This window comes from Amblyomma maculatum, chromosome 1 (genome assembly GCF_055883805.1).
Source record: "Amblyomma maculatum isolate TAMU_Amacu chromosome 1, ASM5588380v1, whole genome shotgun sequence".
Lineage (NCBI taxonomy): Eukaryota > Metazoa > Arthropoda > Arachnida > Ixodida > Ixodidae > Amblyomma > Amblyomma maculatum.
In genome coordinates, this window is record NC_139344.1 from 155,929,403 (window position 1) to 155,990,350 (window position 60,948).

General features: G+C 48.3%; 1 protein-coding gene and 1 long non-coding RNA gene across 2 annotated transcripts; one reads left to right on the top strand and one right to left on the bottom strand.

Moving 5' to 3' along the window:
* The first annotated feature begins 25,203 nt into the window (after positions 1-25,203).
* Positions 25,204-50,952, top strand: LOC146204702 (glutamine synthetase-like). Its single transcript, XM_084589420.1, has 6 exons — positions 25,204-25,557; positions 44,721-44,891; positions 44,987-45,148; positions 46,688-46,962; positions 48,414-48,613; positions 49,490-50,952. The coding sequence occupies exons 1-6, from the start codon at positions 25,434-25,436 to the stop codon at positions 49,776-49,778; spliced, it is 1,221 nt and encodes a 406-aa protein (XP_084445546.1). The 5' UTR covers positions 25,204-25,433; the 3' UTR covers positions 49,779-50,952.
* LOC146204703 (uncharacterized) lies at positions 41,912-42,608 on the bottom strand. The gene is made up of 2 exons (XR_014704024.1): positions 42,489-42,608; positions 41,912-42,054 (listed from the first exon to the last, which is right to left on the bottom strand). It is a non-coding gene; the product is annotated as an uncharacterized LOC146204703 (long non-coding RNA).
* Positions 50,953-60,948: the final 9,996 nt, after the last annotated feature.

Here is a 60,948-nt window from a genome sequence, read left to right on the forward strand (position 1 = left end):
GCGCTGAGATGGCGCGTTTAATTGCAGAGAACGGGCGCGCCTTAAAGGTATAAGACAACAAGTACTGGATCAGCTGGGCGACGCCGCCGGCATCACAAATGACGTTAATAACAGACTGCTTTTCGATATCGAGCCATAGAGTAACATGACCTACAAGAAGGGACACTCAAGCCCTTTCGCTGCCAAGCACGATGTTCCCCAACTGTGCCAGAAGGCGTTGCACCTAAAAAAAAATGTTTTGGTTTATGGCCTGAGGAGGAAACATGGACTTATAGGTAGAAATGAGGAAATGAAGGTTATTTGGTTGCTAAATATATTAGCAGTCATGGCCAGGTGGCATGCGCCGATTTCGCCTTATTCATTAATCAATTTATACATAACGAAAGAAGCGACCGCAGCGATGAGGCTTCGGCGATTGCAGAATTTTCCCAGTTTCAGTGGTTTCGCAAGCTGTAAACTGTGACTCAGCGCTCGCGTCTAATGAAACTACGCAATGCATATGAAAAAAAAAAAAAAAAAAAAAAAAAGAAACCGAAAGGAAATTTATGGCCTTCGAGATTTGGTTCCGAATTTTGGCCGCCATTTCAAAGGCTGGTACGCTTCGCCAACACCGCCAGGTGCGCTCAGAGCCCAACTCGGCCGCTGGGGCGCTATGGAACTGACCCCTCTTGTCGGTTATATCGACAAGATCGAGCGCGATGGCCAGCGACGACGGATACGAATTTGTGTCCCCCACTGCTGTCACGCAGATAGTCAGTCCAGTTCAGTTCAGTTCAGTTCAGTTCAGTTCAGGCGTTCAGTCGTGTCCGACTCTTCGTGACCCTATGGACCATGTCACGCCACGCTTTCCGGTCTCTCACTATCTTCTTAACATCACATAGCTTCATCTGCAATGCCTCGAGAATGCCATCTAACCATCGCGTTCGCTGCCTACCCCTTCTCCGGCGACCCTCAACCTTTCCCAACATCAAATCTTTCTCCAGCGACTCCTCTCTTCTCATCAGATGACCAAAGTAGCTGAGCTTTAACTTTAGAATTTGACCCTCCAATGAGCAGTCAGGGTTTATGGTCGACAATATCGACTGATTTGATCTTCTGGCAGTCCAAGGAACTCTTAAGAGTCTTCGCCAGCACCACAATTCAAACGCGTCAATTCTTCGGCGGTCAGCCTTTTTCACAGTCCAACTCTCGCATCCATACATCACAACTGGAAAGACCATAGCACGGGTTATACGGATCTTGGTTGGCAGACTAATGTCTCTGATCTTTACTACTCGGTCAAGGCTAACCATTGCTCTCTTTCCCAGAAGCAGGCGTCTCCTAATTTCATGGCTGCAGTCTCCTTCCGAGGTAATCTTGGCGCCCAAGAACAGAAAATCTGTCACAGCTTCCATCTGTCACGCAGATAGTATTATACGGAAAAATCACGTGACTTGTGATTCTCGTGCACCCTTACAATCTACGGACACGGTATACTTCGAGGAAGGACAGATCTGCCTCTGTCTTTGCGCCCAACTGAGATGAGTGACGAACTGACGGCCGAATTCATGGCGTCACCCGTGCGGCGAATGCACTTCGCGACCCGGCGACTCGCTCTCTCCAGAGCTGCTTTCCTTTACAGCCCGGTGATGGCGACAACCGAGCGTTAACATTGATTAGAACGGTCCTTGCAAAACGACGTCTCGCTCGTGTATCTCGCTCCTCTGTTTGCTCTCTATTCCTCCTAAGCTCGCGTTGGGAGAGCACTCATCCCCTTGAAAGCGGCACAGCTTCCGAGAACCCCAGACAGCGGCCACGCGATACGGTCAGCCCACCCAACATCGTCCCTTATCCTCTCGTTTTGACGTCGCTATCGCCTCGGGACGGCTGATAAACCGATAACAGTCCAGACGGCGCGCGTCAGCATTCCGCGGCCTTCTCCGGGGAGGACCCACTCTGACTGACTGCATGCCGAGGTCACGGCCGCACTGTTCAGGATGCCGATGCCAAGCTGCTGTATTGCGCGTAGTCCATCCCTCAAGGCGAAAAGTAGGGGCTGAGTCATGCGCTTCCTCGACGCACAGCATGGCCTGGCTATGGCCTGGAACTGAGGGCTCAGACAGCTAACAGCACTAGGGAAAGCGATGCAGATTTTATTTTTACATAGTTGCTGAAATTACGTACTGGTTAGAGAAAGTGGAGAAATTGCAGGCCTAAAGTAAATCAGTAGAAATTATTTCCTTTTGTTAATGTGTTGGCCCTTGGCACGTATTTGGATTGAGAGCAAAAGATCACATGCATGTGCAATTTGAAGTGGTAATCGCAGTCAGCGATTACTACCAGTGAGTATGAGTAGCAACATAAACACCTTTGTAAATAAGTTCCTTGTTTGTATCCACTCCCCTCTTCAATGCCCCCGGCATTAAGGGTAAAAATAAATGAATAAGACTTATATCAGAGTTATTCAAGAAGGGCTCTCCCCCCCCCTCTCTCACACACACACACACACACACACACACACACACACACACACACACACACACACACACACACACACACACACACACACACACACACACACACACACACACACACACACACACACACACACACACACACACACACACACACACACACACACACACACACACACACACACACACACACACACACACACACACACACACACACACACACACACACACACACACACACACACACACACACACACACACACACACACACACACACACACACACACACACACACACACACACACACACACACACACACACACACACACACACACACACACACACACACACACACACACACACACACACACACACACACACACACACACACACACACACACACACACACACACACACACACACACACACACACACACACACACACACACACACACACACACACACACACACACACACACACACACACACACACACACACACACACACACACACACACACACACACACACACACACACACACACACACACACACACACACACACACACACACACACACACACACACACACACACACACACACACACACACACACACACACACACACACACACACACACACACACACACACACACACACACACACACACACACACACACACACACACACGCTAATCTGGAGTATTTTTGGTTCACCAAGTTAATTAGCAAAAACTAATTAGCTAATTTTAATTATTGCCTTCACAGAAAAAGTGTCTACGCAAAATCTGCAGATCTGCTCGGAAACCGCCTAGTTACATTGTTTTCGTCAAGATAGAATTTACGTAAAGTGATTTTTTATCCGCCGAAAACGATACCTGGCGCAATAGAAAAAAAGGAACATCGTGATAGCGGCGCCACTGAGAAGCGTTCCAAATAATAAATCCACTTTTCTCTCTCGGATGAAGCTAGGCGTACGCACTTGGCGAATGATTGTAAATGAAAGCCGGTCAGGTGACAGTATTTTTTGAAAGCCTGTATAATAGAGACGCGCAAGCCGTAGCGTGATAGAAACAACGTAGGTGTCTGTTTTTCGAGAGTCTACAACTTTTGAATTGACACCTTATCCCTCACGGCAATAATTAGAAAGATAGTTAATTATCCTTTACTAATTAATTAACTAACTTCGATGAACGAAAGATACTACAGATTAGCATAGGGACACCCTATATATATATATATATATATATATATATATATATATATATATATATATATATATATATATCCAGTACGTTTCAATGTAGAGCGTTGCGACAGACGCGAATGTTCGTTTTCGCAGTTTATTTTGTCGACAGTTTCGGGAATGGTATTCCCTTCGTCAGGACAAGGACCCAGGAAGAAGTACCGCTCAGCGAAGTAGTTGGGAGTAGAAGGACGAAGACTGTTTATTTACATTGTTAGGAGGAGTGAAGAACTAATGATGCCCGAACACACACACGGTTTTATAGAGTTCGTGTTTCCCAGGTTCCCTAGATGAATGGCGGGCTCGTCGTTGAGGGAGAACCCTTATCACCTTAATGTCACTCACATTAACGCACTAACTCTCGCAAGCACGCTCCCTTAAAAGTTTAGACTTGGTGGTAAGGAGGAAGCGGTTGTGGCGGTGTAGATGGGGGCACGTGGAGCTCGGTGTCTGCCGGCGTCTCATGGTCTGGGACACACCTGCGTCGAACGGGCCGCAGCAGAAGCGTAGCCTGAGAAAACACCGTCTGTCACTCAGTTCGACTTCTCAGATGTCCGCGTGGCCGCCTTGAGGATACCGACCCATGCGGGAGACACCGGGTCAACTTGAGCCTTTTTGTTCCAGATGGCTCGTAGTTGACCGCTGTCGCTGACAACCCCGCGTTCCTTTCCGGCTTTCTTTTGCGATGGCCACTCCAAGTCGTGTCTCGCCGTCGCCGTTCCTGACCATTCACCTCTTTCGGTTGGGACTTCTTGCCTTGATGGTCGAAAGCGGCAGCTCCCGCGTCGACTCGATGTCGCCATCCTTAACACCATATAAACGAGCTTCGTGTCGCAAGCGCTCAAACCGCATCAGGCATCAGGCATTGCACAAGTGGTTTTGGAGTGGGTCTCTCATCACTGCCAAAGCTCTCGAAAAAGCCTTGCCAGGCTTCCTCTATAAAAGCAGCATGCGCCTATATTCCTTTTCGCGTTGCGCGCCAGCGCCATGTCAGCGCCATCAGTAAGTTGTGTCTCGTCCGGAGTATCAAGCCCGAAATTTCTTTCGTGTATTTTCAATTCGGGTTTGAGATCACTCGTTTCGGATTCTATTAGAGTTCATTTCCGGCGAAATTTTCTGTTACATTTTCAACCGACGCGAGCCATTTCTTACGATCCATTCGAACAAAAAAAAAAAAAAGCATGAACAGGAGGCTTGCTCGGCCACTTTCTAACTTTCTTTTGAGTCATTAGCAAGTTCGTTAAATTACGATAACAGCTGTCATGAAAAATATGGAATTGACAAGCTACCGTGACTACGTCGTCCCGATGCGTATCCTAAACATGCGCCTTCCATATCAGTAGGGTCAAAAGCCGTGTTTGCGTGAATGCGATCACTAGCGGATCGCATTCACCTGAACGGGGATAATGCGCCAGGAAAACGCGTCACATTAATGCGAAAGTGGACTTTCGCTGCCTATGTGAACCCGATCGCATCCATTAGGAAGGCAATTAGCGTGATTCGAGGGCGTTTGTCGAGCCTCCGAATAGACGAAACACGAAACCGTCGCTTGATCGTCAGCTGCGTGACGCTGTACGAGCACTCAATGTTTTCACTTCGCATAAAAGTCCGGCTGACGGCCGAACTCGCCGCTAATCCGATTTTTCGCAGCCACTGTTCGCAATAAACTAAATTTATCTGAGGGCGACCGTGCTGATGGTGTATCGTATGTTGCGACACTGCAGACAAAGGTGCCCGCCCACGAAAACAAGTAGAACATGCAAACGCAACGTTGCATTTGAGAACAGGCTCGATAAAATCGGTCGAACAGCGAAGTACAGAGCCAAATGACAGTCTACGACGAGGCAGGACGCGCGAAAAAAATAAAAATAAAAACGAAACCTTGTGTCGCTGGAAAAGCCGCCTTATCCGTTATTATGTCATATTCACGCCGGAGTTAATGCTCTGCATGTAAACGGTGGCGCATCGCATCACGGGGATGCGCTACAAAATGCGACGCGCTATTGTCGCAATCATGAAAGCATGGCTTGGCAAGTTTTCAGTCTGACGGGGAGGGGAAGAAATTAGCACTATCTTTCTAATCTATTCTTTCCTCCCTCCCCATTCCATCCCGCCGCCCGTGTATGCTCCTTAGAAGATACATACGGGCAGGCGGAGATGCTATAAATGAAAACATCAGTTTTATTTTTCTATTCGAGCGAGTATGCTAAAAGACATACCCCCCCCCCCCATACCGGTTTCTAAGAGATATATAAATGAACAAAAGAAACAGTAAAATACATAAACTCTTGCTGACATTCAAAAGTCTTCAGTCAAAGTTGCACAAACATTCACACAACAAAGTATTAAACAAAAAACCACCGATCGTTAATAGTGGCGCAGCCTGTACGTGCGTACTTAAAAAAAAAAAAAAAGTTCGCTCCCAGCGACAGCATTGGCATACCTTTCAGTGAGGAGAGCAGGGGCAACGCTAACCGGTCATGGAATATGCAGCAGTCGCTTGTCGAGTCAGCAGTTTCACAGTAATTCTTTAAGTCGATGAAGAACTCGATATTTTGTGCCTCGGTGGTTGCCATCCCGACAGTTGGTGGCAGATTTGAATTGAGTTCTAATTGCTCTGGTTGGCAAATATGGAAACTTCCGCCCAAATATAAATTTGTGAAAGCGGTGGACAGGAATAACTGCTTTCTTCGTGACCGCTCTTTTTATGTCCCCTTTTCTGTACCTCCTCGCACTGGCTGACGGCCACCAATCAGAGGTGTCTGCATGTATAAAGAAAACGACTCCTTTATAGTCGTATTCACGCGGGCGCACTGGTTATATGCAGTTTTATTGGTTAGGACTCCAGTGCAGCAACCCGTTCCCCAGACGCCGAAGCCCCGTTAGCTTAACTGCTGGTAGTCACGAGCAGCCTTTGTGAAAAGTTCAGAACCCAGGCGGATTGATTCTATGTGTAGGGGGGCTCCTGCAGGGAGAGAGAGAGAGCGAAGTCCTTGAATGAAAAATAGAATTTAGCCAGCAGTGTTCGCATGATACTCTGCGTGGGAAAGAAAATTGGGGAGGAAAAGACGGAAGGAGAGCGATGGGAAAAAATAAAGGAAATAAATAAAGGGAGGAAAATGCGGCACAAAATGCGTAACTAAGGTGCATCGGCGAGTAACGTTGTAACATGATATGATTAAGTACGTATATAGTCCGACACTGCGCAGGCAAAGTTCACTATACGCGAAGAACGCATGAGGGTAACATACGAGGAGAAATTGGAGCTTGTCGAGATGTCCAATGTTATCATGCACAGGGCACTCAAGCAAGCTATGCTGCATATAGCTCCCGCAGCATTCGCGGAAATCCTACCCGTCGAAAGGGGCAGGACAAGCAGTCTTACCTTCTGTAGATTTACAACACTCTGGGTGCATTTCGAGCCACACGGCGTGGCTGAGAAGCAAACCCCTTGCGCTGCACCCTTTTGACAAATGGTGTAAGCCTTGTCTTGGCGGATTCAGCGCGTTGAAGGACGTGCAGGCCCCTTCAAATGAGGAAAGCCCACTCTTCTAGGGGTCAGCAGACAGCGAGGTGCATAGCACCAAGTTCTCCAACTTTGTGAAATACCGAGCTCCAATGCGCAGTCGGCACAGCCTCCGGAAAGTCGAGCGAAGGCGGCTGTTGGCGGGCACATGTACGAAAGATCGCACCCACATAACCTTGTCAGATGGAAGCGTATAAAAGTCCAGTTACGCCGCCAGAGCACTGCTGGCAGTTGGGTGTCCGTTTAGACAGGTTCCCTCAACTCCCGATAACTCACATGTCTGCTTGTCTCCTTAATCTTTTGTTCCCATGGCTCGTGCAGAGTGCCGTTACATAACATATTGAACCTTTCAGTGCCAGGCCTCCTACATTGGTGTTTTGGCGGCAAAAACGTACTTTGGCTGAGTAGTACCGCACCGGCTCTGCATGTATGCTGCAGCGCGTATCTCGCACGCTTTCTACGTCGTCTCGCGCTTTTTCCTGCGCCTTTGTAAGTGTAGAAAGACTGTTATGTCTCACAAACGCCGCTATGAGCCTACAGTGGCCTGAATCTTTGAAAAAAAAAAACGAAAGGAAAACAGCTAGAAAAGCCTTGCGTATGCCTTGCGTCGAAATCTTTAGGGCATGCGACATCGATTTTGCCATGCGCCCCTCCGTTTCGAACCGTCGTCCCTGTCGCTACTGCTGCTTGCATCCTATAGGCCACCTCGAAACGGTTAACAGTCCCAATGTTCGGTACTGCCGTTTTCTTTCAAAGCCGCACGAAATCAGGCCGCGGTGCGATGTATACGGGCAGTCCGGTGCACGGGTTCGAGATAACCATCCTTCCCGCTATGCTGGCTGCTCCGCCGACTTTTAAAACTGAAATATATGGCACAACCTGTCCTTTCGTGATCGAGAGAAGCTGTTTATTAAGCTACAGTTTTCAGCAGTTTCGTAAGTAAAAACTGCGCGTCAAGCACTCAGCAAATCGTAGTTCACTTAAAACATTTGCCACCAGCGGAAAGCAGAAATCCGATGTCAAGCAGGGAGAGTCATTAACGAAACTCTAAGAGGTTTTATAATTTGAAACTAGTCGACAACTAGCAGCTCGACCGTGAAATGCACTATGCGCTTGAGCTGCCAGTGCACTCTAAATAGCGCCGAGTGGCAATTGTGATGCAAAGTCCTCACTGCTCTAACAGCGCTGCAGGCTCAAGAGTTGCAAGTACACAAGTTAAGGCAAGGCAGTCGAGCAGCAGACAGATGTTGGCGCGTTTCCGCTGAGCGACGAGCATTGCTCATAAGTTCAGTGGCGCGTATACAAAGCAAAAGCTGATGCGGGACCAACAGAAAAGTTTAGCAGTTTGCAAGGAGTGAAGCTCAAGTGGCACACGCACGGCCGGCCCAAGGTGCCTATCGGAAGGACTGTTTGAGCTCCAGAGGGCTTATTTATGCTGCCTATCCGCGTTGCGATTTTATTGCCCACGCACCTGAGCTTAGATACGTGTAAACTTTTCGAGGGCTGAACTTCGCAAAGGAGTCGCCTGCTTATCGACAGGCAACGAGCTGAGACTTCGCCTCCGATTTTTTTGGAAGTGCACGTCATCACGGACTCTCAGGGGTCCTGTCCAAATTTCGTGAACGGAATTAAAAACCCCGCGACTGGTAGCTCAGAAACTATGGCTAGTGCTGGAAAAGTAACATCATATCTTACCTGTCATTTCAGTTTGTTCCAGTAGTATTGCGTTATGGGACCGTCTCCTACGAAAATCTTTGGGGTCAATGCAAGACGAGTGTTAAACGAAATTAGTACTAATATCAAACGTTAGGTGACTTCGATCCATGCAGTAAGGGCGCTATTATTTATTTATTTTTTAGACGTGCTTTCCGAACAGGAAACAAAGTTACCTTTTTCCATTGTTTTTTTTTTTTTTCTGGCCTATTTGAATACTCAATCGGCTACACACAGGGAGACCCAGTGAATAGCTTCAACACTTCTTAATTATTCGAGGTTTGAAAAAGAAGAACTAAAGAGGACCAAGCTGTCTACCAGCTGGATGTCATCACCTATAAAAATATTCTTAATCTAATTAAGCGGCTAATTGTCTAAGGTGTATTCATTGCCATTTTGTTAACACAATCATGCGCTCAGGGCCAGAGAGGACAGTAGCCGTTCTCAAGGTGATGCCAGAAGGGTTTCTGAAGCTGTGAATGAGTTCTTTTCTGAAGTTCTCGAGCATGAGGAAATGTGGGTTTTTCTTCAGCTCAAAATCAAAGCTAAGCGGGAGATATATCCAGAAAGCTCGTTGTAAATAAAATATTCGCTGATGACGTGTTACAGTAATTGCGGCGCACAAATTCAATCAACATATTCCCTGCATCATCACATCCAGCTTTGTGTTCCTCCATCGCTTTCAAAAATAAAGATACTCAGTAAATGTTGGCTATTCTTATGCTCGCACCAAGCGGTGATGCTAAAAAGTGTGCATATGTCGTGGTACAATTCCGCAATCAGTTTTGAATGGGCGTAGTGGGCGCGTAAATACGTCACCAGAGAACGTATTATTTTTGCAAAAAGGTTCTTGGGTGCCCCTCGCCTACACTGTTTGAGTTTTCGCAGAAAAAAAAAAAGAAAAAAAAGTTACTGAGTTTTCCTCGCGCTTTCAGTTTTAGAGAATAACATTAAAACACTAGTATGACACTGTTTACACGTGGCTACCTCATTTAGAGGTGCAAACTATCCCTATTCCACTGCAATGACTTCCAATATACTTATTCCAGTGCCTGCCAAGATCTTGACTCTTAGAGCGAGCTCTTACGCGACCGTTGGGCGGTTGAGCCACATCACCGTTGTTGCCGGCGTAACCGAGCGAAATAGTCACGAGCGAAAAAGAATTTCTGAGAAGAAAAAAAAGAGAGAGACAGGGAGAGAGAAGAGCCACGAGCTCTGAGCGCGCGCTCGTGGCTCATCTCTCTCTTCTTCTGAGAAATTCTCTTTTACTCGTGAGGAACAAAAACGTTCTTTGTAACTGCTCATACAAGCCTGTCTCAAATTATTTGCCTCAGTATATCGCAAAAACGTTTAAATAGCTGCTCTCAAATATGGCTTTGGGGAACATCGTAATCATCCTTAGAATTCGTTTTTTTTTTTTTTTCGTTATCATTCGCGCGCCATTCGTCTAGTCTTTGATTGCTCACCTTATATTGTCATTTTTTTTTTTTTTTGTCTTTTCGCTTTTCTAAGGATATGGCAGGTATCTTTTCTGCCTTATTTTCCAAGTTGAAAGAGCAATATTTCAGTATAAACCCCATTTATTCTCAGATTTGACGGGCGTGAGGAGCGAAACTATACTGTAACCCCCTCCCCCTCTTTCCGCCCCATCCGCTATACTGTTACGTTGTTCGAAACTGAGTGCTCGCAAGACCAAAAGACGTTGCATGAGAGGCATTTCGCGGGACAACAGGATTGTTTCGTTCCTGTGGCCCCGTGACGCTCAAGTGTATTAGAATATTCTACACTTCGGGGACGCGATGCGACCGCTATTTTGTTGCACGCCATGGTTACCTGCATCGGCGCGCTATATCCTTGTCCCGGAACCGCTTTGTGGCTCGAGCGGGATATTTAGTCGTATAATTTGCAATAAGCATGACATGACATCATCACAATTCTGGCAAATATTGTATTATGTGCTCAATACATGCCGACAATTTTTATGTGCCAGCATAAAAACACCTAAGGGAGGGGACAATGTTGAGGGCTATTGAATCTTATATTGTCGCTTCTGGCTGGAGGCCAGCTCATTTGCATCATTATCATCATCAGTCGGACTAAACAAACTGCACTGCAAAGCCCTCTCTCATATCTTTGCAATTAAACCAGTCCTGTGCCAGCCCACTCCAAGATAATTCAGAAGCGCTGCGTATATTCCGCCTGCTGGGATTATCTTCCTCTCCATTCTCTAAGCACAAAGAATGTCGCAGTTCACCACAAACGTTATGGCGATGCATACAGTCAAGCAAACAAACCGGTCTTTATAAAGCTGCAGTCTACGGTGTATTTGTTGCGCCCCTCAGCAGGCCCTTATCGCCTGCCAAATGTTAGCTAAACACCAAGGTATACACAAACAGGAAAAGAAAAAAAAAATAGAAAAATGACACCAGTGTCTTCAGGCTTCGACAGCTTGGCCTCCGAATTGTCATTGCGCTTCCACGTGTTTCTGTGGCCAGAGACAACGCTAGAAGCCCCTTCAGTGTGGCCTATTGGCCTTTTCAGGAAGCTAAAATAAATACTCACGCTCTTGAGCGCATCCTTAACAAACCAATCGGGTTCCTCCAATTCTCGGACTACCACTGCGTCTGCGCGCACTTTCCGCGCCATGGTTGCGAAGGGGAAAATATTTTTTTCTTTTCAGTAAAGTTAAGAGGGGCAGGTTCATAAATTCTGTTTTGTTTTTTGTTTTTGTAAGTAAGGTCCTCCACACGAGTGCATTGCAATAAATTCTCCATTGAAATTTTTTTTTTTTTTTATGAATTACGTCTAAGCTATAGCCTCCTCCCTCCACCTCACCGACTTTTTTTTTTTTTTTTTTTTTTACGCTGCAGTTCACCAATCGTACTATTATTGTCATTCCCTGTTGCTCTCCTTTTTTTTCCCTTGCAGTCCGGTCGCTGGGTCCTTCGGTGCGCTTGACCCCATCTCTCTCCGTGATTTTCAATGTTCTTGTCCTGTCCTTCCACGTGCCAGGGCAACATGTACAGCAGATTAGCCATTATTTCCGTTTTTCCTCAATATCGCACTTATAGCTTTCAGTGCCACCTTTGTACACCCTCCTAGGCATTTTCATCAATTATGGTAGATAAACCGATGAAACTCGTTCTTTTTTTCGACAAAGTATCAGTAAGGGCCGACATGATAGCTCACTAAATAAAGCTATTGAATCAATATTCCCAACGATTCCACACAGTTCCTTGTCCCCCGCCCCCAACCTTCACATCTGAATATCGGAGCTTCACAACTGGCATAGTTTAACTTGCCAAAGGAAATAAAAAACAAACAAACACATTGCTAGGACAAAAGAAAGAGATCACAAAGGAGCAAATCGATTCAAGTGGTCATTTTTGTGCTAGATTCACACAACTCAAACACAGACCGGCAAATTGCTGGCCAAGGCGGCCTTCCCACCATCACTGTAGACATCATTCTGAAGTGTCCGTCAGCTGTGTTTCTTTCATCGGCTATGCAAGCGTCATGCAACTCATATCGACGTCGTCAAAAATAGGCAAATCAAACTGACTTGCGTGACATATTTTGGAGCACATTCACTATTTCGGTCTTGGGTTGTACAGGAGTGCAATATTTTATTTATTTATTTATTTATTTATTTATTTATTTATTTATTTATTTATTTATTTTTTTATTTATTTTTTTATTTATTTATTTATTTCAGCTCCCGAATTAAACGTTATTATTCTGATGTACCTAAGAGAGCCCTCGCATGGTGCAACTTTCTTCGTGAGTGGCGCCACTGCGCAGTGCAGCGGCCACCCGTGTTCGGGATGAAACCAGCACGACAATGAATATTGGTGCAATGCATGTGGCAATATATATTTCCTTTGCTATGTTCAATTATTATTATTATTATTTTGCAAGCGGCAATTCTTTAAAATGGTTGTTGTGTTTCAGCTGTACAGTGGTGCTTGGGAAATTAACGAGAAGAACGCGTTACAAGCAGCGATAGAAATAAAAAAATAATAAAAAGTAAAGTTGGCAACTAAAAGTGGGTTGGAATCGCGCCCCGCACTGGTTCCGAAAAGTTCCTCCCTTTTTTGTTTTTTCGTTCAGTTCCTGTTCTAAGATGACGAGAAAAATTCGAGTTCGGTTTTGTTTCGGTTCCGGATCGACACCGTGCTGAAAACATTTTCAGCGCATTAAATGCGTTGTAATTCGTACCGTAATACAACTTAAAGCTGGGAGTCCATACTGATCAGTTTCTTTTTTGTTCATATAAATTTGGCTTTAATAACTAGCACCGGTTTCCTTAAGCTATGGATAAGCGAAAACACGTTTCTTGACACGTCCTTAACACCGTTAGCCGGCCTCATTCATTGCAATAACGGGCGGGTTTCATGTATAACATCTAAATATTTTTTAGGTCTCTACGCTTCAGTTCACTTTCACGGGGGCATTTTTCTCATGTTTTGTATTTTCGCTCTGGCAGCTATCTACCTTTCCAATAGCGACATCTAGCTTTCAAAGTAGTGCGGTATTTAGATCAGTTAGCATTCGTGGTCGAGAGCGTAAAATTTTTTAATTCAAGCCTTCAAGGATAAACTTTTGGCGCGTGCCAAACTTAGCTTCATGACGATCATGCATTATCTTATCGATGCAGGTCATATGAATTCGATGCTGATTTCGTGGTACGCAGTTTGTTGCTGACTACCTGTTTTAAAAAAAAAAAAAACCCTTTCAGCCAAACAAACGGCGGGACAACTGCCAAGAAGCACCCCAAGCATGCATCCCCAATCGGGTACGGTTCCTCCATTCGTATACCGGTTCGGGTTCAGCTCTAAGATGGCGAAAGAAACATCTGGTGGGCTCATCACCGGTTTAAAGCGAAAATTCTGCTTCGACTCTATGTTTCCATGTCAGCTTAACCCCGTATGTCCGTCTCCGCCGTATCACTTTCACCCGAGATACTTCGTGCGTCTTACTAGCGACTTTCTCCGCGCGTGCTCTCGAGAGACCGATAGGCGGAGATAGGGGAGGGTGACCACTGCTTATTCACACTTTTGCCGGCCACTCCCCAACAGTTCTCGACTTCATCTAAATCGCTCCTCGTGCCGAGCAGCAGATAAGCGGCAGTCAACAGACTAAAGCATTTTGTTGATTCCGCAGCGAGTGCGCAAAGTGGAAACGACAATGGGACGTCTTGGCGGTTAACGCCGAGGAGCGCTGTTTTTCTCGCGGCATTCTTCGCGGACCGCATGTGTCCGCTCGGATAAACTGCCTTTCGTGCGGCACCACTGCGTAGGCGGCCGTGGTGCATGCACGCTTGCATAGCATCGGCCATTTGTTCTCAAGCTTATTTTTGCTTTTTCCAAACATTTCTGATGCGCTACGTCGAGCCCCACAAGAAGCAAAATGTGCCCATTTGTTGTCTTATTAATCCTCCTGTTAATGAGTCTTTGCGGGATTTTCACGGACGAGAGGTTAAGAAAAAGAGAAACGTACACTTAAGTCCGAGCAATCTTATTTTGGTATATTGCGGAATCGATTTCGCGCAAAAAAAAAAAAAATGCGTTCGTTAAACGTGCCATTGATTCCTATTATTGATAGTGCTCTAATTTGTCCCGCCATTGTCTGTCTCCCAGTGTAGATACCAGCTTACCCATCGACGCGTTATTTCGTCGCCTGGGCCTGCGATATGTCGAAAAGGGCATCATCGTTTGCATATGAATTGCCTGCAGCCATTGCGCATTCCGTAAGGCGTGGCCGTTGCTTGATTTTTGCGAACTCTACTTGGCATGACAAATTACAGCACCCACAGCGCAAGCACCGGGCTAGTTTACGCCCCAGAGAGCGCAACTCGTTCGAACCCGCGGAGGCGACCCTTTGTTGCTGCACAGCACCTTCCAGAATCGGAGGCATTGCAATCATCGTCCACCGTGTGACTGTGCCGGCCGCTGGTCACACGGTTCCGGAGATGCCGACCGCGCCGCTGATGACGGGTCGCACGGTGACATATCGCCGGTTCTTGGTGCACAGCACATGTTAACTCCATGGGAACATCCGCCGGCGCTGAGAATTATCTCACAGCGTTCGTTGCGAAATCGCGATAAGCCTAGTGTCGGTAACGGGAGAAGCTGCGGCAACCGCGGTCCACGCTGCGAGGAACAATGGCAGCTAGCACGTGATCACGTGGGCTGCAACGGTTGCCGCCCAGCGCATGATACTAGAAGCCAGAGAAGGGGGCGGAAGCCTTCATCAAACGCCCGCCACCGGATGGGGGTGTCCGCGTGCGTCTCGATACCTTACTCCCGGCAGCTCTCAGGTGCGGCGCTCATCCTGTCGGCAAAGCGCGAGAGCTCCGCTGCACGGAGCGGCGCGGCCTGCTAAAAGAAACTTCATTCATTCATTCATTCATTCATTTCAGAGCAATAGTTTGCCCTGGGGCTAGCATCGTAGACGGGAGTTCCCCTGCATTTCCTCACTTAAATTCTCGCAAAAGAATTACCATGAAGTTCTTCAGTGCACGCGCAGGCTGCGGTAAATAGTTGTTTAGTTTAATGCCGGTATTGCATGCATAGCATAACAAGATAAAGAAAAAATGAAGCAGATTACGCAGCTCCTTCTGTAAGTACAAAGCACACCATTGCCACTGCACGTTCAAGCGGCCATTACAACTAAATGTTTGCTTCTTGGCCGCGACAGACAGGAAAACCATTCGTACGCGCGGTTTAATCGTTTAGTCGCCTGTGTGTGCTCGTGTGGGCGACTCCAGATTAATTTCCACCCGCTGAGCTTATTTAATGTGCTTCGCACAGAACACGAGCGCATTGCACTTTCTCATGAAGAGCGGCCGCTGTGTTCGAACCCGCCTCGTTGGACTCAGAAGCCGAAGGTTTCAACCACTGAACCATCCTCAATTAAGAGTGGGAAATGAGACATCCGTAATGTCTGTTGGAAAACAAACGGCACTTAAAAAGTCAGGCTTACTGCTCTGCTAGCCGTCGCATGTCGCTCAATCTTTGGCGAGTTGAGGTACGCTTATCGATCTTTCATCGCCTCCCAAGCTGCAAGTTCGCTATCGCACTGACGGTTCAGGCGGGTGTAGTTGATCCGCGCGTGATTGCGTCCTGGTCACATGTGCCGTATAATGCATTTTTCGTTTCAAACAGTTGTCGCATGACGGCATAACGTATATTTAGTGTGACGTCATATGTAAGGCCCCGTTCTCCAGAAAGATCGGGTTTGTCGGCGGCATGAGTGAAAAATCACGGAACATGGCTCTGACAGAGTATAGCAGTTGGCAGGGCCGGACAATGATTGCTTGTCGGGTTGCGTAATGTCACCAAGACTTACATGGTCAGGAGCTGCCAACTTGGGCACTTCCTTTGAGGGTGGAAATCGAACCTTCCGGGCAGGGCCGGATTATCCAAGGTTCAAAGGGTTCAAATGAATCGGGCCCTCCGTTCTCACTGGCTCCTCTGGAGGTGGAAAAAATATGGCGGATTTCGACGTTTGGTTCGAAAACTAGTTAAATCATATTTTTCCTTATTTCCTATGATTAAAATTGAAGCTTATGTATTGCAATATCGAATGATTCAAAACCTCTTCGTCGTATCGTACGCTTAATCCTAGAATCAGCCTCATATTTCGCCAGTCGGAGTACAAAACTGTACTCGCCCAAATAGATGAAACAAAAATAATCCAAAATGGTTTTAGTTCGTTCTAACTGGTTTCAGTTGGTTTCGCCTCGTCCCAGCTGGTACTCAACTGGTGCTCAACTAGAATTAACTGGCTCCAGATGCCTACCAGTCAGAAGTCAGCTGGTCCCAGTTAGGGTCAAGTGGAATCAACGGTTTCTAGCTGGCTCTCAGTTGGGAGTCAGCTCGTACAAGCTGGTAAGTCAACTGACCTGTGTCATTACTGCTGTTGAGGTCAATTGTTTACTTTATTAATCTAAGCGTAAGTAGTGAAAGCTGCGACAACAGCAATAAATTACTAGTTATTGATTGACTGCTCATAGCTGACAGCCGCCACAGTAATTTATCGTTGCCAGGAATGGAGACTCGAGATTCTTAGGCTGGTCAATCTCATCAATAAATTATCCAACTAAAGGCTCGAAAAAGCTTACAGAAACGTAAATGTCTTTATTGAATTGCAAAAAAGTGGAGTGAAAAAAAAAAACGAAAAAAAAAACAGTCATGTTATACGAATACACGCCCCATTCAAAAGTTGGATTCCTGTGAGATAATTAAACTTATATTATCCATTCTGTAAATATATAATGTTTAAAAGATTAGGAGAGCGCTTAAGCTTCGCCTTGTACTATAGACGCTATAGCACGGCTTAAGTGTCCACCCGATTTTAAAGGAAAGTGCACTTACGCGAACGCATGGAGAGCCGGCATACGGGAGCCAAAACGCTGTCCCATAATACCCTTAAAAACGGAGCTTAAGTGTTCACAGCCGTCTACGACAGCGGTGGCTTCTCGGTGGAATGAGCTGCGCAGGTTATTTCGTAAAATGTAAATTTATGTTGTACAGTGAAAGCAGAAAAGGTGCGTGATACATGGAAAAACTCGCCCTTCTGTTCTAAAAATTGAAATTATGTGTAAAATGCAAGTATAGACAATCTGTATAAATGGGAATATATATTACCGATTATTGAGCGTGTTAAAGTTTTAATTTCAGGACATTTCAGTAGTGATGTCATTTTCTAGGCGCCACCATTTCGAAAAGATTTAGTTCCCCGCATTATGACAGAGCTGGGAGTATAATAATGATTATTTGCTGTATTTTAGGTCAGCATATAGAATATGATATCGCAATTTCTGTAGAAACACTGCCTTAGGTGAGCTTCATTTCGTGTTGGTGGATGAATTTACAAAACTATTAGATGATTGGTAGCGTATTTGCGGTAAGAATTGTCGAACAAGCTTGTGAACAAGTCCCATCTGTACTTTGAGCTCACACGCAGCCAATCGTCCTGTGATATAGAATCAGCCGAAAAAAATAACCACGCTAAAAATTTATTTATCATGAATGCGCGTTTTGATTTTTGAGTGAGGTGAGGATTCTGTGCGTCCTCTCATTTTCTAGAATAGCTCCGTCTAGATGCCGGTCTGCCCTTGTGCTCTACGGAAGTAAGATGCTCAGGCGATGTTCATAAACAGTCTGCAGAATCTTCAAGCAAATGAGGCATGTGTCTGTAGGAACTTTTCAAGCAAATGTGGCATGTGTCTGTAGGAAATTCTAAATCGCATCCAGTCTCAAACATGACAAACGGAGGGCGGGGTAGGGTGGTGGTAGTGGGGAGGGCGGGGGGGGGGGGGGGGGGGGGGGGGGTTGATGGCTCTCTTACTTTTTTTAACTGGGCCCCCATATCTGTTAATCCGGCCCTGCTTCCGGGACCCTTGGATCCCGCCTCCCTAGGTCGCCCAGGCACGTTCGTACGACTTGGTCAAATTATCTACGTCGGTGGTCTTTCACATCTATTGTGGCGTCTTACGACTGTATGATGATTAACACGTGTGAGATAACAGAGCCTCATATTAAGTGATTAGTTGATGAACTAGCAGCAAAAACGCATGTACGGGAGCGGGCAAATAGTGTCTCTAAATTTGTTTTGCCTCGCCTGTGGCAACAGTTTCGCGAATCTTTTCTGCTTTTGATATCGACCTTCGTGGATTCCTTTTTTTTTTCTTCTATTATATTCTTATTTTGCAGGATGTTGGCGTTATACTTCGTCTATTTATTTATTTATTTATTTATTTATTTATTTATTTATTTATTTATTTATTTATTTATTTATTTATTTATTTATTTATTTATTTATTTATTTATTTATTTATTTATTTATTTATTTATTTTTGCAGCATATGTCCCGCTGCGCTTGCGCTTGCCTGCTGATTCTGAAAACACGGATTCGACTTCGACCCCGAGCTTTGCGGCAGCTTTTCGATGGAGGCAAAAAGCAAGGCGCCCGTGTGCTGTGCGATGTCAGTGCACGTTAAAGAACCCCATGAGTTGGAATTTCCAGAGCCCTCCACTACAGCCTCCCAAACCGATTTAGGACGTTTTCTTTCTGCTCGTTCTTCAGTAAATTCTCTTGCTACAAAACTCATAAACCTGTTCTTTTACAGCATTGAAAGAGGTAAATAAGAAAAAAATTCGGAGACGTTTAAGCTCTGCCTTCCTCTCTGCCTGTTCCCGCATAAACATGGATACTGTTTCTCCTTCAGCGATTGCTTGTTTGCTTTTTTTTTTTTTTGCTTTACCACAAGACGAAAGTGCGAGGCCCCCTTTTAACCAAGTGTCTCGATGGCCTTGGGTTAGCGAGTCTCACAAGTTACCCAAATGAAACAGTTTCGATTTCCCTCTAACGACCCCCTTTTCAGTGCAAGTTAATTAATTTACTTTATATTCCTACATGCCACAAGGACGTTTGAGTGCTGCTGCGGTCTTACAAGCACAATACATTCGATCTTTTAACAACTTTCAATTTCGGGCGACGTCACGACCCTCTCGACCAATCCGGATTTTCATGATACAAAGCCACGATGCCGGATTGTCCGCTGAATGCGACTTAAACGCTGTCACGTTAAAACGAAGCTGCGAACACGTTGTCGCCTCCATTACTTGGAAAGTTTCAACAGCTAGCCGAACAGAACGACCAGTAAAACACTTTTCCTTTCTTTTTTTTTTTTTCCCCCAAAGTGCAAGTGCAAGGTTGAATTAGCGCAACTGGTAGATATTTGTTGAGGAAAGCCGTAAAAAAAAGACGTAACTAACTACAGTACCGAACCTCGAACGTGCGTTTTACGCTTCTTTATATATTACACGTGTTCTTTTTCCTTTAGGAACTGCCACGTACAATTCATTTTAATTTCGCGGCGACCGCTTTTCGATGGAGGCGAAACGGAGTGTCGTCTGTGTGCTGTGCGATGTCAGTGCACGTTCGAAAAACCCAGGTGGTCGATATTTTCAGAGCCCTCCACTACGGCGTCTCTCATAGCCTGAGTCGCTTTGGGACGTTAAACCCTACCTTTAACCTAGATTTCTTAGCAAAGCAATATTGCGCGGAACGCGATCTCCGACCTCGACACGCTAGCGCACTGGATTTTACCCTTCCCGTGTTGTCTGCGTCCCCGTGCATGAACTACATTCACCTAGAACAGCGCACCGACTCGTTGCACAGACTATTCGAATTGCATGTTGAAAGAGGAGTCATTTCTTGGTCGATCGAGTGATAAAAGTTAGTGCTACTGCCTGAGTGAGTGAGCGTTTACAGGCGAAATTTGCGAAATTTTGTGCGTTTATATTGTGCCAGAATGAACTTGAAAAGCACGTCTCGGGGTATACAGTTGGTTTTCCATCGCAATGCAAAAACGGCACAAACCTTACAAGGACACAGAGAGGGAAGGCGACACAGCGCTGTGCTAGAATGTAAAGTCGACCAACGTGGAGCCACTATGTTATACGCGCTTAGGTGGGAAAAGCCTCATTATATTACACCAGCTGGTCGTGTCTGGTGAAACGAAATGCGGGGCACGACTATTTGTGCAGGCATACGATTACTGAGCGTGGACAAGGGAGCGCGTTGCAGATAACATCGAGACCTATATGCATACATAGTTGCAGTGATATGCGGCCACCGCTTTCAGGAACAAAGTGGAAAGGGAGGCCTCCGTTTGCCAGAGGCAAACACTGCAGCAGAACGGCAGAACCCTTTCCATCACGAAGCGAGGAGCAGCCACCGCGTATCGTCGCAAGTACGGTTCAGGGCTGTCTGCCACGCGATCCCGTGCTTACGCGTTCATAAGTCCCATGACTGCACATATAAGTGCTTCCCCCCCCTCGCAAAAAACAAAATTGTCTTTCTTATTAGCACCCTTTCTACGAAATGTCCTTGCTTACTAATATTGTGAATTGTCCCCCGGCTTTGTACACAAGCGCCCTAACCACTCAGCGACTCAGCCCCCGCAGTAGCGGTCTGAATGATAGGGCCATTTGTTTAGCCTACACCAGCTACACCAGTGTAAGAAATCTCCTATACCTACAATGGATTTTTGCTGCACTGGTGTCGCTGGTGTAGGTTCAACAAATGACCCTGATATTGCATGCATGGCACTCGTGGTTATAATTATCCATTTGACTGATATGTAACACATGCTAGCTTCCCTTTGAAGTCGACATTGGACTGAGCCGTATACCGTTTAGTTAGGTGGGCCCGCATATTCCTCACCCAGAAGCTCCAAAAGTTGGGATGAACAAAGCGAGTCTACTGCCGGGCATATCAGCGTTCTTTCCATGTATTTATCGCAAGGGAATAGCGTGAAATGTGGGGCTGCATCAGAGTCTGCTGCTTCTCTCTCTTTTTTTTTTTTTTTTTTTTTTTTTTGCGATTGCAATTTTCATTTCTTATTAATGGTTACCTTATTCTGCTGCAGACAAGAAATAAAGATAAAAAAACTGCCGCTTAAAATCCCTGGACCCTGACCTGAAGCTCCGCCTTCCACCTGGCCTACCTCGACGCGAAGAAACTTTGCTGTGCCGCCTGTGGGTTGGAGTAGCATTCACAAACTCGTATTCTTTTATGATAGGCATGGCAAACAGCCCTGCATGTACAAACTGTGGATGCGACGAGTCTATAGGCCACATTCTTTGTGAGTGCCCGCTTTACAGTGAGGAAAGGCAGTGTCTGTGCCGTACGCTGGAGCATCTAGATGGACGTCCATTGACTGAAGTTAAGATTTTAGGCCCCTGGCCACGGCGATCGTCTGCGGTGAAGGCCTCCCAGGCACTGCTCCGCTTTATGAAAAGCACAGGCCTAATCGAAAGACTGTGAGTTTGCTATGATATGACTGTGACGTGATGTGACGGGGCATGTCTGTTATGTGACTGCACTAACTTCAACTATCCCTCTCTCACAACTTTTATATCCCCTCATCCCCTTCCCCCAGTGCAGGGTAGCAAACCGGTTGCTTTTACTGGTTAACCTCCTTGCCTTTCCTCCTCATCTTCCTCCTCCTCCTTTGTACTAAGCCGCATAACGTAAGTCGCTCCGTATATCGCCTTAAAAAGATATGAAAATTGCCTCGCTCAGCAAGGCGTGCAAGCAGGCACTGCATGGGAGTATTATTGCAAACCTATACAGACAAGCTTCTCGCGTTATGGATCCGTAAAATGTGTACTAGAAGAGCACATGGAGAGTTTCACTCAATGAATCAGTATGAGTGACCATCACGCACGACAGCCGGCTGGTGAGCGCTAGACAAGCCACATGTACGTTATACACTCCTGAGCAGCTTGAGACGGAGATCTGCCGCAAACACTCGGATAGAACAATACCAAAAAAAAAATATCCCTCAATTCTTTCATGACTGAAGATGGTGAGAAAGGCCAAAAGTGTAGCAGACAAGACAAACTATCCGGAGTGGTCTTTATTGATGCTGCTGATTCCGAATATCAGAATAGGTGGTACATGGCCGCGGTTGTTGTATCAGACGCACAAAATCATAAGTGCTTCCCTTCTTACTCCTTTGGAAGCGGACGAGGTGACCATTGCTTTAGTTCAGCATGCGCTAGTTCAGGTGGTTGTTAAGGACTCCGAAAATGCAGCTTGAAATTACGCCGAAGGTAAAATTTGTCTACTTGGACACCAAATTTTAAGACAAGGCGAGCGACTATCGTTGTTTGGGCTCCGGCTCACACTCCCCTACCAGATAATGACAACGCTCATGCTGTCGCTCGAGATTTCACAACGGAGTGCTTGGTGTGGAATATGGTAGTAAATGTGAGCATTCAATCCCATACAGGTAACCCATCACAACACTAAAAAGAACCGTATATCCGGCAGCACACACCATTCCAACTCAACACCGTTCCTACATCGAGTTATTGACCAATTCGATCTCGCCTTACCATATGTTGTGCTGTCCGCCCTGATTATATAGTAGAGCGACTGCCCCTGAAAGGCGGTGGTCCCGGGTTCAATCCCCGGTCCAGGACGAATTTTTCTTTAACTACGAAGCTTCTGAGAAATCTGTATTGCTTTCCTTTGCAACCGTATGGTTGCGTTTGGGTGGATGTCAGTAAGCTGTTACTCCCGTATTATAATACTCTCTTTAATACCAGGGAAGTGGCATGGAGAGACGGCTTCTAGCTAATACTTTCCCACACCCGGCACACCCGGATGAGTGAGACCCACAACCATTTGCAACGCATGTGAGAAGAGCATTAATTTACATCACGTGATTTAACTATGCCAATACAAATCACAGTCTACAGCTTCATTCGAGGCTGTGCTGCGCAGCTCGTATCCCACAGTTTTGGCAAGGCAAGTCCAGAATTATGGGACACCTTTTAATTTTGAGGCTACAGTGGGGTATTATAAAATACACTGCTATGCACACATGCTGATGGGAACGGTCCAAGCTTCCAATGCGTGGCAAAATTTTGCTTCTGAAGTGTGTACTGCGATCGCAGCAAGTAATTGAGAGCGTCATAGAAAACCATTGATGCGACATTTTAAAATTTATCGATAAACCAGAACCCTGCCAAGGGAAGATCTGCGGATATATTGACTCCCGTCGTAAAGTTATACAATATGTGAAAAAAAAAAAAAAAGTACGTTACAAACTATTCCCAGGAAACGTCTAAAATTTCCGGTTGAGGTATACAAGGTATTGGTTTCAGCTATTACATGCGGTGTTCCTGAGGGCACAATCACGACAAAGATTCCTAATTAAAGGTTATTTCTCTGTCTATCGCATGCATCGCTGCCCGCGCATTTCATTTCACCTTTTGATGAAGCCATTATTAAGCACTCAACCCATCTATGAAATACGTGAAACCACTGAACATTGTTTCTCTGCATTCGAATACATGCAGGTGTCCGAGTCTTTCTTTTTTGCGTGTTCCAGTTCGTTTGTTTGTTTTTTTAATCACACTTACTAACCGACCCGCCGCAGTGATTCAGCAGCTTTAGAGCTCGTCTGCTGATTTAAAAGTCGCGGGTTTGATGCCGGCCGTGGACGTCCGCATCTCATTAAGGCGAAATACAAAAACGCCAGTGTGCTGCATGATGTCTGCGCAGGTTAAAGAACCCCGTGTGGACGAAATTAATTCTCAGTACTGGCGTCCTGGCCTGGGTCATAGCATCCCTTATAACCCGTGTTGTATCATCCTCGTGTTGCCACGGAACTCCACATAGCAACATATCGAAATTCATTTAGCCAGCCTACTCGACAGCCAAATGGGCAGTACGATTTACCGGTTTAAACGGAACATTTCCTTCACGACTGCGCACTGACAAGCGCATTTCACAGCAAGGTTCCCTGTCGGCGTCTAAAAGATATTGATCGGGCAAAGTAACCGCACGTGCGGGAGTGATATTGCGCTTTCGCTCATACATTGACGATACTTTGTCGACCGCGTTTACGTGAACGTGGACAGCATTTTAATCAGGGGGCTCTTGTCTCGTTTTCTTGGTCAAGCTCCTGCCAGAGGCACACGCTTGGATCCACGAATAATACCTCTGAGTGGACTGTCCAGACAATGGGACACGCGCCTGAAAGCCATAGAGGCTCCGATTTTTTCATCTTTCTGCCATCAAATTCCTGAAACAGGCTTCTTCAGGTAACGCGAGGACAGCTCGAAGAAAACGGAGGATACAGGTGAGTGCGCTGACCATGCGGCGTACGTAGGTGTGTGCTGCCCCCATGAGTCAGGTCCGCCTGCCCCTCGATTTATCTCAGGTTCCCAGGTGGTTTTTTCATTAACTGCGCCCCTTGAGACACGCAGTAAAGTTGTTTGTAATTGTATTATCATACTTCGTGATTTTTGGTCAACGATCGATCAAGACAGACGCTGGTGAATGAAACAAAACAAAAAGGGGAGGGGGGACCGTATGGTGGAGGACCCGACAGAGAACTGCTTTCAGCCTATGACGATGACGGCTCAGGAACGAGGAGTCCGCGTACAGCGGGGCCGCCCCAGGCTTTGCCCGCCGGGTGCTTGGAAAGCGTTCACCACCGAAGTCGGTTATCTTTCCTGTTTGTCCTCAGTCGAAAGTGCGACAGTAAAAGCAACCAGCAGAGGCTTTTGATGCGTTACGCAGTCCGCGGACCGGGTGGGTAGCAGAAGACAGCGCGCCTCGCAGCAGCTGTAGCCGCCCTGTAGCTTTCTTCGAGCAGCTGGAGGCGGCTGACAAGCCGTGCACCCTCTGTCGGCGAACGGCGCCCCTACTCCTCCGCGTCCTTAAATAGTTCGGGGCGCGCGGCTCGCGCGCACTTGTGACTCTCCGCCACGAACATCGGTTCACCGGTGCTGCCGCTGCTGCCTCGGCCGTAGCTTTCAAGACCGCGTCGCTCATATCGTCTGTCTCCTATGCACCATTTGTGAGCTACTCGGGCATTTCGTCCCACGCTGAGTTTTGTTTTACGTATTAACGGATCCCCCGTTAGGTTTGCGAGGCAGCTGAATTTATAATTTTTGCGCGAAAGAATGGCGTCGTCAGCACTGAAAAAATCGGGCCGTGCCGTTGCGGCTCTGCTCCGGACACAGCAGCGCGCGGGTCTACCCGCGGCTTCTGTGTGCGGCTTCAAGACCAGCAAGCCGAACATGACAGGTAAGCACCATCCGTTGCGCAGGCCTTTTGCAGTACACTTGCTAGCGGATTTACCTTTCATTTGCGCCCGCGAAGCGGCTATCTAAAGATGACGCAGGGCGCATCGGAAAAAATCGTCTGCTCTAGTTGGTTTCGACCGCAGAAGCAACGTGAACATTTTCACTTTCGTCGAAAGAGGTGTGCGCGTTTAGATGCATTTTTCAATTTTAAACGGACACTGCGCTGCGTGACGAAAATGATAGAATTATGTGGTGCGATGACTGGAATTTGCACTTCTTTTTTTTTTTTCCTCCGCCTTACTTTGGCCGCTTCACCGGAAAGCTCCGCTCGGATGTCGTCGTGCGCATTTTGCTTTTGGTTGCGGCAGTAAACACACGGCCCTGTCAAGTGTTCGGTTGCTATGGGGCTGCGGTTCCGCTCCGCTCGCGAGGCTGCATGCATGTGCTGTTGGTGCAGTAGCATAGGAAGGCGTATGTCTAGAAATTCACAATGAAGATTGCGTGACCTATGCTTTTTCCGGTGAATCAAAGGCAACCGTGCGGAAGTGGCACCACTGTTGGTGATTGATCGGTACTTGGACCGTGCCAGGTGACATCCATCCGACGTTACGACTACGCATGCTGCATAACCTGTACCAAGTTTATTCCTGTGACGCTGCTCTCGGGCTCTGGCATTGCTAGGGGGCGCGAATCTGCGTTTTCCAGGTTGTGACCTTGGAAATGCACCGCTACTCGCGGCTGCGAGCAAAATCGCCTTGCAGTTCTGGTTCATTTGTTTCCACAGCTGTTGAAAGCTGCTTCATTTTTATTCCTGTGTAGGGCCCTGGGTTCAAACTTTCCTCCTTTCGCGTTTATGTTTGTGAGCAATGTGCAGTGCGGTGCTCCAACCCGGTGTTAGCGGTCGAGAAAGCTGCTTGTTTTAGTTGATTTGGTACTGTCATGTCTTATCTAATCTGCGATATTTTCCTACCGGGTAGAATGTGCGTCAGGTACAACTAATGTATACTGTACTGCCCGAAGCTTTAGCCACCTGCTTTCTCTGCACTGACGAGATTTGCTGAATGCCTGTTGTCATAACGAGACTTAGTTGCTTGCTTGTTCCAGAGGAACCAGCCTGGCTTTTTTTTCGAAGAATCCGCACGTTGTTTCTTGATCGATAGCTGTGTTGCACAGTTTTGACTGTCAGTCGTGACATTCCAGTGTCGTCCACACAGTGCTAGTTTACCTCCGACCGAATTTGTGGGGAAATGCAGAAAACTGTCAGAATTCGCGTTTCTGATACGAGCAGATCACTCATGATCTCTCGGTGCCCATCGAGTGCTGCTGACCTCATCCACGGTTTGGAGGATGTACAGCTGCTGTCAAACGCTGCGTTCTTTTCGTTTCCACTACCCTCATTGTTCCTAATCGGTATTACCTGGAAGCAGCCGTTGCATCGGTGCCTCGCACCGTGTACAGCCTCCTATTTATACATTTAGCCCAGAGTTGTGGCCGTTTCGCTGCCTCGAAGCCGGAGCGCTAATCTGCCATCTTGCTTGCCTACTTGCACTGCACATTCTGGCCTGCTACCAAGAGGGAGCACGGCGATCCTGTCCCTAGGTGGCGAGCGTGTTTCCGCGTTGTCGGACGTACGTGGCGCTGACCGGGAGGCAGCGAAAGTGGCCCGCGGGCGAAACCCGTCCTGCATTCCCCGGTCTGGGAGAAAATCTCATCTTGGACGTCCGCCAAGCGACCGGCTTCAAGGACGCGCAATGCACGTGAGGGGCACCGTTGTGCGCCTCGGCAGACGTGCACTGATGGGACGCGCCGCCGCTTCGGGGAACGCCGCCACGTGCCTCGACAAGGGTTGGCTTGGTTCCGCCACCGCTGCTCCGAGTTGCTGGGCGCGCCTGAAGCTTACATTATCGCTCCTCATTTCTTCCAGGCAGGCTTGCGCCAGCGGCGAGGGTTGCCGTGCCACAACCAAGTTCGCGTCTGGCCACGCCGGGGTCGCGTGTACAAAACTGCGCGGCTGGGATGTCGGGTGCGGCACGGACCCTCGTCCTGCGGCTCGGCTGCCTGACTGGCGAGGCTCTGCCTCTACGGCATCATCTGGCGTCTCAGGGTGACGTCTTCCGGCGCTGGCGTGATCAGCAGATGCTTCCTCGTATCGCTGCCTGTGCGCAAAGAAAGGCTGCCTCTCTGAGCACAACAGGCTGCTGCATTGTGTAACGGGAGCCTCTCGGAATGCGCAAGGAGCTGGCGGTTGAACAACCGGGTCACCTTGCGGCAACCCCTCGTCTGCAATTGGCAACCGCCGCTCAAGAATCCTCGACTCCGCGCCAGCTGGTAGAGCCGGTTTGCTCACAAACCCATCGGCGCTAATTGGCGCCTTTCTTTTCCAAACCCAGCTTTCGCTTCTTGAGCCACGGACAGTCTGAAAACTTGTCTACTGCTATTCCCGACGCCTTCCCCTGCTTGTTGCTGCGCAGTCTTTCTGACGCGCAAGGACCAGGCCTTTTGTTTTCAGATACGGTGTTGCAGATAAGCTATTTGCGCGCCTCTGTGAGGCAGGAAGAAATGGGGGATGGGCTTCGCGAGAGTCGTTCGCTCATTTCCCAGCAATTTCCCCCGTCGTATAGATTTATGTGTCTATTTTTCGTGTTGCATTCGTCAAAACAAGTGATGCCATAACGCATAATCGAAGATAAGAACAGTAATATTTGCGGCTTTTTTTTTTTTTCTACATACATTAATACTTCGCTTGAGTACATTTCCCGCAGGATATCTGCAATGTATTGGGCAACCATAAAGCCTGCGGCCTCCTGCCTTTCCCACCTTTAGCACTAAAAGCGGTCCAGGTCCATTTTGTCTCTCCTTAACGTGGCCTGCATTACATATGTATCAAAGCGCCAGGGAGCAACTGTAAAAGCGAGTGCATTTGTTTTTTTTTACAGGCTAAGCACTGCTGCGCAAGCAGCTGACATTCCTGCGTTTGGTGTTCCAGCAAACGCTCCGTGTACGTCACGTGTTTCAGCCAACTTTGAAAAATTTCTTAAGATAGGCAGTTGAAAAAAAAAAAAAAAAAGCTATCGGGTGCAAAACCTCAGTCGTGTTGACCGTAATGTACTGCGCAAAATCTTGTGATTACATTTGTAATTAACTAAACCTCGCTTATTAAATTGGGTGGTTAGACTCAACGGGGAAGTTCGAAACTGTGGACAATACAGTGACATATCAGTTTTTGAAGCGAGGAAATGTTTTCTTGCAGGGCGTTCGCGGTGGGCTGGCGCGGAGAGGTGGAGGTATTTTCTTTACGCATGATGCCTCTGTGGCGATGCTTTTCGTGAAGATGAAGCAAATAGATTAAAATGCAGCAGTAGTTTGGGCTACGTTCTCGCGAAACGTGTCCTTCTCGCAGTCAAATGTTTTTATTATTATTTAGGGTGCCTCGCCTCCCCAGATCATTCCGCAGTCGAACGAAAACTGCCTAACGCGGGATGCGTGCTTCCCCTGCCTACTCCGTGGAAATCCGGCAGATAACCAGAAATCGTTATAACGAAAGTGATTGTGGGAGGAGCGAGTGGCTCCGCGATGCCTGCGCCAGAGTTTTCCATCCGTACGCGATTGGGCACATGCGGGGCAACGATTTCGCTTCCTGTGCAACGGCTTCTTGGCTCCTGCGTGTCAGCTGTGCCGTATTGTTTTCGGCATCTGCGCTTTGATTTTTCTGTCCGCTTGCATCCCCACTGAGCTGCCGAGCCCCGGGCTACCAAAGCCGCCTGCAGGCACGTATACGTTTCTCCATCGTTCGTTCATTAGCGTCGTGTTTACTGCCCCCGCTTGGCACACTGCCCGCGCGCTCATGTCTGCTGGCGCGTCGCGATTTGCCTACCCGCGGAGCTTTCCGCTTCGGGGTGGACGAGCTGCCGCCGCGATGGAAGGCTGCCGCCACCCTACGCCCGCTGACCCAGCTCCGCGAGGCGGCGGCCAACGGCTCCATCGCGGGGTGCCGCAGCCGCTTCATTGTTTCGCGCCCAGGTAGAGGTCGACTCGTCTCCAAGGGCGCGGGGGAAGCCCCCTCTTGACGCCAGCTGCCCGCTGGCGTCACGAGGCCGTCCGCCGCCTACTCGCGCTCGTCGCGTCAGCGCGGGTCCTCCTCGCTTCTCGGCGCAGACTGCTTTAGCGAATCTAAGGTGCCTCGACATCCTAGACTTTCCTACACCCCCCTTTTTGTTGGAGTGCTCGACTTCGTTTCGGGCTCAGCTGTCCATCGAGCCTTAGCCGATCGGGCGCTCCTTTTCAGGCTGTCGTGCTCTAACGAGTTGTTTGCGTCCTCGTCTAATGTTCGCCGCTTGTGCATGCTGCGCGTAGCTCTCCGGCCATTTCGACGCGGTTCCGATTGCGCATGGCACGCTCGCTTTGAGGGCGGCTCTGGCCATTTCGCTTCCGACGCCTCCTTGCAGCTGCCTCAGTTGAACAAGGCGAATGGCATTGTCCCTTCAGTGGGCCAACGCACGACGCCCGTCGGCCTGCCGCCGGCGCAGCTGCGGTTATTACGTCTCCGGTCATTCTCGGGGGATGCAGGCCTTCTTCTTTCTTTTTGTGCAGTTATGAGCGTCGCCAAAGGGGCCTTCCGGGTAGAATGGCAATTCGACTGCCAGTTTTCGGGTTACTAGCGCGCGCAGTTATTACCCCACGCGGAAATGCGGTTCGTATTACGCGTTCAGCCAAAAGTGCGCCGCGCACCTGCATTGTAAGGTATATGCCCCGGGCAGCTCTTTTCTCGTCGGCGGTCCACTAGACTCTGCATCATAGAGTTAATACATAGACTCTAGAGGGAAAGCTGCCCGTTCACCCAAGGCATTCGAGGGGTGACCGCGTGATTGCCGCCATTATCACACTGTTCATTGGTTGCCAGGTGAATTTTACTTGCTAAATCTGGCACATGAAGATGGTTTGAAGCTGGCAACTTGGATCGTGGGAAGATGGCGGCGTGCAGTTAACTGGCGTCTACTGTGCTACTGTAGAGTAGGTGCTGTAAACAACGGCAGAATCGTCGCGTGTGGAGCATTTCTTGTGATATGTTGCGTCGCGTACCTACTGTAACATCACATAGGTGTCCCGATTCTTCTGAGTTATCGCAAGGCCGGCTATCCCCGCGATTGTTTCGCGCTTCGCATGCATTTCGTCCGTCGAGCGCACATGCATCTCCTCTGTGCCCGATCACCTGAAAATATGTCAGAAATTTGCTTTGGCGCAAGACGACGACCACAGTATATTTAAAAAAAAAAACAGTGACGAATTCCACAGCAACGGCCCTTGGTCTATCCGGGATGGCTAGTGCTGCATACAGTAAATATATTCTAGGCACTATACAGTAAATGTCAAAGGGTGCTCGTGTGTGTTTACTGTTGATCTGCTACGTCTGCTCGCAAACATGGTTTCCAATTGTTCTACATCATTCCTTTATGGCCAAGAAGGTGCCTGAAAGATTGTTTTCAAGTTTCAAGCATATTAAATAATGTATAGAAATTTCCTACAGTTGTGTTATCGGCAGCGGTTTTTAAAACTTTTGTTCAAACCTTTGTTCATTTTTGACGCTGTGAGCAGAAACTGTGCTGGCCACAATGATAAATTTGATGATGACGGCAAACCAGTGAGAAGCTCGTTTCCCTGCCCAGCTTTCCCTCTAGAGTCTTTGTATTAACTCTATGCTCTGCATTGGCGGGCAGCGACATCATGCAGGGGCTCTCTGAGGCCTTCAAGCACGTAAATTCACCATATTAGCGTCGCATATCTTGCTACTTGTTTCTCGGTGTCGCATTGTGTGACTCGCGCAGCGTCAATCAAGCGCGACGCTTTTGTTGTTGTTTGTGGGAATGATGATTTCTGCGCAGGCCGAAGCAACGGTCCGGCTTTCTAACATAAGCCACCGGCTGGAGAGATGGGGAAGGAGCCTCGGTCCCGCATGTCTCCCAAGGTCCGCGGCGGTATTAAGTTTGTTTCTCAGCGGTGTAGAGACCTCATAAAAACGTCTTCAGTCCTGAAAACAGTATGCCACTATCTCTTCACTATGGTATTTTTTTGGACTACACGAGCAAGACGTAGCATACAAATGCGATTTTACCGTTGGCAGCGCTGTGGGTGCAACGGAGCGGTGCTATAGTATAGTTGCCCATGGTAAAATCGCAAACAAGTCGGTACAGGCGGATAAGGGCTAGGAATCGTTCAAATCACGAGAAGCTCGGAGTAAAATCTTATATGAAGAACGCTTGAAAAAAGTGCACAATAATGGCTGGGCGGCTAAGATATTTAAATACGGATACCGAAAAAGGCGTTGACTCGCAGTGGGGGAAATGGACTAGGAAACTGTAGTATGCAGGACAAAAGGACGGATAAATAGTCTCAAACGGCAGGTAAAAAGCACGGAAGGTAAAAACTGCATTTATTCAGTGGAAAAGAGCAGAGTGTACAGTTATACAAAAAATAGAAAAGGCATGATCCAGAAAAAATTGTCCTATAACCCGCTCTTTGAAGCTAGATCAGGGTGCCTTAGAACACGCAGCTACAGAAAGAAATTTAACAATGAAGATGACGCATGTGCTGTATGTGGGAACTGCTGCATGAAACAATTGACCATATTATACTCGAATGTGATGGTATCCATCCGGAACTCGATGCAGGCGCAGTCACTGTTCCTGAAGCCCTATAGGGATTATAGATAGCAATGGTCAGGTGAATGAACCTGCAGTGAAAGTCTGCAAAAAGCGATTAAAAGACTGGTGGATGAAAAGAAGAGAGGTGACATAAGGCTAGAAGTGTAGGAATAAAAATGAGATAAAGGAAACGACGAATTTAGGTTTATAACGACATTAAATAATCAGAAAAGCAAAAGCGAACATAGTGGCGCTTAACCTCAGCGTTTGTACAGTTCCTTTGTCCGTGTAAAACTAAGCAGCGCAGCATTTGTGAGAAGACGGCTGCTGCCATCACCCCGACTCAAATGGGATGCTCCTATGCTCCATCCATCCAACCGGTGGATGTATATTACTCAGTATACTTGGTTTGGCTAGTGTCGGGCCGAAAACATGGATTCTGCCTCGCAATAGGTAGCTTCGCCGCGATGCGCAGTTTCGCGCGCAGATTGGATTATTTCGAGCGAGTTTTTTTTTCACTTCAACAAATTCAGCGCAAGTGTCACTGTAGCTCTTCGAGGTTTGTGTCGAGAAGTCTCACTGTTACGGCTGAGTTCGCATTTTATGCCCCAACAATAGTCGAGCCAAACACGAAACCTCGTCTTCCCGGCACTTCTCCGTGGTACATGGATGAAGTGCAGCTCCGCCAGATTTCCCTCCGTGTAATAGTATACTGGTACCACAACTCTATACTGGTACCACAACTCGACGCTCTGCGCGTCGAAACATACGAGGGGTATACGAGATGCTCGGCGTAAAAATGGAAGACTACCCCCTCTCTCCTCCTCCGCGCCGTCTGAGCGTTTCAATTAAACGATGGCGGTCGAAGCCCGGGGTAAAAGCGGTCGTTTGACAGCTTGACAAAGCCACGGTCCCACACTTTGGCAGCACTGCAGTAGTCAGGCATATGGATAAAAAAAAAAAAAAAAGTACATGTCATGTGCATTTCAACGCCAGATAAACAAGCAGTGAGATAATAAAGCTGTTGTCAGTCTAGTTCACTGTAATGTACTTGTTCGTATGTACGTTGATAACTGTAAAGTACGCAATGAAAACAAGCCGAAAGAAGCTCACGGTTAAGGAGAGTACAAAAAAAAAAAATAAAAAGGCTAAATCGGTCACGAACAAAATTATTACATTAAATGCAAAAAGCATTACTTCGCTTCCTTGACAGTCCTGTCGAAAAACTTTATCGCTACCGCCGCGTGCTCCAGCGCGTCTCCGTGACAGCTGCGTCTGAATTACGCGATGCCAGCTGCGCGCTGACCCGTCAGCGTATTTTGTTCCCTGCGCGTTACTCAAGCCCTCTGCTTGACAGGCACTAGAGAACGCCGCGGGGGGAATGTTCCTCGCACTTTCCGTTCACTGCGTTCGTTCTTCCGGGCTTCTTGGCCGCGTCGAGATGAGGCCACCGCACTGCGTTTTGTGGGCACACGCTTTACGCTTGACGGCCCTCGCTTAGCATGCGATATACCCCACCCGGCTTTCTCCGTTCCTGCCATGCGTGTCGTGACACCAGTAGTAATGCGTGGCCTGCAGATATCCTCGCGCTTCGCTGCTCCGCCGCTGACTACGCGCACTCGTTTCATTCGTATGCCTTCTTGCGTGCGTGCGCCGATCTCTCCTTCGGACCCCGCCAAGTGAAGCGGTCAGCACGGTCCGCGCGAAGTTCCCAGTGGGAGTCCCCAGCGCCCGCTTTTTTTCGATGGGGATGCGCTTCCCGAAACTTGTGGTTTCCTGCTTATAACAGGTTCAAGGTGTGCTGACCGGCAGTCCGTGCGCACACTGATTTGCGCGAATGACCCGAGCGGCGACAAAGCGCGGCAGGGTTGGTTAATTGTCTCGCGGCAGGCCTCCGACCAAAGGCGCATGTGCATGCGTCCCTAAGGAGCCGGCCCACATTAGCGTGTTCGCGCTTGGCTCATCCGCTAAACTAGCGGGCCTTGTTTCGTGGCCCTCTGCGATATCCCTGGCGGGATTGCGTCTGGCCCGCGTCCCTGCCGGGGCTGTCGCGTCTTGTGCCCAAGCACGGAAGTTCAGCTAGGCCCCCTCTTGCGTATGCGGATTTTGGCTTTCACCGCCGTTCATTTGTAGTGCAGGTCGTGAGGTATTTGCCACGCACCAGCCAAAGCTACTCTCGCCACTCGTGTTGGGCGATGCAGGAGTGTTCTGTAAGCGGCGTCTGACTGTTCTGGGCATGTTACACAGCCTATATAACGATAGTTTACAGAGGGGCAGCGCTGAGGCGGATTTTAACGGGGTGGGGATAGGATCGCCTCCATCCACAAGCGAAAAATTTAGAAAAAGCAAACCCTGTTCCTTTTTGAGCGAAGTAGTCTAGAAAAGCATGGTTTGGCCGCCCCATAAATCAGCCCCTGTGGCATCGTTCTCATTTTGGGCTATGTACGAACCCACTCGGCGCTGTTCCTGTGTTGAGGAAACTCTCGACAACGTGCATTCTTGTATCGAGAGTAATGTTTTCTGAGGGAGCAATTTTTCCTTCAAGACCCGCACTAGTGACACGAGGGACCACTCTTGTTTTTGCGAGGGAAGTTTAAGAGGAAAAAAAGGAGTGTTCCTTGTACCAACCCCTTTCTCCATAGGCTCTAAAGCATCTTCCGCAAGAAAAATGCCCCTGGAAGTGGCAGTGCTCTAAGGCAGTACGTGCCATTCGTGTGCGTACTCCGCAGGGTCACGATTCTTCAGTACCGTCGTCTAGACTTTGCCTCGCCTTTGACTAAAATAGTGCACCGTGCATAATAAAAACCCGTCTTCGTGTGCGCGCGCTCGCTTGGCCTTTCGCTGCCCGTGCTCTGCCTTCTCCCTTGTACTCATTGTGTTTGTTTTCCCGCGTCTTTCGAAGTTGTGCTCCCTTTTACTAAGTATTCGAGGGTAGTTGAGGTCTCGATGGCTCATTAAATAAATTTCCATTTCTGCCACCATCATTCCGACCCTAGCCTTTTCTACGTCCCGATGTGCGCATGTTTCGGGGCAAGCAGCGTATATATGACCACGGGCTTTGAGATTCGCGCGAGGCAGCGAATGCGGTGCTGCACCGCGTTGAGGTCCGCTACCGAGCGGAATAGAAAGCGCCGCTGCAGCCTCGCGGACGTCCCTTGCGCCAGTTGTACAATTGGCGCAAGGTTGTTTCTCAAGAGCAGTCGAGGCTGTTTCGACATAGCGCTTCCGTCGTCATTCGCCGCCAGTTGCCCGGCTGCGCTGAGTTCCATTATCTCCGAGGGGTCATCTCTCCATTCTGTTCCCTGTTCCTTTCTTGTCCGCTCTCACGTAAATCGCCACTGGCGGGGCCAATCGTGCGTCACACGTTGCATTCCTCGAGGCCTCTCAATTCACTGAGAGGCTGCCAATGATGAGGCTCGAAGGCTGCCGCCGGCTCTGTGGGCGTGCTGCCAGCTCCGCCATCACGTGTGGCACGCGCAAAGACCTTGCGAGCCAACCAGTTCCCTTCCTCATCACGTCTTGTTGCCTGCCGGCGTTCAACAGTCGCGAGCTGATTGATGGGGGGCGGGAAGCGCCGCCATCGAACACCGCTCGCGATAAGTCCGGACATCGATGGCGCGCCTTCGTATATATTAGGCGTCACGCGAAGTCGCTGGCTTGCCAATTCTACGGGGAAGATGTCACAGATTAGAGCTTCAACTTGACGCTGTTGCTTTGCATAGAGCGAGGCTGCCTCCCTTAAAGAGACAAAGTGGTGCGACAAGGACGCTCAACAACAGCGCTTAGCGGCCGAGAGCCCAAGAGCGATCGCTTTGCAGCCGCTCTTTAGGCTCGCATTTGGAAAGAATATGGCTATCCCGAAAGCTTGCCTGCGCTCATAAAATGGTAACATTCTAAACGTCCTGCCGTATAATATCAATGACATTTTTTTTTTCGTGCCGGATAGTTGCCGACGTGCTGTCTACAATGTCTCGGCTACTGACACGACGGCGTCGATGCTGTAAGGACGGCCGCTCGCTGGTCGCTGTTGCTGCTGTGGAAAGGCTGCGGTACTATGTGCATACTGTATGCGATATGGATTTCGGCGCAATGAATGGCTGCCCAAGGGGCGCAGTGGTCAGCTTTCGGATACTAACTGACGCCTTTTCTGCCAATTCGCAAACTCTATTCGAACCTTGCGCTTGCAGCATGCGCGGAGAGGCACTGCTGCTGAAACAATGCTAAGCGTATGACGGGTGTTTTTTTTTTTATTTTAGCTCTTTGCAGGTCCTTATTTATACCCTGCGAGAGAGATTTTGATGCTGTCATTGCATGACTGTATACGGCAAGGCGGACATTATGTTTGTGATTGAGCTCAGTGATAATAATTAAAATTAACTTTTTGACATTAAGGGACATTATATTAAGACAGTGAAGGCCGTCAACACAAAATGCGAGTTTCATTTTTAAATTTTCTTTATCTGCTAATGCAATTCAAAATATTTAACGGCAATATGCGGATGTTTTACTCGGAATATTGGCTTCCCGCTATGCATTTGCTAGCATTTCTAATGCAGCAAATCTGAAAGCCGTTTGTCTGTTTTATGCCCTATAGAAGCAGTGAAAGTGATTTCCGCGGTATTGCTACGCTTAGGAGCTCCATTTCAAGAATGTGCATTGCGAGAAGCCAACTTTACGAGCTAAAAATTCGCATTTTTGACGTTAAGCATTCTGAAATTAGTCGCTGTTGAAGAAAAATTTAAAACTGGGCTCAACTTCTCTGTTGGCAGCCTTAAACCTGTTAATATGATGTTGGCCCTTGAAATTGAAATTAAAAGCATAAAGCTCACTAGTTAATTTGTTATTTAATCGTTTTATCACTGAGTTCTATCGAGTCAGCTAAGCCTTCACGTACAATCGAACTGCACAAACCTCACAGGGTTTGAAATCACGACCTGTAAACAGCTAAAAAATACAAGACAAAAATAACGGGCGAACGTAACTCCAGCGCCGATGGAAGCGCCGCTCGCGGCGAGGAGCGCACTTGCTACGAGATAAGTTCGCCAGCCGCACGTGGGAAACGGCTGCAATCCGTTTGCTGCGAGGATGCTGCTGCATTCTCAGTTAGCAAAGAGAGCCGATTTTAAACATAAATCGTTGCGCTGTCGATTCCGCAGGCACTAACATATACGATATTTCTCCATGAACCCTGTGTTTGACTGCTTACACTAGTCGTTTGATTGCGGCTGATCTTGCGGCAAACGTTTGCTACTCGATCAGGATGGATACAGTGTTTTTCGGTAACCGGGGGATGAAAGCAGCTTACGCGACATCGGTTTAAATTTCCTCTCCAAACGTCAGCAGAGAATAGGGAGCAAGAAGTTTGCTCTCGTTTCGAAGGCAAAGGAAGAGGCCCATCCTACGCGTTATAAAACAGACACACAGACCAATTGTTAGGCGATCGCTATATTATTAAAAGCTTTATGCCACATAACAAATGCCACATAATTTCTGCCTCACTCTACGCGTACTATTATAAATACCTTTGTTGCACCTGCCGTAGTTCGTTCCCATTCGGTTGCAAATATAGGCCGATTTCACAAAGAACGGCACGCGAGGCAGACTGCGGCAGAACCAGATTTTAGCTGAAGCATGCTGCTTAGCCCTTCGTCCGTGAGCTAAATTAACAGCTGGCAAACATTTATGGTATGCCGGGAGGATGCAGAAAAAGAAATAGTGAACGAAGTTTTTCGCTATGCTTAATTCTTGTTTAGGGCGTACCCAAGGATTATCACCCGCCTTCTCCAAGGTGAAAATATCAGTGGTGTGTGAAGTTATTACGGCCTTAGTTCAGCTGGAATCAGCTGTGCGCCAACTTAGAATATTTCATTTCACCTTAGCCAGGTTTGAATTGGCAGCTGTATTTTTTTTTTTTTTTTCATTTGCACGTTATTCTCATTATATGGCCAACAATTCCTGCGATGAGCATCTTCTTTACCTGCGTAAACGCGCCAAACTTGGCTGGTTCATCGTCGATATTTATTGTATTGAATGAGTGGCGCAACAGCTGCACCATGTTCACATATTTTAGTGCTCTAGACTTAACACTGTGAAATCCAATCACGATTCTTACGTGAAGCCTCTGCCGAGCACAGAAGGGCTGTCGGAAATGAGTGGATTCGAATCCAGTAATTTCCCGTGGGAACGGATACGAAATCCCGTAGCTATCACCGCAGCCGATCACCCCGCGTGCAGAATGCAACATACTCTCGCGCTGTTCACTGCACGTTATTGTCTACACCAACTTCCATCTGTGCCGAAAAGCTTTCGCTCGTTAACATCGCAACTTTTTTGTTGTCCTTGCTGTCCTGCACACAGTCTCAGGACGTCGGGAGTACTGTGGGGTCCTCGCAAAGTCCTAGAATTCTCGTACGATAAATATGCTAAAAACTACGGCATGACGGCTTTCGCGGACAAGTTCGCTTCGCAGCATTGTTTCGTTTTTTCAATGGGACCCTTCCAGAGTTTCCGATTTAGCAGAGACGCCGTTAGACTTTATTCATAGAATTTTTTGCCGAATTCACTGTTCAATTAATGTTTACAGGTGATCATGCCTAAGGAATTCGGGTACCGCAACGTTGAGACATCGAAATTATGCCGCGTCGTCAAACGATAGCAACTAACGTACGCATTACGGCGCTGGCCGTACTAGCCTCCCGAAAACCCTTTAAAAAGCACCCAGAACTGTTAGCCCATTTAAAACAGGTGTTTTTGAGAGGAAGTGCGGCGGCGCGCTTATCCTCGGAGGCGTGCAGTTGCGTTGATTTCCAGAGGAGCCAAACATCGCCTCATTCGCGTTTTTTAAGCGTCCTGCTTCAAAACAGCGTGCCTCACATTTAAATTGGCTCTGCGAAATAAAAGAACTGATAATTAAAACATCTAATTCATAAATCGCCACCTGAATAGAAATTTCGCCGCCCGCTTTCTTTTCCGGTTTTTCGCTACTCTACCCAGCCTCCTGTGCCGGCTGCGCCGGAGCGATCCTGCAATACTCTCCCCGCTGCTCGCAGGGTGGCGCTGGCTTGCTTGACGATCGCGGCGGACGGCGGCTCCTAGCGAATGCCCGGGGCTTGTACTACTCGAAAATAACTGTTCTAGAAAGTAGCAACAGCCACAGTTAATCTGACAGTATTTCCCGCCCTCACTTCTCGTGCGTCCTAGCCTTTATCTCGCTAGAGCAAATCCCTGAACGCTCGGCTCGTCTATGCTTTCTTCGCTGACGCTGCTGGGAGCGTATTGCGATGCGATCACGTCGCTGCGCGTCACAATGACCAGTGTGCCTCAGTTCACCTCCCGACAGTGATTGGGAATTTATTCGTGTATTTGCTGCCGATTGCAATCTTTAGCGAAAAGGATTTGCGCATAGGCCACTTAGGTGCAGTATGCGCCGATGCAAGGTGGGCGCCATATTACTGCGCACCAATAGTTTCATTTGGCTCGCAGCACGAGCTTGTCTTACGCAGCTTGACTGGCACCTAGGGCAAGTGTGGCTTTTCGGTCCCTTTCTTCTAGTTGGGCTTTCAGTGTTTTTCCACTCCAGTCTGGAAAACAGCGCTAAAAGAGAAGCGGCCCCCCTGTGAGCGTGTCCTCCTCCTCTCCCAGCGGTTTCCGGCACCTCGTCAGCTGAGCGCGCCGTCGATGACGCCGGCGGTGGAAGCAGGGCGGGCGGGCCCCGTTCGTGACGTGGGTTCCTTCCGCGAGGCACGTGACCGCATGGGCACAGTGGCCTGAACACGTGCGCGATCAGTGACGGGCAGATGCGCGCCGGTCGCGCGTACACGTGATGCGTTGCTGCCGCGGCGCGCTGCGGAGACTCGCACACGGTGCAGTCGAGCCCGAGGGGAAGTTCGGTGTTTTGTAGTTTTGTTTCGCCGACCTCCTCCGGCGCAGCGCCGCTCCCTACGCTGCAACGGGTTTTGCTTTCGAGCCAACGGGCGTCAACCCGTGATTCACAGCGCACTCAGCTTTCAACAGCTTTGCGACAGCGGCTACACGGCGCTGTTCCCATCGGCGTCTTCTGCGTCGCGGGTTCGGCGGTAGCGTAACTAAGCTGCAAGAATGGATTAGCATGTCTGGAGGAACGCATTTTCCTTTTATCCTAGAGCCGGGGACAACTAACGGTCGATTCTGGAGCTATGGCAACCCATCAACCAAACAATTATCGTTGCTCAGTGAAGACCGAAACAATAGGCAGACCTTGAATACCTATGTTTCCTTTTTCAGAGCCTTGGCCTATTCGATAGATTCGTTGGAAATAACTCCCCCCCCCCCCCTCCTCCCAGTTCTTTCGCAGCGCGACTAATTTCGCTTGCGTTAGTAGGCGAGTAGTGGCCGCTGTCTGCTGGCCACGTACTTTATTTTCCTTGTGATATTTTGTGTAATTCTTCCAACAGCTCGTTTTGCGCACTTAACTGTGTTTTCGTATCGAACACTCGGATATCTGGCACGTGCTGAAGCGGCTGGGTGCCGGACCGGGTGTGCTTCGCTGCCATTATGCAGCTACACATTTGTCTCCCGAAGACAGGTGCACAGATAGCGACGTGTATAGTAGCGACACACTTCACCACAGTCGTTACCATGATAGTAATTATCGTTACGAGACCCTAGAAAAATAACAGCTTCGCTGCTGCGGTGAACTAGTTCAGTTGGTGCATTTATAGTGCACTCGGTTGGATAATGGACAGAAGTAGCCACCACAAGGACTAAACGGATGGAGTACTACCCTAGTGGGCGTGTGTCGCTTTTCGCGCGCGCTTAAAAAAAAAAAAAAAAACAACTGCGCGTTGCTAGGACGGTTCCCTTTATCGCAAAGCGTGCGAGCTGTCGGTTTTTTTTTTTTTTTTTTTTGTCACGTGTCTGGCGGCTGATCTGGAGTCAGCTGACCGGTGCTTTTGTGCGTAACGCACGAACCCGCGTTAGCAGCGTTGTGTTCGCCTATACACCGGACGTCGGAGGAGCCTTTTAGGCGTTTTCCTGTCGGATTGTTTTGCTCAAACGCTTCTGGCATGTGATGCCTAGCTGGAGACCGCTCGCCGCCTCCTCCGCGGAGACGCACTACGAATCCATGCATTAGAAAATGTACCACTTTCATGCGCCCCCTTGACATGTAAAAAAGCAGACGTGAACAAGGACGCAATCCCCTTTTGTTTTGTTTTTGTTTTCCGCTCGGAACGCGCATTCTCCGAATGCCCAAATTGTCATCGCATATTGCTTCTACATTTGCACGCGTTGCATGGTGCGCATGTGTCGCCAACAGCAGGTGAATGACCCATGGCCAAGGAAACCCTAGCAAAAAAATCCGATAGAAAACTAATAGCCTATCAGATTATTGATATTGGTTTTATAGGTCTGCCAGAGTATTGGTCTTATGTGTATCCTAGCCGATTGGTTTTACAGGTCTACTGGAGTATTGGTTTTATAGGTCAATTGTTTACTGGTCGTATAGGCTATGGTTTTATCGGTCCTATGGCATCTGATAAACTGATAGGTCTGTAATGCTAGTACACCCATAGCTGTCAATAATCTGATAGACCTACAAAACCAGTAGGCTTCCTATTGGTTTTGTAGGCCCTATGGAATATTGGTCTCATCGAGTAGCTGCGGGTGTTTTACCTCTCCGGACACCTGAAAGGAGAGGGCAGCTATGTTCCATTTTCTAGGGATGAGTTACGCAGCAGGTGCATGTATACACATTTTAATCCACAATGACAGCGGCAACGCATACTGGCACATAATCCAAACATTGACAGCATCCAGGTAGCCCTCGATTCCAAGATTGCGGATTTCGGCCCGATGATGTAGTCTCTCGAATGCTAAGGCACCTGAAAGAAATAAAAAATTGCGTTACAGCTTGAAAAATAAGCGATTTCAAGAACACGACACCACCATGACTTCAAAAAATCGGTCCACACATATACCGGCAACCGCGATTGCGCGCGTCAGTTAGGAGAGGCGCCGCCATTACTGAACGCCGAGGTAGCTGCTGAACCAGCATTCCGCCTTGCGCCTCACCACAGGTTCTGCCACTTAAACACAGTGCGCACGATATTCGAAAACAGATTAACGCTAAAAAGTTTCATCAATAATTTCAAGAAATCGTGCCGACAACTTTAAAACTCGACGCTGCGTTATATCACACCGCGCGATTCAAATTCCTTTGTTGGCGTGCAGGCAACGGCATTCTGCAACGCAAAGCCACATCATACACTGACAAAGTATAAACGTCAGCCCGAAGTTGCAAGTGATGCACACGCACCTGATCAAAAGCTGAACGTGCGCTGGAACGTTGATATCCTCGAGAAGCACCCCGAAAATCGGCAAAAACTTATAAACACAGGGCACCGACCGAACTGCCGCCCGATCAGCGATCGCGCCAGCGCCAATGCCTCTACGGAGCTGCGCATGCGCGCCCAAAGGAGAGGTGGAAAGGAGGATGAGAAAGGCCAGCACGGGAACGCTTGTGCGGGAGTGGGAGTGAGAGAAAGGAAACCTACCTCTCCGCTGCGACGAAGCGCCGCCGGCATCGCGCTACCGCCGCTACCGCGTCGGCAGCTCGAGCCGTACTCGTCGCGTGCTCGATGTCGACTCCTCTCGCTTCGGCGGCGGTTGCAGCGTTGCAGTTGCTTGGACGCGCGCCTCTCAATCCATTTCACCGTCCTGCTCTGCACATGTAGGTGATTGTGACTGAGCTGGGCCCCGACAGAACCGTGCTATATCCGCGTGCTTTCCCATCTCCATTCAGTGATCCAGTAGCAACAGCGTCGCGCGTCTTGCGGCTCCAACCGTACGTAGTTTGTTGAGACCGCGCGCAGCGTTCTCAATTGTTATTGCGGCTAATATTGTACGTTACGGCAACACTCAATAAACGGGATGAATGCGTGAGTTTTGGGGATGTGTCCGAGATGGAAAAGGAAACAATGACAAAGACCTAAAATCTCCAACCTACTGATCCTGCATGCAAGACCCATAAACAAAGGCATACTGATGTATCAGACACATGAACCAATATGTAGTGGTCTATAAGACAAGCATGTATCAGCCTATAAGATGTATGGGCTTCTGCACTGGTCTGATACTTTTCTTATACAACCCACAGATAAACCTATGAAACCAATACTATTGCCTATTGGACAAATATGTACCAGTCTATAAGATGTATGAGTTTCTGAATAAGTCTCATAGAAATGCAGATAAAACACATAGAATACCTACAGAACCAATACCGATTCTTATAAAACCAATAACGCACCCTATTGGTCTTTTTTGCTAGGGAAGACACTGTGCTCTTCGCAAGAAGCTTGGAGCATTCCATGCCACTCATTTTGCTTGTGTACACTGACCGCCTCCTTCCAAGCGCAGTTCTCGCATATCACTGGCGCCCTCATTCCGAGGTGCTGTGGACGCTGCTACGCTCATTCTCTGGCAGCTTGGTTTCTTCCGCCTGAGCCGAATACCAGCCGGCATAGGGAAGGGTCCTCCGTGGTGCTAACATTAATTGCCTGTCCAGTAATATTCCTATAATGCTATAGTCGGGACCGTAGCACAAGAACACGTAGCCGTGGCAGTGGTACCTCGCTTCGTGTCGCTAGAGCCCCCTCCACAACGGCTGGTTAACCGATAACCCGACGCATCTTGCGACTGGTCATGCACGTAGTTCTCTGGTTTTTCGGCGCATGTTGGAGTAAGCACCCCGTCTCACTCCTTCTGTCTCTGACTAAAGAAACTGAGTGCGGAAACTTCGGTCTCGTACTAAAGGCCTGCCATATTTGTACGCGCAAAGTTTTAGTGGAGCCGTACGAGCGCAGGTGTTCTTTGCAGACGCGACGACTCCTCTCATCGCGACGTGTGCGATGGTGGGCACGTGACATGTCTCGAAATATTGTTCTGTCCTGGTAAGAAAAAACAAAACAAATAGCAGCTGGTTCTCATTTTGTTTTCTTTTCCTTCTTATTTATCTCATGTCCTTCCACGCGAAACCTCGCGCGTTTCGGGAACCTTCCCCTAGCGATGTCGCTTCGCTGCTGCTTTTCAGAGGACGTGGCGAAGCGAGCTTGCCGTTTCGAGCACACGCTGTCCGAATGGCTGGCGTTTTAGTTTAGCGAGCAGTTCCTGCTAAAACTGGGTATTTTGCGCTTTTCTAGACCGCGATCCAGCGCGCATGGTTTAATTGCCCTCGCTGTGATCCGGCTAAGTTTCGGTGGCCGACAGCAGCGTATCGCGTTTGTTAAAAGCTGACGGGGTTAATGTAAAGGGAATATTAACGGCAGGCGTCCATTTAAAGTTCACCTTTCTTCGTGGTTCATAATTGTACCGAAACATTGTGTAGTGCTGCGCTTGACTTGACGAAATTGTTGCAAAAAAAAAAAAAAAAAAAAAAAAAAACAGGTTCATTGCGTTTCTGTCTTTCTTCTGCACAACAAAGTTGCGTGCATGCAGCACTGTCGGAATACGGAGTTTGTTAACTTGTTTTTGAATCGTTTCGTTTTAGGAGAAGAAAGTCGGCTCGAGAAGACTGTGGGGAAACCCACTATGTTCCACTACCTTGAACTGTCGATGCCTTCGGACAAGTCCCTGTGCACGTACATCTGGATTGATGGCACTGGAGAGCACCTGCGTTCGAAGACACGCACTGTGAACTTTGTGCCAAAGTCCGCTGAAGGTAACATTTGCCGCTCCGTCCACCAGAGCGTATCAGCAAATGACGTACGGACTTAGTCTTTTGTGAGAGACCGCAAATCTTCTTCTTGATCGCAGATCTGCCGATGTGGAATTACGATGGCTCCAGCACATACCAAGCTCAAGGGTCGAACTCTGATGTATTCCTCAAGCCCGCGGCGGTGTTCCCAGATCCCTTCTTGAGGGGCAGCAACAGGCTGGTCATGTGCGAGACGTACAGACCCAACAACGAGCCGACAGGTAAGCGTGAGACCCAGTGGCATCGCGAGGGGGTGCGATAGGTGCGGTCCGCACCGCGTGCAGCGCTCAGGAGGGTGCAGCTGGGCAGTGAGAGGGAGGAAGGGGCAGGGGGCGAAATTATTATTGCGTAAGTAATCGAAAAGGCGCGCACTGGTATCGCTGAGACACTGATGATCTTCTCGTAGAACGAATTATTCTGCTGTGAGGAGTGCTTGAGAACATGTGCCTCAGTTTATGTCAGAGACTCCACGCCATTTTAACGTTGGTCCAGGCCTGTGTACGTGCGTGTACCCTGGAAACACCAGCATTAACAGATACCCATCGGAGACACCCGCGCGGGAGCTTGTAGACAACACTCGTCGGCGGCCGCGCCGCCGCATCGCCTCTTTTGTATATGTACAGTTCACTCTCCTTTCCCAAGCGAGGACCGCTGGCAGTATCTCTCTGGCAGTCTTGTTTTCTTTGTCTTCATTCTCCTATGCATTTCTCGCTCCTCGGCCCAGTTAGACATATCCGCCTCACACTTCCAAAACGCCGAAAGGCACGGAATGCTTGTTGCTCAGTGGAATGGCAAGTCTCATCACTACGCGCTTACTAGAAAAAAAAAAAAAAAAACAATAATGAGAAGGGCACCTTTAGCAAGGCCAGGTGTTCTAAAAGGTGAATTGATAGTAAATGTACCCGAGGGTGCTCACGTAGTGCATTATGCGGTCCTTACCTTTTTTCTCTGATAAAGGCAGTCATTGGTAAAATGAGAAACGCAACTGAAAGCGTTTTAAAAAAAATGAGCCTGGAGACGACCGCCGTCTCAGCTTGAAAAGGCCATTTCGCGCTTAATATTTTCTGTTGGTATGGCATCAATGGGCGTTGGTAACTTTGCAGATTGGATGCTGAAGTTAACTTGCAATTTGTTAGGTGACCGTAGTGACGCCACCGGCGAGACCTGGCGAAATTTTCTTTTATGCTCCGTAATGTCACTGTTTGTAGTTACGACACACATTCGGTAACCTTCCGTGTGTGTGTGTGTGTGTGTGTGTTTTTTTTTTTTCGGCGGTGGTAGGCCGTTTGTAGTCTGTATATCTGAGAAATGTAGAGACACTGCTGAGTCATGGCACTTGGGAGGTGCTGGATTTGATCCCCAATGTGCAGCATCCGGTTTACCTCTAGATACGAGACTTCCCCCGGCCTGGTGTTCGGCTCTTCTGGGATGAAATGCTTGCAAAAGGGCCTTCGGTCACCGTTGCTTACCTGTCGGCGATTCGTCTCGCCGTCGAACAACATTGCAGGGAGCTACATTCCATTCAGTGGTTAAGCCTATACCTGTGGCCCCCTTTCTTACACAAGGTGCGGTTAGCGCCATTTGACAAGAAATGTTCCTGGGTAATCCAAGTAGCAGGCCTGGGGAAAGCTCTATCGTGTCAAGGATGGGTTCCCGGCTGCGCTCGGCGTGGATTGTCTTTTAGGCGCTTATTGGTAGATGCAGTAGTGTTCATTTCAAAGCTTGGGAGTGAAATATTGTTTTTCTTGTTCCTTCTCCAGAGACGAACCACCGTCATAAGTGCGCCGCGGCCATGGAGAAAGTGAAGGACCAAGAGCCTTGGTTTGGCATTGAGCAGGAGTACACGTTCCTGGACACGACGGGCAAGCCCTTTGGTTGGCCCAAGGGAGGCTTCCCGGGGCCTCAGGGACCCTACTACTGCGGCGTGGGCACTGGCCGTGTCATGGGCCGCGATGTGGTGGAGGCTCACTACCGTGCCTGCCTATACTCAAACATCAACATCTCGGGCACCAACGCCGAAGTCATGCCCTCCCAGGTACGGGCCTTCTCCGCAGCTGAAGTCGATTCGAAGCTGTGCGTATTCTGCGCAGTTTGATAGGAACGGGAGGAGGAGGTTGCAGCAAGTACGGAACTGGTGAAACGGCTAATAATGTACATGTTTTATAAGTACAGTGTCAACCATGCAGCCTATTGCTGCGGAAGAACATTACAGCTGTGCGAGCGTAACGTTCTCCCGCAGTGGTATGTATAGCTTTTTTTTTTTTTTTTTTTTTTTGGCCGCTTGCCACTGGTATAGTCCTACTAGAAATAGTTTAGCGGTAGTCTTGCGGTGTTGAACTACGCTCTCCTTACTGTTTCAGGGGGTGGAGAGACACGATCGTTACTCCGTGAATGAGTTGCTATCTTCCTGCTGTATTTCGATTTTCACCGGAGCGTCGCACCAATGCCAGGGCTGCTTCATCGCGCAGTCTTTCTTCCTACCCCTTTTTCGTTTTATCATTGGCAACGGCAGTTTACTAGTGCTTCTTCTGTTCGCCCACGCAGTCCTGTAGTTTGTTCCTGCTCTTTGGCGATATCGACGCTGTGTGGTCGTGCCTCCCGCGGCACTCGATCCGGGCTGTATCTATACCTCAACTAGCTACCTGTCAAGCTCTTCCATTCACACTTCCTTTCCAAGCCCCCCTTTGCTACATTCAGCCGGAATGAAAAGCTGACTTATCGGCCGTCGCGAAATTGACTGGTTCCTTTTGAGGTGTACCCTTTTTTAACGCGATAGCGATAAAGGCCCCGTTCACCAGAAAATGACATGGTTGATGATGATGATATGGCCCAAACCCTTTTCAACGGGTGATTACTGTGGTTTCTGGATCAGGCCTTTGGACGCAGGGTTGCTTGACGTTACGTTTGGCAGGAGCTGCCAACTCTGGCCTCTTTTCGTCTATGAGGGTGATATCAGAATCAGCCTGTCGGCGCCCTTGCTTTCATGTTACCCTAGGCCACGCCGGCACCAAACGGCTCGGTTAAAGCCGAAATTGGTATGTCTGTTTTCTATACCTAGGTTATCTCATCATAACCTTAAAGGCGGAGCTTAAGGGTCCATCATAATTTTTTTTATCACTACGGTGCACACGCGGCGTTGATTCTGGCTTCATTCCAACCAGATACGCGGAGCTGTCTGTCTGCGTACAACCAAGCGCAGCTGCCAACGGTAAAACCTCTCTATCTTGAATAGAGGGGCTTTAGCCAACGACTGTGGAGCCCGCCACCTATCGCCGCGATATCGCAGTAAAATATTTCGAACTGTAACTTCAAGAGAGGGCAGGCGGTTAAGTCTTATGTTAAGTAGCACTTGCCAAGCATCAACCGTTTGGTTTTATGACTCCTGCATGAAATTTGCAGGAATGGTATAATGACATAAGGCGGTTTGGAGCGCCTGCACCATAACTGTCATTCGCTTTCTGACTGTGTATTGTGTGTTGTGTGCAGTGGGAGTACCAGGTTGGCCCCTGTGGTGGCGTGAGCGCCGCTGACGAGCTGTGGATGTCCCGCTACATCCTTCATCGTGTCGCTGAGGACTTTGGCATCGTGGTCACCTTCGATCCCAAGCCGATGACCGGTGACTGGAACGGAGCTGGCGCGCACACCAATTTTAGCACCAAGGCCATGCGGGCTGAGGGTGGAATGAAGTGCGTTTATTTCCTGCTTGATCAAGAAACTTGCGTTTGTTGTGCAGTATGTTTGCTTATGTTGCTTTTCGACAATTTCGCCTTGCTCTAGTTTTCCGTTAAGCAGAAAAGCGTGAGCTTTCCCTGTGAACATTATTCGCATTTATTCTCGGGCAGTTTATTCTCGCACGTAGTCGCGTTCGCGACACCAAACTATCGAACAGACACGGACTTTTCAGGGAATGGTGGCAACGCTGGAGGCAGCATGTCCGTTTTGCAGCCGCCTCGGACAAAGCCGAGTGCAGATACGCGAAAAGCTTATCTTGCCTGCTCTAATTAGGACAAAGGCTGCACACATTTTCACGAACTGTTCGACGGTCAATGCGTGAATGGACACGCGCTCTTAGAAATGGCCAGAGTTCGTGCAGTGAGCTTCCTGCACGCGCTCTTCACTGCCAGAGGCTTCGATATTTGCGACTATAATTTAAGGTGCGCATAACAATCGTGCAAACGTGGCAGTACGTATGGCTATGAGGTGATTCGGCGGCTGAGGGACACGGTCGTGGGTTCTGGTTGCGGTGACCACGTTTTGAATTTGGCGGCAGCCAACTTGAGCATGATGGCATGCGAGAATTAGTTGTTTCACATTGAAATATCGATTTCCCTGGATTTCTCTTAGTCGAATTGTTTACAGTAAACGTTAATTTGTGTTATGCACTCTGTTCACTCGCGAATGAAGCTATACGCGTAAGACTTTTCCTACGCATGGCTAACGGGCAAGCAAATTAAATGGTTGAGACTGTCGATAACTAAGAAAAAAATGCCTACATCTAGCCGTGAATTTCTTGGGATTGGAACAGCTATTTGAAGGGTGCCTTTTCGCGACCTTGAATGCAGGGCCATCGAGGCTGCGATCGCCCGCCTGGCCAAGCACCACAAGCGCCACATTGAGGCCTACGATCCGAAGGAGGGCCGTGACAACGAACGCCGACTGACTGGCCACCACGAGACTTCAAGCATTCACGACTTTTCATCTGGGGTCGCCAACCGGGGTTGTAGTGTGCGGATTCCTCGGTCTGTTGCGGAGCAGAACAAGGGATATTTCGAAGACCGCCGGCCATCCTCGAACATGGATCCCTACAGGGTCACTGAAGTCCTTGTCCGTACCTGCCTCCTTGAAGAGTAGACCACGACTGTTTTTAGCTGCATGCCAACTCGGGGCTGCCTGCATGAACATTCGGAATTGTTTAGTATGTCAAGCAGATGAAACATTTGGATTTGAAAGCATTCTAGAAGAGGTTGCATGTTCTGAATGAGCTCATAGAGGTTCTGTTTGGCAGCCTAAATAGTTTTATTTCTATCTGTCTGGATTGATTTAAGAACTGCCATATTCACTGACTCAACGATATTATAAACCTGAAGTTCGTGTTTATGATGTGAAAGAAAAACTCGTAAAAAAAAGTGTTGTTAGGAAAGTTTGCTACATGGTGTGCAGTCTCGCTAGGTAGTGGTGTCGTGGAAAGCTTTTAGATGTCTTCCAATATTATGTTCACCATCTGTGTCGTTCTGAACAAATCAAGACAGGTAACGTGCACTACAGTGCAAGTACCGTGACTTCTGGTGTATTGTATCTTTTCCTAATATTTTGCCGAGACAGTGCTGGATGCCACTCGCAGCATATTGGTGCTCTCACTGTTGAACTCAAAACACGCCACATTGTACTTTCATGTATATTGCTGTGTTTGCGTTCAGACAGGGACACATACAATTATCGACTTTTGGGTAAGCAGAGAATCTGCAAAATCGAACACAGGTGTTTTATTCAGTGGAAATTTGCAGAGTGCATGGCTGTGTGTTGCTGTTAGTGATAGCGCGAAATGAGGACACTCAAGGTCATGAGCAAGGTCCTTGCTCTTTAATATGTTGTTCGGCATGCTTTTCTTTAAATTTTAAAGCATCGCAAAAAAAAAATATATATATATACGTAGCATTGTGGTATCCTCCCCTCTCCTCCTCCCCTTTTATATATATATTTTTGCAGCAGTGTTCTAAGTTGTTTTCCTTGTGTTGCAAAAAGTTGTTTGCATGTATGTTGATTGAGGTGGCACGTGCAGCACATTCAGAAGCATGCATCATGGCAAACTCTATAATATATGGGCATCCTTCATGGCCACAACATTCCACTCGTTTTGTGCAGTTGCACACGCTGCTCGCATTTGTGATTTTTTTTTGGCTCTTTGTAAATAAGGAAATGAAAGTGCTTACCGCTTCTGTGAGCATTTTAAGTATCCGGCATGCTTTTATTTGAATGACATTTCTGAAGCTATATACATTGTTAATTAAAAATGAAATCAAACTGACGTTTTGTTTATTTTGATTTAGTGACCATTTCTTCTACGGTGCTTTTGCAGTCATGAGCGAAGCCCTATACCTTACAGGGGCCCAACTGTGAAACGGCCGCTCCAACGACGGAGAAATAACTGCGATATGTTTACTTGCGACAGGTTAGCTGTGCCTGGTGTTATTCTGAAAGTTGCGATTGTTTTTGTGCAGACCCGCATTCTGTTGTCGAGTTGCGTAGCGCTAACCCTGGCTGCGCTAATTACACGGCTACCCCCATGCACTATTTGCGACTGATGGTGTTCAGTAGTAACGACAATGTGGAACGTTCCAGATGCACGAGTCATAACGGCGACAGAGAAGTGATTGTCCTTGCAAGTTGCAGGGTTAGTGACTCCCAGTAATACACTGCGAATGAACCGTAGGGCGTCGGTTAAGGTATTTTAAGCATCCTTCCAATCTCATTGGTCCAGGTAGGCGCCTCTTGGTTTATGGGCAAATTTAAGCAGCGTACTCTGCTTCAGTTTCTCCTTCGCCGAAAATGAATCGCTGCTATAGAGTTTGTTTAGAGTGAGCAACGAGTTTCGCTAGTTGCAGCCAAAAATGACATCGTTCACGCAAGCGGGAGATGTGCAGCCTCTGTTCACCTCGTCGATGCTGAAAGGGAAGAAAAATATCGCGACTAGGACTGTTTGTGCCTAGAGTGGGTGAAAGCCGCGTGTAAACCCTTCTATAGACGCGTGGAGTGTTCGCATGGCGAAGTACTTTCCCCAAGTCGAACGGTTCGTGTTTATCGCTGATAGCGGACTTTGCTCTCCCGCTCTACTTGTTGGCTAGGCCGGTCGGATTGCATAGCACTCTGCTGCCGCACGAAGGCCCGCAACCCTTTGCTGGCGGCCTAGGTGGTCGAGCGCGGACTTTGCCCGTTTCGGCGTTCGTCCGTTGGTGTGCAGCGACGCGTGTTAAATCTTCGTCATGCACCCTCGCCGACCAGAACGCGTCGGCGATTAGTGCAGGGCTGCCGCAGAACAATGGCATCGAGGTAGACGCATCCCGCGTGGGTGGTGTTTCCTGGGTTACGTCAGGCGCTGCTTTCGGGTTCGGTGGCAACATTCCAAGCGGCATCTGCACCCGCTCGCTAAATTTTCAGCACTGCAGCGCTGGCCTGGTGCGGTGAGCTTCCGCCTCGAATGCAGGATGTGCGGGGTTCGATCCCCAATAGTATCCGCGGGCGATTGAATTCGACACTTGTCCGTGAAAAAACGCCACGCGGCTTGGCGCTCCTTGTTCAAGACTGTACACGCGCTAGTAAAGTTAGTCCACGGACGGTCTAAAGGAACGTTTGTATAACGGTTCAATTGCACCGCCGCAAACATTCTCTTCCTGTCAGATTAGCAGTGCCGGAAGGGGGAGACGTGTTCCGTGGGTGCGTCACACAGTCGTCGCAAAATAGATCTTTAGACAGCTGTTCGACGCAGCAGACGCTTTTGCTGTGTTTTCCTATGTTCGGTTTTAACCGTAGGTAGGTAGGTGCCTTCTGTTAGTACCGCACGGCAGATCCGAGGCAGCTCCTGGCCGTATCTATCTCCGTAACCCTCGAGATGTGAGGAGACCAAAACGCGGCCAAAGCTGCGGTTGCTTATGCATGCAGATAGCGCATATCTGCGGTAAATTTGTATCCGCCCTTTACCACGTCATTGGTTGTGTGATTTCTTCACCCTTCTTGACTTCAGGACAGCGAGAGAGAGCGCTTCGAATTAAATCTGCGGAGGTATTATAGTCTTTCCATCCGCTGGCCTATCCCGCAAGCAGCAAAATAATTAAGTGCGCGAGGACGATGCTGGGAAAGATAAGCTGTAAAAGTCATGGAAAATAATTGGCGTTTCGGAGCCGAATGTTACGTAAATTTCACCGCGAGACGCGAGTCTCTCAGTTTCTTCAAAGCCTAAATGAATTTATATTAGCGTGTATGGCACACGCACTATTTTGTTTTCGTTTCCAAGAATGCGTAATATGATAGAAGCAAAAATATTTGTTACATATATGTTGCAGAAACGAATATAAGTGATGTATGTGTCTTTGACTGTGCCCCAGTACCTCCGAACTGTCACGAAATCTTAATCTATATCCATTTTCAAACCAGACGGCGCACCGAGAGCGCCGTCTGGTTTGAAAATGTCATCGCACATAACTATAATACGCATTTCACCTCGCTGAATATCAATTCTTCAGTTACTTTAAGAAACGTTGTGGGTAGGGCCGCCAAAATTAGAATGACGCCCTCGATCTATTCGTACCAAGTGAATGAAATGCCATTGCGAAATATTAACAAGATAGCACGTTAGGCTCAGTCCTCGGGCTTACATTCACTCGCAAAATGTCGTGAAACGCTATTGATATTTCCTCTTTTTCTTTAGGCTAGCTCTCATTACAACCGTGTCTTCGCGCTAATGTTAATGTTTTCGCTTTTAGTTTAGGAGCCACGTGCTTGCTGTATAGCCCACTTTCAGGAGTGCTAGGTCATGTGCTAACTTTGTATGTGGTGCAGATACAGGATACAGGCAAGTGCAGAAACTCAAGGCGAGTCTTGTGTGAACATTTTTGCCGAAACACTCGCGCGTCCACGGGCAAGACCGCACTGTGAAGCTACTCGTTGGCACGTGAGCGGGTTACATTATGGAATGTGCCTTTTTCACTCATGGAACGCTATTTACTCACAAACGGAGACAAATGCCGAGTCTTTCAGAAGGTTTTTCACTGTTTCAATCTACCCTCTCCTCTTTTCAGGGGCATGAACTCCTGAGCAGCAACATAAGAGCTTGTTTAAAGAAGTATGACGCGCTGACTGCGGCGTGACCTCTTGCAAAATGCTGACACGCATTGCACCACGCCGCGGGCTTTCGCTCTCCTCGCTCACATGTAGAGATAGTGCGCGTCTGCCGTTTGCGCATTTCGAGAGAGCGGAGGAGCGCGACATTTCCACGATCGGTTGCCTGCTGAGCATACTTGTGCGGCCTGTCACGCTGTCCGAGCGGCTGCCGAGGTACTCGTTTCGACCAAGCGGCTTGTCGCCTTCTCCTTTTCGCAGATGTTCCTTCCCAGAGACTAAAGTTTTTAGACATTGCTCCTGGCACTCTCGCTCGTGCGCCAAATTTGAGAAAGAGGAAAGGGCTCTGCGTCGCCCGTCCCTTTTAGGCCCTGCACGGTAGCTTTTGCCTGAGAGATAAGCTACGTGCGAACGATCATCGACTCAAACCGATAGCATTAGGTGTTTGCCCGCATAGCACGAATGACCAACGTTCAGCTCGATTCTTGCAATATATAGACGGAGGTCGTTTGAGCAGCAACAAGAAGAAGCGAGCTCCACTTCTCAACCAGCCCGTTTGACTAGGATCTGCGGCTCATCGCGAACCATGTTACGAACGCTACTTTTTTTCCGGGCCCTTCGTCTCCACAAATCAGAGGAGCACCCGCTGACGCGCAAAACTCTTTTGGCGACTGCTTTACTTTTCGCAAGCACGCATTTTGCATCACCCGCACTCGTGCAGCTGCGCTGAGTCAACCTTCTTGGCGAGAAAGCGGGAGCGCAGCTGGTCGGAGGCAGTGGTCTCGGCAGCAACACCTCTGTTTCCGAGAGGCGATCGTGACGAGGAGCCGCGACGCTGGGTCTGGCGGGCGTTGCCAGGCGATTGCAATGCCCCCACTATTATTGCTGCTGATCGCACCTGCGTGTCACCCGATGCCAATGTCTCCGTTGCCGCGTGTTTGCGGAGGTCCTTGTTGCTTTTTTTTTTCTCACTTTTTGTGCCCCTGTCGCCTGAAGTTATGTAGAAAACCAGTTCGTGTTCTATCTTGACGTGCAGCCTGTGGACATATCAGAACTCATCTGAGCGTTAAGTTACAGTCAGAAATCGCCTCAAAGGGAATGCCGAAATGGCGATAAGTTTTCCTCTCCGGCCACTCTCCGGCGCAGCCGGGAGAGAAGCCTGTGAATTCCGTCGCGGTGATTTTTCTTCGTCCTGGTCGTTGTGTTAACAAGCTGTTTTCTGTGAATAGGGTACACTTTGTAAATACTAATGAACTATATTTATGTACATATGTGTAATCTCACATAAGAAAAGAATGTCTTTCTCGGGGTGCTCGAACGTGTCGTGATGTTCTGTGGAAGTATATTTGCTCTGTTTATGACAGGAATAAAAATATATATGACAACGTTTTTCAGTGAGCCGTCTTTGTTCACCTGCACCCGAATGAGAGACTATTGGTTGGGTAAACGGCGAGTCGGCGCCTTGACATGGATTCACCCTCCTCACTTCTCTGTGCCAGAAAGGGGAATATCTGGGAGAGTTTTCTTTTTTTGCCCCGTAGACGGTACGTGCCTAGCGTGTGCTGGGAACACGCACGTGTATACGTCATGGAACGTGGCAACAGAGCAGTTAGCGACGGGGATGGAAGAAATGAAATGCGGGATTGTGTAGAAGGGTGTTATTTGAAGCGAGTGCGTGATTGCTGCCAGTAGCTGCAATGGGAAACAATGCATGACACTGCGCGCAGAATCAGTTGTTGCCGACTCTGCACACACTGAACATCCGTCAAAACAAGAGGACTGGTAGCTGATTATCTCGGTTGACACTTGCTCCACTCCTTGCGCGTTGCTTCCTGGTGCGTTATGGGGCGAGTCACACGCTCGTGTTTGCTCGATCGGCGAGATTTCATCACAAGTTTTTAGTCAGGCTAGTCTTTATGCTCTTCAAAGTTAGAAGCAGCGCAAATCGACCGCAGACAAAAAAAAAGAAAAAAAAAATGACGAGACGTTGTGCCTTGTGCAGGCAGTCTTTAAAGCCTAGCTGCGCTGTTCCACATCCTTGGATTCTGCGGAAATGGGCAAATGGTCAAGTATGTTTTGTCCATGTTTTGTCCTCTCCCTCTCTCCTGGCATTCAACAGATCCCCCATAACCGTCTTTCTTCTCCCTTTTTTTTTGGTGGTCTTTGTTTCCTGCGTCTGTACAATTTTCAAACCTTTAAAACTGAAACACAAGCAATGTAACCATAGTATTGAAAAAGTCCGGACCCCGGTCGAAACGTCGACGAAGAATAAATGAAGTGTTAATGATCTTCGCTATTTACATACATACATACATACATACATACATACATACATACATACATACATACATACATACATACATACATACATACATACATACATACATACATACATACATACATACATACATACATACATACATACATACATACATACATACATACATACGCGTTAAATGTTCTGCCGCGGCACCGGCGTGACGGTGACCATCTAAGAATAAACCAAAACTAATAAATGGAAACTCATGCAGTCTCACGTGCTTCATGATGCAGACTACAAATGGTTTAAAATAACAAGAAAATAACACGTGGTGGCGCGACATTATCGAGAATCCTAATGTATACGCTGCCTTTATGAAGGGCAAACGCGAGTGTAAGTGGCGTAGGCATCAAGCATCCATTACTTATTCTAGGTAACGCTTCAGAAGACTGACCGCTGAACTGTGAACAAAATCGCTATTTGTTAGAACAATGCTAGAGCTACACCGAGTCTCCGGCATGCCGCGGGGAGTCACAGAGCTTTGTCCATCCGCCGCGCGTATCTTATTTGGTAGAGCACCGTACTCGACATAGAGAGGTCGTGAGTTCGGTTCCCACTGGTGGCGTGTGGTTGTTTTCTCTTTCTAATTAGTGATGCTTCAGGCATAAAATTACGCTCCTAATTTTCCATTGGCCAAATCCACACAAAGAAGACTCCTCTGTGCTCTTTCTGATTTGCATGGCTTCCTTTATACGTATTAATGCCATGGTTGTTCCAGGCCGTCTCAAATGGAAGCAAAATTACCGAAGAAGCAAAAACTATCACGGCGTTCATTCCTTCCGATGCGACACATGCAGCACTATCGGTGAGATTACTTGCGCGCGACGGGTGTGTGTTGACCAGCCCGCTTAAACTTTCGGCTTTCACAACTTCAATCACGATTAAAGTTTTAATCTGCAAATTGTCTTATGGTTCGCCTTTCTGCGGTTTCGAGGTTTTAATGCCAAGGACCCTACATTTTACCTGAGTCGCGCTAGTGACGAGCCGCGTGGCGAGACGTATAAAGTGGTGCATCGTAGTTGCTGCGTATAGTATACATAGCGCATCCGCCTCGTATTCGGTGGAAGGACGAAGAAAAAAAAAAACTATTTAAGGGCACCACGAAGATCTATTGAATAAGAGTGTTCTGATCCGCTACGGCCCGCTGTTCATCTGCCGAGCCTGTGTGAATCCAGGCGCACTCGAGGAAGGAGGGGAGGGTTTTAGGGTAAACTAGAGGTAATGATAATGTTGCATAATCGAATGCAGGATGTGTTTTGTATCTGTCCTTATCTGCTAACACTTGGGACAGTGAGCTGCGTCGCGCCATCAGAAGTTACGGAGCATTAGCGGGGTGAGGTGAGTTTCAGTTTGATGAATATTGTGGAGGACGTATACTTCTTCCATGTTGAGCGACAGGAAGGGGGAGGGGGGGATTATGCGGTTTGTAGTGATGTTCTGCTAGAGTTTATTTATTTGCTCTGTAGTATGTTGCGGCGTCTTCCACTGACGTTCAACTCGGAGCGAAAGGCGCCCAGATGTTAATTTCGAGAGTGAATAGATGAATCAACTGAGTTTCCTTAGATCGCAGCATACCCAACGCAGGGATAGTGCAATGTTCGGATTGCGGTTATAAAATTATGTCATGTAGGAGGATTTCCACTAGTCTGCGCTGCACTTTCATAATAACTAATAACTACGCTGGGGTCGGTGTAGATGTTAACGTTGACGTCAGTGCTGTGGTGTTTAGTGAGCAGAGAGACTCCTAGTACGTCATATATTATCACGTGAGCGTCTACAGTTGTTATGTTGGGAGGGTTGGAAAATGGCCAAACCGTGTGGGTGATTAGTGTTATCTGTCTAAGTGCATAAACTATACGCTTATGACCCCATGTTAGAGTGTCTGGTCCATCCGTGTATACCTTTATACATGTCCTGTACATGCGGATATTCTTCAGTTTTGCTTGGCGTCATGGAGGCGTCGCGCCATATATCTTAAGGTATGTGTGCATATGAAAGTTTGCGCTTAGAGCCTTGGCTACAACTTGTGTCTGTTGGATGGGGTGATCCCTGCTTGTTTCAGGATGTCGCATCCATGCTCCCTCCGAGACGATAGATATTTCAGGTATCCTCTGCTCCTTTGATAAGGAAAAGGCGTGCGATGTCGGTAGCCACCCATAATTATTCGAAGTACTGGAGAGAGCTGGTCTAGACTGACTTCCAGCGCATGGTCAGATCTCTATATTGTAGGCCAGTTTTTGCAGTTACTGCGTTAGGTCGTACATCAGAATCTTTCGAGGTGAGCCGGGGAGTCCGGCAGGGATGCCCCTTGTCTTTGGCCCTCTACGCGCTCGCGTTGGAGCCTCTTCTACAACGGCTTTCTCGGGATCAACCAGTCTTCGGGCTACTTTTCCCATTTTTAGGAGAAAAATAGTTTTAATCATCATCATCATCATCATCATCATCATCATCATCATCGGGATAGCAAGTTCTCCGCCAGCTCCCATTTTCGCTTATGCACACGACCTGACCACTGTCGTCTCAGATGGTGCTTCTGTCTCTTCCGTTTTGGACGTCATGGAAATGTACTGCATGGTAAGTGGGGCCAGGATTAATAGGTTGGAGAATGCCACCCTCTATTTCGGTTGTGCACCATCCAGTCCTCAGCCTTCATACGGTTTCCCTGTGACGGCTGAAGTCCGCCTCATCGGCTTTTATTTGGATCCATAAGGTCTGTCAGGCAAAAATTGGCCTATGGCTCAAGAGAAAATAGAATCTAGAGCGAGAGATTACGTGAAGGTCTTGTGCCCGCTCACAGCTCTGGCAACTCTCACGCGGTCCCTCCTGAACTCGGTGTTGACTATGTCGTCGGTGTAACACCTTTGTCGGCTCGGATGAAGCTCTGTTTGGAGTGGATCCTTTTCCGCTTCTTGTGGGGTGGAGTTCTGGGCAAGGTCAAACGGCCTGTTGTTGTTGCTGTTGTTATTGTGGCTGTAGGAAGAAGGAAACGAAAATGCACGGGCCTGCTACTGGCTCTGTTGCTGAGCCACCTCCGCTGCCTCGTGCAGACAGAAGAGAAAATAGAGAAGAAAGAAAAGGAAGAGAAAGACGCGCGCCGCAACAACAGCTGTCATCCACCACCGAAACGGTGGCGGGCGCAATGACGGCCTTGAAGCTGCCTAGGGATAGATGGGGCCTCGGCACCCCGACGTGAGCATCGTAGCCTCAGCCTTGCACGTCAGGTGAACTAAAGTCGCACTGAGCTCGGACATGCCTCTCACTCGAAGCCTGACTTCGTTTTTTGTGAGCACTTGACTCCGCCTATTCGCCCAGAGCACGTACTCGCACTGCATGCCACGGTCGGGCTCTCCACCGCCCTTTTACGCCCAGGCAGCCACCTGCCTTGAGCGCCTCCGTAAAGCGGAGGCGGACATCGACGTGGTTTCAGTACCACTCAAGAAATTTGTTAGGCTCTTTAGTCCTAGTCTTGCTCCTCACCTCTGCCACTATGACCTTGTTAATGTTACGCCCAGCTGGCGGTACATGACAGGGGACTTTTTGGAAGCAAGCAGGGCATCCTTCATGTATCGCCTTGCCATGGGCATCCCCCGGTTCCGGAGTTTACAAGGGTCAGCTTGCGACCAACTTGTCCGTTCTGTGCTGGCAGAAAGGACATTGTGCATATTTTCGGACTGTCTTCTTCCTGAAGCGCTTCTCCATCATGTAGCTGATCTCTTTCAGCTTCCGGGTATACCGTACCAGACTGTGCGGTACTTGAATCCGTTGCCAGGCGAAGCCGTTAACCAGTTTGCCCTCTTGCTCGTGGAGTGCACGTACGAAGTATGGCTGGCGCGCTGTGCGGCTTTATACTGCGGCAAGGTTCCGGGCTTCCATGAAGTAACTGCAAAAATACGGAAAGAGATCTCCCATCTGCCGCGGGAAAGTCGCTCTCTCATCGAGCGGAGGTTCTCGAAGCTTTGGTGTCGGCCGTCAGTGATTTTTTCGATTGTGGGTGAAAAACTTTGTCTTGATATGATTCCAGCGCAGGGAACTGCCGTCCTTAGTGAGACCTGTTGCACTCATCAAGGTCCAACGCCTCGCTGGCTTATTGCCACGATGGTGCGTCAGGCCGTTTTCGCATTTGATGCAGCCCACTCCTGTGTTGTTGCATCGCGCGGCGGTCCCCTTTTCCGGGCAAGGCCCTCACCTCGAACACAAAAGCTCCCCAGCTCCCTATTAGGGAAAAGGCTGGGTTGCAGGGGGTGTTGTACGGATGATGATGGGTCGATGAGGTATATGTAAATCCGGGGCACGGCACTTTCGGGTGTCAAGTCCACTTCTCATCTGACAACGCGCCAGCTGCCAGACTGTCGGCAAAAGTGTGAAAGAGGTACTTTTTGCTGGGCTAGTTGGTGCAGGCGTTGAGCGCTTGTCTGTGTCCCCTTTCATGTGAATGTGTTGTTAACGCTTCGTCCATTTGTGAAAGAGGTCAGTGTGTTGAAGTCGCTGATTTTATGTGTAGCCGGGGCGTCCTCATGGAGGGTGTTGAAAAAAGATTCGAGTCTCTAGTTTGTGTTTCTGAACTCAGGTACGAGGCGGTACGTGTAGTGACGAGCTGCGTTTCTTGTTCTTCTAAGCCCATTTTTTTTAAGGTGTTATCGAATTATACGTACTTGAGACTTCGGCAGCCTTTTTGATATTACATAACGTTTGAATTTGCACCGTTGTCGTGATGTGTGATGTCCTTTGGCAGCTGCTTGATTGGCTGAGCTGTACCGTATCATACTCGAATCCAAGCCGGCCTAGATTCTAAACCGACACACGAAATGTGAAGGCCAGGAAAAGAAGAGAAAAACTTTCTTCGAATGTACAGTACATCGACTGAAAAAT

What these genes read in the sequence shown, in the direction of transcription:
- LOC146204702 (XM_084589420.1), top strand. Translation starts at nt 25,434, where the DNA reads ATGGCGTCGTCAGCACTGAAAAAATCGGGCCGTGCCGTTGCGGCTCTG. An exon ending in CAGCAAGCCGAACATGACAG is followed by an intron (nt 25,558 to 44,720) that starts GTAAGCACCATC and finishes GTTTCGTTTTAG; the next exon opens with GAGAAGAAAGTCGGCTCGAG. An exon ending in CCGAAGTCATGCCCTCCCAG is followed by an intron (nt 46,963 to 48,413) that starts GTACGGGCCTTC and finishes TGTTGTGTGCAG; the next exon opens with TGGGAGTACCAGGTTGGCCC.